At 37.7% G+C, this 72,089-nt stretch overlaps 3 protein-coding genes across 5 annotated transcripts in view; all 3 read right to left on the bottom strand.

The window, feature by feature from the left end:
- Nucleotides 1–7,981: 7,981 nt before the first annotated feature.
- hyal4 (hyaluronidase 4) lies at nucleotides 7,982–28,900 on the bottom strand (the record flags this gene model as incomplete). The annotated part of the gene is made up of 8 exons (XM_082158957.1): nucleotides 28,735–28,900; nucleotides 20,816–21,807; nucleotides 20,340–20,429; nucleotides 18,098–18,557; nucleotides 14,813–14,862; nucleotides 10,884–11,804; nucleotides 9,466–9,555; nucleotides 7,982–8,287 (listed from the first exon to the last, which is right to left on the bottom strand). The coding sequence occupies exons 2-8, from the start codon at nucleotides 21,767–21,769 to the stop codon at nucleotides 7,982–7,984; spliced, it is 2,871 nt and encodes a 956-aa protein (XP_082015083.1). The 5' UTR covers nucleotides 21,770–21,807; nucleotides 28,735–28,900.
- An 11,346-nt stretch (nucleotides 28,901–40,246) lies between these two features.
- On the bottom strand, nucleotides 40,247–44,758 carry hyal6 (hyaluronoglucosaminidase 6; the record flags this gene model as incomplete). Its single annotated transcript, XM_082158908.1, has 4 exons — nucleotides 40,247–40,690; nucleotides 41,927–42,016; nucleotides 43,759–44,523; nucleotides 44,606–44,758. The coding sequence occupies 4 exons, from the start codon at nucleotides 44,756–44,758 to the stop codon at nucleotides 40,247–40,249; spliced, it is 1,452 nt and encodes a 483-aa protein (XP_082015034.1).
- An 18,006-nt stretch (nucleotides 44,759–62,764) lies between these two features.
- LOC309490347 (uncharacterized protein) overlaps nucleotides 62,765–72,089 on the bottom strand; it is an 11,786-nt gene continuing 2,461 nt past the window's right edge. Inside the window, exons 7-19 of one of the 3 annotated variants that reach the window (XM_082159462.1) lie at nucleotides 71,544–71,660; nucleotides 71,189–71,374; nucleotides 70,951–71,088; nucleotides 70,546–70,686; nucleotides 70,028–70,438; nucleotides 69,006–69,143; nucleotides 68,622–68,759; nucleotides 67,543–67,956; nucleotides 67,210–67,422; nucleotides 66,961–67,104; nucleotides 66,249–66,554; nucleotides 66,018–66,158; nucleotides 62,765–65,352 (exon numbers count right to left, since the gene is read on the bottom strand). In XM_082159462.1, coding sequence (XP_082015588.1) covers nucleotides 65,264–65,352; nucleotides 66,018–66,158; nucleotides 66,249–66,554; nucleotides 66,961–67,104; nucleotides 67,210–67,422; nucleotides 67,543–67,956; nucleotides 68,622–68,759; nucleotides 69,006–69,143; nucleotides 70,028–70,438; nucleotides 70,546–70,686; nucleotides 70,951–71,088; nucleotides 71,189–71,374; nucleotides 71,544–71,660 — 2,576 coding nt within the window. In that variant the 3' untranslated portion in view covers nucleotides 62,765–65,263. The remainder of the gene's footprint in view (nucleotides 65,353–66,017; nucleotides 66,159–66,248; nucleotides 66,555–66,960; nucleotides 67,105–67,209; nucleotides 67,423–67,542; nucleotides 67,957–68,621; nucleotides 68,760–69,005; nucleotides 69,144–70,027; nucleotides 70,439–70,545; nucleotides 70,687–70,950; nucleotides 71,089–71,188; nucleotides 71,375–71,543; nucleotides 71,661–72,089) is intronic. The other 2 variants (XM_082159464.1, XM_082159463.1) reach the window with 2 other exon arrangements.

A 72,089-nucleotide genomic window follows, 5' to 3' on the forward strand; every position in this document is an offset into this window, starting at 1 on the left:
AACACAGCTCTGGTATCGGAATAGTATCGGTATCGGCCGATATCCAAATTCAGGTATCGGGATCGGATCGGAAGTGAAAAAATGTGGATCGGTGCATCCCTAATAGCAATGGCACGAAGACACGCAGTCTTTCAAGCATTTCAGTTTGACCCAGAATCTGATCCGGATGGAGAAGCAACGGATGAAGAAGTTGCAACTCAGCGGCTCCAGCAGGACGTTTCCGAATGGTTAGTTTAAAATATTATGTCTGGATACGGTACTTTATTCGGATGGTTTACAGTTATTATCATGTAGCTAACACTAACCTACTGTTGCCTTTTCATGAGAGATCGGTAACGTCTGTATTTATCTTATTACAATTACATCAAGCTCTGCGATCTTGAAATGCGGATATCGCGCGTGCCATATAACCAACAGGAAAACGGTTATCCAAATAACAAAGACGTGTACAACACTCGCGTTACAGTGTGTGTATTCACACACATAAACTGCATCGCTAATGTTACAGCCACATTCTACGTGTAACAATCTAGGTAACCATAAACAGTAAAGCAACACACTTATATATCATTAGTTGACTTACTTGTCCGAGGTGTGTAGCTGAGCCAAAGAGAGTGATCCAGACTTTAGTTTCAGACGTTCAGCAAGCCCAGCTCTGTATTGACCCTTCGGTGTTCATTTGTACATCCAATTATTGAGCAATTGTTATGCTTCGCTCGCTCAAAAGCCATGATATCTCTCGTGGACAAACTAAAATCGCGCGCACGCGTTCCTACTTCCTAGCGCATTTTCTCATGGGCGGAAAATATATTCTCTGGGCAGGCAAAGCAGAGACAGGGGAGGTAACATTTCCTCCTTATGACGTCATAAGGAGGAGATTCAAGATCAGCGCGTATGAGCCTCCATTTTCTCAAAGGCAGAGAAAGATAGCAAAAGCTCGATTTACACCGATTGAAATTTCTAGAAACTTGGGGACCATATACAGGCTAGGGGAACTCATATTAATGTTAAAAAACCTCAGAAAGTGAAAATTTCATGTCATGGGACCTTTAAGGCCAGACAAGTAATTTGTTGAGGTCAATTTGTAAAGAAAGACTACACGCCTGCGCACATATAGATTCAGACGCGCATACCTTTAGACTAAACACGTAATACGCATGTGCACGCCATCAGCGTTTCCACAGATTCGTGTTTTTGAAGTTTACGCGGAGATGATAACGTTTTTTTTTTATTCAACGCTTGCACCTTGGAACCTATTTTTAAGGTTCACGTTCTCGAGCCACTGTTGTTGTGTGAATGAGCAGGCCAGAGCACTTAAAGGGTTTTCTGTTAGAATGGTGTCGTGTAAGCGGCCCCTAAGTTAATAATTAATGATCTTTGCAACCGAAGTGAGTCAATCAAAACTAACATTAGCTGGACAGTAACTTTATTCTAGAGCTGCTGTAAAGCCAAAACAATCTCTGTTACTTTAATTTCCTATTAGCACTGTAAAGCTGCTTTGAAACAATCTATATTGTTAAAAGCACTATATAAATGAAGATGACTTGACTTGACAATAGTCACTGACTGGTGCTGGCGAGCCTCTTGTCCAGCCATAGACTGTAAATAAAAGGGTTCAGCCCATGATCAGAACCCTTTACATAGAGCTGAATGAGTTGTCCTTGGGAACGCTGACAGGCTATTAGTCCTCAGATGCTCCATGTGGCTGACCTATATGCTATAAATCAAAAGACGAATGACATCACTGTCATCCTTATCAAATAATATTTATCTTCAATACCGTTTGACTAGTGTTCTGGTAAAAGAAACACTAAGTAATACGGAGCCCCGCATATGACATGCAGGAATTGTGCTCACAATATAATCAATTATTCCCTCGTTTTACTAAATCGTGGCCATGTTTTACTTGAATCAAAACAAGGGAACAAATTAGTAACGTGGCCATGTTCTATCCCTGGTCGGTTATTGTTTGTGTGAACGTGTACGTTACTCCCGAGTTTACTATTAAATACTTTGTTTTTCTGCATATCCTTCGTTGTGCGCTTTCTAAAGCCCAGAAACGTTAAAACTTTTTAGTAAAACAAGGAAACTATAATATCATATCGTGCGCACAATATACTTCACCCAATAATGAAAATTCTGTCATAATTTACTCGCCCTCAAGTTGTTCCAAACCTGTATTAGTTTCTTTCTTCTGCTGGACACAAAAGAAGATATTTTGAAGAATGTCAGTAACCAGATAGTTGATGGACCCCATTGACTCTCATAGTATTATTTCTATATGGAAGTCAGTGGCTACCGTCAGCTGTCTCTTTACCCATATTCTTCTAAATATCTTTTGTGTTCAGCAGAACAAAGAAATTTGTAAAGGTTTGGAACAACTTGTTCACCCAAAAAAACAAAAAACAAAACTTTTGTCATCATTTCACCTTCATGTTGTTCCAACCCTGTATGAGTTTCTTTCTTCTGCTGACACAAAAGAAGATATTTAAAGAATGTTGGTAACCACACAGTTGACGGTAACCATTGACTTCCATAGTAGGAAAAAAATATATACTATGGAAGTCAATGGCTACCGTCAACTGTCTGGTTACCAACATTCTTCAAAATATATTGTTTTGTGTTCAGCAGAAGAAAGAAACTCCTATATGTTTGGAACAATTTGAGGGTGAATAAATGATGACAATTTAAATTTTTTGGTGAACTATCCCTTTAAGAGAAGAAACAACTAACCACAACATATAAAAAGACATTTGAGAAAGAAAATCAAATGTGTACTTTTCAAATGGAACTGAGAAAACGTCAAACTGGAACGTCTTAAAAGTAGGTCAACGTTCCCCTTGTGTGATTAATCCGAGGTGTTTTAGTCCACTGAAGTCCTCAGACATTTGTTTAACAGGCATTATGAATCATATAACTCAAGGGCAAAACACTGACCATGTGTCATCATTCATTTGTATGTTAGAGCATAGAGTAAAATTAATTTTACAAAAATGATTTCAGGCCATCACAAACCAGTACTTTATTCCTTTAATAAATACCCCCATCCCTCATAACGCTGACCCTTTTCATAAATTAGAAAGAGGTAAATATTTTTTTCTGGAAATACATTTTCATGTCTCTTCATTTGCTACCATGTTTTGGTCCACATAGATAAGGACACCCTTAGGGTGCTTTGGGGTAGGTCACATTTGATGTAGTATGTCTACAATATTATTTCTACAATTGCCGTATAAATAATTCACATGAAAATATTCAAGATTAGTGCAAAAGCCATTTATACAATTACCATTTATTACCATAAATATACCATTTATTCGTTATGTACTTGTTGTTTTGGAGTCCACACAACTGGAGCATTAACTCTTCTGAAGTCATATGATATATTTGTGTGAAAAACATAAAGAACCCATCTTTTCCTTGATGTTGAAGGGTTAGTTCACCCAGAAAATTTAAATTCTGTCATCAGTTACTCACCTTCATGTCATCACAGGCTTTTATTTACATATAAATATTAATCAGCAATCAAATTTGGTAAGCTCAGGCATGCTTGCTTGATGTGTGAGAGCCAATGATGTTCGGTCTTGTGGAAAAAACTTTTTGTGGAGCGACAGAAATCTCTGATTTCATTTCAAATATATTAATTTGTGTTTCCAAGATGAACAAAAAACGTATGGGTTTGAAACGTCTTGGTGAGTAATTAATGACAGTATTTAAAAAATTATGGCGAACTATCTCTTTAAAGGCACAATATGTAACTTTTTTGCTTTAAAAATAGCAAAAATCACTAGCCTATATCTATGTTATATATTTTTTAGTTGTGTACTTTACATTATCCCGACTGTTTCCAACAACTTTCAAACCAGGAGAAATTTGTAATTTAATTCGAAGACACGTCCCGTTTCTTTATTTCCGTTTTGTCGCCGTCAATGGCGTCATATCCGCGTTGTCCCTGGTTTCCGCTCGTACTGCCATAGCAACCAGAGCTATGAACCAGAGCCCTCTGATAGTAACCAAGGCGACAGACGTGGACCACTGTGTAGTTCGTAATGTCTATCTGCACGCTGTTGTTGTTTCGTTCAAACATTATGGACCATTGCAAGCAGACTTTGGATAAAAAAAGGAGAACTAAAACGAGAATCAATATCAGCGCGGTGTTTTCGAGATGCCGAGAGCTCCACGTCCGAGACTTCGACCGCTCCTACACGTAGCCTACTTTATTAAACAGGTGAGCACATTTACATAAAACGAATCAATGTTATATAGTTCAACAATGATAAAATGTTAGAAGATCTGTATGTTATTCTAATGTTAGAATATAGCTTACTGCTACTAGTCTCATACAGACAAACTAACACATTAATTTCAACACATTCAAATGCAGTTTAGTGTGCTAGTGTAATGTTAGACCAAGTGAAACAGCGCTGCGTTACCTCAAGTTTAATTTGTCTAATAAACTGACCTGTGAGTAGTAATTCTGCACTTGCGTGTATTTCGGTAGAATGAAATGTCCATATTCCTTTTATATCCGCGGGACTCGCATCGCGTTTGGAGCTGATAGCTGTCTCTTAGCAATCCCGAACTGCTTCATATCACAGTCATGATAAAAACATCGATGTATTCAGTCATCCATAATCATTATTAGATCGGTTGGCTTGACGTTGACGACAAGATCCATAATTCTTAGCAAATGTTGCGTCATCAAACTACGCCTTTGTTATTGTAAACAGGTTAGTGACCCCTAGCGGCGAAAAATTCCATACGTTTGTACGTTTAACAAACCGGACTTAGTTGAACTTGAGAAACGGATAAATCAGATTCACAAGCGAATATAAAGCATCCGAATATATAGAGAATGAAACGATTTTTGGACACACGTATTCAGACCATTTGTGAACCAGATCAACCTATTCACGGAAAAGATTTAGTTCAAAAGATTGATTCGACATTCGACGGATCGGACATTGTTCACTCATGGGCGTGCCACGAAAAAATTGATTAATGAGTTTTGGTAAATTCCTCACACAAAACTATACGTATGACATCAGAAGATTTACTTTTACGATACTGCAGCCTAAATGCATTGAATAAATGACCAGTATTTTCTGTAAAATTATCTTTTTATGTTTCACGGAAGAAATCATACAGGTTTGAAACGACATGAGGGTGAGTAAAGGATTACAGAATTTTCATTTTTAGGTGAACTATCCCTTTAATGTTGTAAGATGCACATAGTCTTTTGGGAATTCACATGTGTTTTGGGGAGGTTCTAACTAGAGTGAGTCTGACAGATGGCCTCAAAGGCAGGGTTCAGAATCTATGTCAGTAGGTCGACGTAAAGGGGAGTCATAAACACTACAGATCCTTGTTAGAGCAATGACAGCCCGCATTTTGACCCGAGGCATCGACATATTTGCATGCATCAGAGAAATCTACTGCACTCCAATTGACTGTAACCTTCTGTGAAAGCCACAATCATGTGAATGCAAAAAAGTCGGAATTGCCCGTTTATATCCTACAATATTCCCCTCAGAATTGAGACATTATTGTGAGTTTTGGCTATTTTTAAGATAAAAAATTGCAATTACCTTTTTTATTTTATTTTATTCTTTGGCAGAAACAAGCTTCCATAAAAAGTAGCTTATCATACGAAAAATTGACTGATATTGTGTTCTTTTTGTAAATGTGTTTTGCACGCATTTATTGCATTACAATCGCTATTTGTAGGTTATTATTTTCATGTTAATGAATGTGTGCCCACACATTTCCCAACAGCTGACTTTCATTTTCTCACCCGTGCCTTTTAGCTGCATGTTTTCCTTTATTTTATAGAGTCACTGTTGCAGCCAGTCTCTGTTTGGATACTCAATAGTAAAAGCTGTCTTTTGTCTGTCCTGGGACATTTGCGTCATGTCACCCTGTAGAAGCGCGGACCCCCCCTTCAGAGGCAGAACACTATGCCTGTCACAGGCGGTCACTGCAGGCTCTTTTGTTGATCATGTTGATGTTGCAGTTTCAGCTCAAAACATACGTCTGGTCTTACTATATGGCACACACTTTACAGATGCATTTTTGGGGTAGGGGTGGGGGTATTTCCAAATCTTCTTCGAGATTTGTTGAGTGAATTGGAAACAAACAACTGGTGGTGGTCTGCCATTAGAGATCTATGTGTTGTGTAAAATAGGAATACAATTTAGTAACTTTTGGGAACCTCAGATTCAAAATAAAAATTTGGATTCACTAAGATCAGTATTAATGTGAATATTAGGAATGGACTAGCTAGTGCTGTGACGTAACCACACTGCCATCTACAGTCAGGGATAAGTAACAAATAGCAATAGCCTAAACATGAGTTTATATAGCCTATGCTAGGCTATTCAATATTTATAAAATATGAAGTATTAGGGTGAATTCAGGTCAACTGAAATGAAATTGAAATTTAAAAAGAGATTTGCCTCCTTAACATCAGCAATCATTGTCAAAGAGGACAAAAGCCAATCAGGTTTTTCAGCCTACGTCATCAAGCTGCTGGTGGTAAACGCAGATGAAAAGAAACTCAAAATTAGACTTTAAATATTGATGAAATCCGAGATATTGAAGGGTTTCAAAACAAGACTGGGTCATCTATAATTTTAGCTCTATAGTGCATAGGAGTCAACATGTTAAGTAAATGTTAGATGGAATGTAACCTCCATTCTATTACCAATGTTTATATTGGTTATAGTTCAGTAGCCTAATATACGCTGTGATTTAAAAATATAGCCTATAAATATATTGATTAGGATATTGATACTATATTGACGTGTTGGGTGATCGGAAAGGTTATAATGTCAATAATTCCAATGTGTGTATTTATGTTATGTTGAGTTAAATTGAGAAAAAAAGACAGCCACAAGGATGCCAGATGCTAAGGACTTAGCCTACATTGATTATGCAAGTTGTAGAATGATTCAGTTACTTAGAAGTCCAATAGTTTCTTTCAAATGAATAGTTTTACCAACTGTGTAAAGCCACCTTTGCTCTTGAAGATTAAATATGTGCCGGTTGGGTTCGTAGATAATGTTCTACACATACATAGGCCTAGTTTAAAAATAAGTGTGTATTCAATGTCGAGACAGCGACACCTAGTGGTTGTTACAGAAATCGGCAACCTCTTGGGTAAAACACTAAGGGGATGAAGTAGTAGACTAGACTAGCTTAGGAGGTTTTCTTTGTCTCTCAATGCTGTGAGAAATACATGGCTTACTGTACATGTGTGGAACATATTTATGTGAGGCCTACAACATTCAGAAGAAGCTTGGGACATTTCTGTGACACCAGGAAAAGTCTGCCTGGTGTCTGACATGACAAGTGATGAGAAGAAACAGGGCAGTTTGAAAAAGTTGCAGGTTTGTCATTTCAGATGTGCTATAATTTTTAGATGTAAAGTAACTTGACGACGATGATTGACCGTTGCATTGTAATGACACAACTCGCATGTGTGTGTATATGTAGTGTTATCAAAAGTTGTTTAAAATCGTGATGGTTTGACATTTTGTGACATCATTAGACAATTTTAATAGACTGCAGAATGACAAATTCATGTGCTCTGGAAATATCATTAGTGGTAAAAAAATTAAAAATAAAAATTAACATGTTATTATCCAGACACTATGAAGTCTACAACTGTTCATATATCATGTTAAATGGTTGCATAATTTGGTCATGTTACATTGTAGTAGTCATGTTGAAGTCAGATCTTCTTGAGTTTTTGTCGTCTCAAAGCAAATTATTAAAAAATGTAATGTAGCTGCAACTGATATCCTACAAGAACAGAGCATTTTTTACTTGCAAGAGCAAATGTATTTATTGCATGTTATATTTAGTCACTTTTTAGTAAAGACAGCTTCTGGCATACTGTATGCTCATGTCTTATCTGCCAAATTATAAAGTAATTTTTCAAATACACTAAATTTGTCTGCTTATTCTAGAACAATTTCTGTTAGAAAGAAGGTATCGTAGCTGTGCACTTTCTGTCTTCATAGCACTGACAGGTAAATTTATTTTCCCAGTAAGTGAGATCACTTGGGGAAGGGCTACCCGTGACCACATATTTCCCATCTTTCCTACGGATTTGGTGGCTTTCTGAACTAATGTGGAGGTAATCGTCCGAGTTGTAGTTTTTGCGGACACAACGTCCATTGCCTTGACAGAGACTCTTGCTGCATAAATGGGCTGCAGAGGTGACATTGGCGATATAGGGGTTTAAAGTGTCAGACAGGTATGTAGACAAGGCTTCACAAGAGGTCTGAAAGGAATAAGAAGCATTAAAAATATGAAATTTCACACAATATACAAAATTATTCATACTCATGTTGTTCCACAAACATACTATTTTCTTTACCGTGGATCATTGCTCTAGAAATGACATTATAGTACCATAAAAAGTGGTCCATAAAACGTATATATTCCAAGTCTTCTGAATCCATACAATATATTTATATGTAGATCAAAATGAAAATTATCTACTTAAAATCTTGAGTCGTTGCTCTCAAAACCCATGTTTTTGTGTAATATAAATATGGCGCTTCACGACTTATGTCACGTTTCAAGTAAAAAATCATCAATGGATTTCATGGAAACATGGAAACATCATGAATTTTGTGACCAATCGTTAGGGCTGGGCAGTATATCGACTTTGTAAAGTATATCAATATAGTATATCAATATATTTCCAAATGAGATATGCAATAGCGGATGATTCAGAGTCAGCTCCGATAAAAAATACACAATCAGAGTCCTAAACTTTTAGACCTGCTTTGTATTAAGCACTTCAGCTAAGTCCTATGCATAGAGTTTAAAGCAAGTCTCCTCCATTTAACTTCACAGACTTCACTGAACAATTGCCAATGCACACAAACGTGTCAAACAGACAATAGAATGGGAGAACAATTAGTCTAAATAAAGTATACATTTTTCTCAAATATTTTGCATAAACCGAGGTATGTACCAACCCATAATTTTTGTGTACTGTTGTTACACCCCTACAAATTGTCATCGATGTCAGACCTGCCATTGAGCATCTTGATTTGCCTTATTTAAAAAATAGATGTAGGCCTAAACGTGATTGCGATGTGAGAGCATTTCTGAGCTCAACAGCATCTGCAGCAAGAATATTCCACAGAACGTCATATTTTGTATTACTGAAGAAAGAAAATAATATGGCTTTGGAACAACATAGAACAGGGATGCCCAATTCTGCTCCTGGAGGGATTTCTCACTTTCTTGCAGAGTTTTGCTCCAATTAAACACACCTGAACCAGCTAATCAAAGTCTTACTAGGCATACTAGAAACTTCCTGGCAAGTGTGTTGAGGCAAGTTGGAGCTAAACTCTGCAGGACAGTGAACCTCCAGGACTGAGTTTGGACACCCCCGACATAGAACAACCATTTTTGGGTGAACTGTCCATTTTAGAGAAAAATTACCTTGTCGTTGTAATCAGCACTAGCCCCCCACAGCACAGCCCCAGAAGCCCCCAGAGCTGCACTCTCACCAATACTGCTGACCAAGTCAAACTAGAGAGAAACAGACAGCCTATTACTGCAAGTAGCCTATGTGGCCTAGATAAGGGTGTCCAATTCTACTCTTGAGAGTTACTATCCTGCAGAGTTTTGCTCAAACCCCAATTATGCACACCTGAACCACAATCAAGGTCTTCAGGCTTACAAGAAACTTCTAAGGCCCTGTCCCAAATGGCTCACTTCATGTGCACTTTCGGTCTTGTGGACTTACAATGGCTGCAACGTGCGCGTGTCCGTTAAGTCTCTGAGACCGCAGTGTGTCCCATTTCTCATTTTTAGATCTCAGAAGGGTGCTCGCGAGCGCCCCCATGTGGTCGATTTGCGCCCTTGATGCGCACTTTTGCCGAGCCCGCGCTGATGCGGACTCCGCAGCAGACTTCTTCCCGACAGTCAAAGCGGCATTACGTCACGAAAGTGCGGACTCAGAGGAAGACCGCGAGTGCTTAGGGTTCCATTTGGGACAGGGCATAAGCAGGAGCGTTGGAGTAATTTGGAACTAAACTGCAAGCCATTGGCCCTCCAGGAATAGGTTTTGACACCCTTGTCCTAGACAATGACGGTAACATTTGATGGATCGTTTTTGTGTTTGAATGTGTAATAGAAGTAGAAAATGAACTCCAAATGTCACAAAATGGCATGTTACTAATCCTAACAACAAAAGCAATGATAAAACAGTTTAAATACAGCTGGAAAACAGTGAAAAATCAACCTCATTAATTATTCAAGGCCCAGTGCATGATGGGAACACCAGTATCAGAAAAGTTCAGTAAAATTTTGCTTAATTTTACAACGTTGATATTTACGCTTTAATTTCTACACGCTTGAATTGAGTACCAATATAGGGTTTACTTTTTTACTATTTTTTTTTTATTCTTAACTGAACTAACCTTTTCATGTAGAAATTACATTGTTTTTTCTGTAGTATTTACATAATTTTTTATCAGTGTAGCTTTCTAGTAATCCTGAAGACACTGATTATCTTGTCCAGGTGTGTTTGATTAGGGTTGGAGCTAAACTCTGCAGGACCTTGGCCATCCAGGACTGAAGTTGCCCATCCCTGTCCTAGACTATTCTGTGCACCATAGTTGCCAATACAATGCTCTGTTGTGGCCTATAACAGGGGTGTCCAATCCAATCCTGTTTAGCTCCAACCCCAAAATTAACACGCCTGAAACAGCAAATTTCTGTCTTACTAGGCATACTAGAAACTTCCAGGCAGGAGTGTTAAGGCAAGTTGGAGCTAAACTCTGCAGGACAGTGGCCCTCCAGGACCGCGTTTGGCCACCCCTGGCCTATAATAACCAGTAGTCTCGATACTGTACCTCATTCATGTAAAGCTCCTTTTGGTCTCTTAAGAGAGGCCGTAAGTAGACGTAGACCGGTGCAGTGTGGTGGTGTTTGGGCAGGGCTGCCACCCTCATTGCCTCTTGCACCTGGTGACGTACGAACAGTGCAGCACTCCTGCTTCCACTCACGGAGACCGGCAGGTATGCTGAGGGGTAAAGGGCAGTGCTAACCTCCCACAGCCACAGCAGCTCGTTGTTCAACTGTTTTGTCTTCTCTGAACAAGTACCTGTATAGTTTGACTCTTCAAAGTCATAGTTGTAGCAGTCTGGGTACAAGTAGTAGCCCCACAGGTACCAAGGTCGATGATAGATTCCTATCTTCAGAGTTTCCTCCATGAAACATCTGGCTTCCTTCTGGAATTGTCGTTTGGCTTCGCTGCTTGCTTGTTGCAGGTCGAGAGAAGCGTCCTGCTCCAGGGTGTAGTTGATGGACAGTTCTTTATATATCTCCCTGACGTCCAAATTCTGGTCAAACATTGGAAGCCACTCTTCCCAGTCCATGACAGCCAGACCAGCAGTTGAGTCCGGAATGTATTGGGTAAACTCTTCCTTAGCTTTCTCCAAACTAGCAGACAGGTTGCCCCTTTGCGGGATGCCACCGTTATTCTCCTTCAAGGAGTGGAGGTCTACATAGGGGTAAAGCCCAAGTCGATTTTTGTAGAACAGGGTCAGGGATTGATTGCGTACCCTGGAAGGTGTGGTGACCACCTGGAACATCGATAAATCTAGAGGGATCTTCATTTGTTGGCATTTGGAAATAGGAGCATTCCATAACAGCACAAAAGGCCTATGAAAGAGAGGCGCTGCTGTTGGTGGAGGAGACGATGTGTTAAGATGCCCGAATGCCATGAAGAGAATGCTGTAAAATGGTAACCATTGCTTCCTTTGGTCTTCCATCTGTGTACATTGAAAACAAAAATGTCAGTTTTAATGATATTTTGAAATGAGTGAAAAGTCTGTGCAATGGTAGGGTTATTCTAGAATTGCAGGTACGTTGGGTGTCCAAAGTCAATATTTTTTTCTGCTTTTTTAAAATGGTTATATTTTTTATTATTTTAATTATTTGTTACTCGTTACTCCAAAAGGAAAACAGAATTGATCACTGATCACTCAGTAAGTTGTTTAAAAGTCTTTTAATCATGTTTTCATTAGTGCCATGTGCTCTTAGCATTTATGCTAGCAAGTGGAGTTTTTGGCTAAAAAGTTTAAAATGGTCAATTCTGTTACCGTCAAACTCTGTTACCAAGGTAGAGTAACAATTTTGACAGTATGTAACAGAATTGACAGTAACAGAGTTAACAAACAATGCTATAAAAAAAACTGTTTTTCGTTAAAAGTAAAAAATGGAAGAAACTTTAAATAAGAGACTGGAAAGAATTTTATTTACCACTAAGCTACAGCTTACCTGTAGCTCAGTGGTTAGAGCATTGCGTTAACAACGCAAGGTTGTGGGTTCGATCCCAGGGGATTGCACATACCTATGTATAAATGTATAGGATAACGCAATGTAAGTCGCTTTGGATAAAAATGTCTGCCAAATGAATAAATGTAAATGTAAAATGTAAATTTAAGTTAGTGAACAGTCTTTTTCCTTAACTTTTTGAAAAGCAAAATGCATCTCTGATTATAGAATCACTCAGTAGCTTATAAGATTGTTTTGGCACAATACTGGAAATATAATGTTATAATGTTGCAGAAATACATTTATGGTCGTACTGTATTTTACAGTATGTGCACTTTCAATGTACTTACTGTGTACTTACTGACGAAAATACTGAGTAATGTAAGGTTGGTTAACCCTTTCATGCATGAATTATGATAACCTCAGTCAGGGTTTTTTTCCTATGTGTTTTTATTGCTCTTAGGACATGAAAAACAAGAATTGATTTTATTTATTTTTTTTACAAATTTTTCAAAGAGATCTTCAGATGTCCACTTGAGTGGACAGCATGCGGTTATGGTTTAAACTTAAGATATACTATATTAAATATAAGACAATAATTAAACAGATAAAGTATGTGAATTTAACAAACTAATCAATACAATTATATCAAATCATGTGAAAACTATAAAATATATACAAAAAATATAAATGCAAAATATTGCAAAGGCTTCATACAACTTCATACAAGTTGCACTTCGCGTATCTTTGATATCAGAACATGAGGACGTGATTCCATCAGAATTTTCTACAGCCTGTCAAGGTACAACTGTGGAAACCACTCAGATGCTCCCTCCAGTGCACCAGAGTATGGAGATTTACCCTTATTAGCTGATAATTCTGATTATGTTCAAGATGGACATGCACATTTCTATCATAGCCCTCCTCTGTGAAAACCTAGCGATACGTTCTTTTCAATCTCATCTGAAATGATCAGTGTTGGGGGTAATGCATTACAAGTAACATGCATAACGCATTCAGATTACTTTTTTGATGTTACAAGTAAAGTAATGTGTTACAAGTAACATGCATTACGTAATCAAATTACTTTTTGATCTAACAAGTAATTAACTACAAGTAATGTGCATTACCTAATCAGATTACTTTTTGATGTAACGAGTAAAGAAACGCATTACAAGTAACATGCATTACGTAATCAGATTACTTTTTGATGTTATGAGTAAAGAAATGCATTACAATAACGCACATTAAATAATCAGATTACTTTTTGATGTTATGAGTAAGGAAACGCATTACAAGTAACATGCATTACGTAATCAGATTACTTTTTGATGTTATGAGTAAAGAAACGCATTACAAGTAACATGCATTACGTAATCAGATTACTTTTTGATGTTATGAGTAAAGAAACGCATTACAAGTAACATGCATTACGTAATCAGATTACTTTTTGATGTTATGAGTAAAGAAACGCATTACAAGTAACATGCATTACGTAATCAGATTACTTTTTGATGTTATGAGTAAAGAAACGCATTACAAGTAACATGCATTACGTAATCAGATTACTTTTTGATGTTATGAGTAAAAAAACGCATTACAATAACATGCATTACGGAATCAGATTACTTTTTGATCTAACAAGTAAAGTAATGCATTACAAGTGTCATACATTATGTAATCACATGACTTTTTTCGATGTCAATGAAAATTACATTCTAATAATACTAGTACATTTATTTACAGTAAAAAAAGTCACTGCAGATTAAGTTTTTAAGTTTTAAATTTCAAAAACAATATTCACAATATAATTATGAATTGTAGCTGAAATATAGCAATTGATGCATGACGTCCACTACAGTGGACATGTGATTAATCAGAGTTTTCTCTCAATCTAAAATCAAAACTTGGAAAATTTTACTGTGATATGACTCATTAGATATTGCTTGATGCTGCAATATTTTTTTTTACCTACAAGAGTCTCCTAGGATAGAAGGAATGGGTGGATATTCCGGAGCAACTTGGCATGTCTGACTGACCCTTGGCCATCTTGGCTTGGAGGGGGAAAAAATCGAAACACAAAGGCTTGCCACTTGGTTGAAATTTATAGGATGATGCACAGGGTCCAATGAAGAGGCTGATGTGCAACTTTGCCATAAAAACCTGTGCAAATTCAAGCAAATGCTTTTTTAATAGCTGTCCACTGTAGTGACCACCACTATGCGTGAAAGGGTTAAGGTTAGGTTTAGGGGTAGGTTCATGGTTAGTACCTAGTTATTACCTATTTAGTGTCAGTACTACAATAAGTAGATAGTATGCACATGCAAAACAGGACTGGAAAATAAGGTGCTACAAATGAATTTTTACCAAAATATCTTTGCTAGAACAACATGGCAAACTGGGTGCATTTTAAAAATTCTAGGAGATGCCTTTGTTATTAATATAAAATGCATGTTTTTAAATGGTGGTTTTGTTTGAGATTTAGAAATAATGGGTGTCTTACCGAGTGAAATGGGTAGCAGGGAGAAAATGTAGCTTGTTCAGGTTCCTGTTAAATATTAACAGGGGTCAATGTTTAAAAAAACACAAGACTATGCATATATGTAACTGGAAAAGGATTAGTGTAAACGTTCTTGGGCTACAAAAAATGGAAATCGCTTTGAGACTTTTCTCTTTGAATTTTGTATTTATCTGGATTTTTGAAGCACATCACAACTTCATCCCAACTGTAATGTACAGTATGGTGGAGGAGTCTTTGGGGCTGCTTTGCTGCCTCAGGGCCCGGCCTGGACAGCTTGCTATTATCAATGGCAAAATGAATGGTTTTGCAGGAAAATATATGACGTTGTCACATTATGTTCAGTTAGTTTCACTATCATGGACTTTTACTTAGTTTTCCCGCTCCTCATTATTAGTTAATATGTGTCAGCTGTTCTATTGATCATCCTCATTTGTGTTTGTTATATAAGTTGGTCCCTCACATTCTTTCTCTGTCCGATCACCGTTACCTTAAGTGTGTGTTGCCCTGCCTGTTTGCCTGCCTTTTGGATATTTATCATTAAACTTCGTGTTGGATCTTTATTCTTCTGTTTGTCTGGCAGTTGAAGCTCAACAGAAGTTGGTTAAAAATCCTGACAATGACTCAAAGAGGGAGGCTCAACTATTTAAGTCACATACTGTACATTCTCCACCCTGCACTGTGAATGTTTACACAGTGTATTTAATGAAGGCATGAAAATGTAAGCAGATTTTGTTTGTAAATTAAGGTACAGTTAACTTAGTCGCAATTCCTGTGCATTCAAAGAAAATGTTGACAATGAAATTCAAGACCAGGTTACAATCCTTTATTTGCAGTGCATCAAGAGTCAAGCAACATTTGTCTTCGAGTATTTGGTTAATTGTATTGCTTAATGTAAAAAAATGTACACATTGCATATAAGACTTTGAGATGAAAAAAGAGCTCTATGGAAATATATTTGGACACTGGCAAAGTTTAGCACTGAGGTAAAAAAAGAAAGACACTTTGACAGATATTGAAGGCTCTGATAATAATGTCCCATATTATTAACTACTGTCTACATGCTACAAAATGCAGTATTTGAGAAAAATGTATATCTTGAATCAAAACGGGTCAGACAATAGGGATTAAACATGGTCCAATTATCCTTCAACCTGAAACTGGACATGTAATACAATCTAAAACGGTTTCTAAAAATTCTGCTAATCAAAAGTATTCAAAATACTGAAAAGTTCTGAGGTATATACCTTTCCTTGTTTTCAGTATCAATCATTCTGGCTTCATTTAGACAAGAACAAAAAAAGACAAGCACAGTTTAACATACAATCATAATGTGTTTTCACCCACCACAGCATTCTGTAGTTTATCAAATGCAAACTTACATGTGTAAACGCGTACATCTTTATAATCTTTGGTTAAACACACATTTTAGGAATTTGAGGGACAAAAAAAAAATAATAACATGAGAGATTTTTTACTTTTTTGTTATGAAATTTAACTAGCTTCAATTCTGGTTGTGTCCACTGAGTTTTCTCATCATTAATCTGACGAGTGCAATGATTTATTCTATTGTGCAATATTGATAAAAGCTTAAAATATGACGAATTATATAATGGTTAATTTTCGTATAATGGTAATGACATCAGTCATGTGTTGCGTTTGTACTGTATTTGATGAGAACAGTAACATCTGAACATGATTTTGTGTATTCTATCCATTTTTCCTTTTTATACATATGAATATTATAAGTTGAGGCACATAATATTTTATGGCTATATCCAATAGGCTAAGGATTATTTTTCTCCATCAGCACAAGTCAGTAATATAGTCTGTAATTATATTATGTTGAACGATTTGGTATGTAGCTATTTTGACAGATATACTATTTGGCCAGTTTAGATTATAAAGCATGACACGTATATCATGTGTGGATCTTACCTAATTTTAAGTAATATTTGAATACCCAGCGCTCCCTGACTTTGAAGTGCGAGATAAGCTTGCTAATATACGTCACGGGAAGCATCTTGGTGTCAGTGCTTTGTAAAAACAGCATAGATTTGTCCTTTCCTGTTAGAAAACATTGACAAATTAACATAATCATTGAGCATCCATCCAGAACAGTTATTAGAATCTATTCAGCCTGAAGTTTGTGCAAACAAGGCTTGCATCTTATCTACATTATCACACAGCACCAATGTAACAATTCAAAATCACAAATATTAAAACCTAAGTCATGATGTGCCATCAAGTGACGCTTTGACCACTTTTTCTTAAAGGTGAAGTGTCTTTTATATATAAAGTTTTTTTTCGAATATAAAAATGTCACATTTTTATGGTTAATTTTTTTCTTCACATTGATTTTTTTCAAATGATTCATTTCTAATTTTGTAAATATTATGTAACATGTTATTTAGTATCTTTATCACTGATGATATATGTAATTTAGTAGCCATTCTGCTCTCTATAGCCCCTTTCACACAGAGCGTTGATCCCAGAAAATTGCCATAGAATTGCTAGAGTGCCTTTTGTGTGAACGCAAACATGTCCCGGGATCGATTCCGGGATGGGGACCTAGTAACATTGCTGGGATCAGTCCCGGAACGCATCCTGTGTGAACAAAAGGAAGGTCCAATTTCGTAAGGGGTGTGTCGTAGTGATGACGCATGTGTCGTTGCAATGATGTAGTTATCTTGCGACTCTTTGACCGCCCGTGTTAAATGCAGATCAGTGTTCACGACTTCACATTGCACATTAACAAAGAGGAAAGTTTGTGTTTGTCAAGGAACAAAGAAAGGACGAAACAATGTCTGCAAAGTTAACACGTCAGGAACCTGAATGTCACGTCCTGACGTCACGTGTCTTTACGGGATCTTTACGGGATGTGTGTGAACGCACGCACAGATTCCAGAAAATCACTGGCAGTGTGAATCAACCAAAATCTAATTATCCCGGGACACATTGTCAGTGTATTTTCTAGAATCTCTGTGTGAAAGGGGCTTAAGAAATTGTCACTGCCCATCAAAAATTCATATTGGTTGACCACTAGTGTAAACATAGTGTTTTCAAAACATTATTCTCTTTGTTTTTAATCAATCCAGCCCAACACAGTAACTGACTTAACCAATGGTGTGTGAGTTTGGGGCGGGGCTATCTGTTTGAGTGACCAATCACAGACAGGGGGAGTGTTTGGGGAAACATTTAAACATGATTATTGTTCCACCTGATGATGCTGGTGGTGCACAAATTACACACTTCACCTCTAAATACAACTGAAGTTCAACAAAAGGAGTAGAGCAGTGAGGATGAAGGCATTTTGTAAAGGCACAGCAGTATCCCTTATGTCTTTGTGGACCTCCTCTGGTTCGTTCTTATTCTCCTCGTCCACGTCCTCTTTTATCATGTTGTCCTCTTCGGTCTCCTCGGGCTCTATGCTATCGCAGCGGTCTCCCTCGTACCCCTGATAACAGTGACAGTGGAACCTGTCGGCGAGCAGCTGGAGCTCGTGCTGAGAGTGCCATCCGGTCACGGTGAAGGTGCCGTTCCGGTTGGACAGGATCCGATAGCTGCCGCGGCTCAGGTGCAGGTAGTGTGGTGCCTGTGGGTCTCGACGGACACAGCGACCGTTGGACTGACACAGGAATTCGCTACAGACTTCTGCTGCCCGGGTTACGTTAGTAATGTACTGACCCAGTCCGTAGTTCAGAAATGCCTTCACTTTGGAACAGTTGTGCTGAGGGGACAAAGGAATTTCCAGGAAGTTAAAACTGTGGCATTAAACTGCAGGGAACTTGGTGTAAAGTTAGCTGGCAAGTATACGGGTGTATTAATGCATTCTCTATTGAACAGGAAATCAATGTGAATGCCATATTGTATTGCACTCACAATGATAAAGCGTATCTAGTGCCCTTATGCATGCGTACAAGTGTGGCAGAAAATATTTAGTGCAGGCATTTTCAAACTTTTTGATGCCACGGACCCCCAAATTTGACAAATTAAACTTAAAGGTGCATTAAGCAAGATTCTGAGTTTTTGCAGAACTATGCCACCTCTGGCGGCAAGTGAAACTGCAGCCAGAGATGTGCACGCTCATGGACCACACGCACACGCACGCTTGCACGAGCACGAGCTGTTCATAACCAAAGGAGCATCAGCCGGAAATCTTTTGTTTACAATCATAATGTCTTCAGAGGTAATAAAGTTATAAATCTGCAAGTCATTTTAAATATGTGAAAGGAAAGGCAATTGAGTAAATTACACACTTATGTGTGAGGGAAAAACGGGGGTAGTAGAAAACTTCGTTTTTTATTTCCATCTATCTCCATGTTGAACTGTGTTATGTGTTTACTGTATCCACTTATGATTGTATTATTATGGAAACATGTTCATGAACAATATAAGTTGTTACTTTGTAAAAGCTCAAAGCACAGTCGGTCAAAAAAGTACACTCAATTGTCTCAAGGTAATAAACAATTAAATGGCACTATGACGTTACCATAAAAGCCAAACAGGCTAATCCACCGAAGATTTGCGGGGGTTTAGCCTGTTTTATTGATCTGCTAAGTAGCATATTCCAATAGCAATACATCCTAATTAAGCAGTAATTTGCTCAAAATTTGTGTCTAATTATCTAACTTATATAGGCCTATCAGCATTTTATATCACACTCAAGATATTTGAACTGTTTTAATCGAATAGCAAATCATTAAACTACATGTAGTGCAGATTTATTTAGTAGATATTTTGAAAAAAGCCAACTGAGCATCCCGTTTGAGCCCTAGAGCAGACCGGAGATCTCTCCATTTATTGAAAGCCTTCCCTATGTTTACTCTCGTCTTATTCCGACGCCTGTCTGAGTCCAATTTTGCCCTTTTGGTTGCACTAGAGACAAGTTTTCTTTTTTTTATCTTGCGTGGAGTTTGCGTTGGTGTTTGAAATGAACTACAAGCAGGTCTCTTACAATCCATCTTCTACGGAGAATGCCGGCGAATACACAAACCTGCCAGACATAGCTATGTGAGCGTGCCGTGAACGCGCATGACGTCACGCCCAGTCTAAAATTCCGGCCCGAATCCCTCTTATTTATTTTACTTTACAGGATTATAGAGACAATCTCAGTGATCAGAGAAGGGCTCATTCAGCCCATCAGGCAATTGTTTAAGCATGTATGGGTTAGAAAACGGGTATTTTTAACATGAAAAGTTGCTTAATGCACCTTTAAAGAGAGACATGAAAACAGTTCAATAAATAGAATCAAAATAATTGTTATTAATCTCATAATTGCAGTCTTTAATACAAAGTAGGATCAAAAAGGTAAATTCTGTAAAAAAAAAAAAAAAAAAAAAAAACTCTGAATTGTTCCATACACCCTTTATAATCAACATTTTTGAAAAGCCTGATCTAGGAATTGACTTCTTGAAGCAGATTTGTAACTGATAAACAGCAGTCTTGACCAGTGTGTAAGAATCTTCTGATGTTAACAAATCTTTGAAGATATAGGTATATGAAATCTTACCCTTGAGGAAGTGAGGTTAAGATCCCCCCAAATGACAAATCCTGCAGCTCCCAAAGCAGCGCTTTCTCCTATCGTATGTATCAAGTCATTCTGTAAAATGAAAATAAATTAGTGTGTATATGTACGTAACATCATTAGAATGTTAGTTCACTGCCACAGTTTCTTAAAACATAAATAGTTTTACTGAAATTATTATAATACGTTTAAATGTAGTCATTGAGATAGGTGTGATAGTCAAACCCAGCGTTCAAACATCCTTTTTTAATATTCTCTATTTATTCTGTTGGACCACAAGAGGGCGCTCTTGATTTCAGACTCCATGATGGTTTGTGAGTATAGAGACTAGCAAAATGGGATGTTTACTGTAAGGTAAAATTGTATTAAGAACTTACGTATGATTCCCTTGGGTATAACCAAGAACTTGGGTATGATTCCCAAAGTACATTTTACATTTCTCATTGAACATATGCACTTACCTGAGTCAGAAAAGCCATGGCCTCGTCTCGGTACCCCAGGCGTGTGTATACGTATGTAGGCAGTTCATAGGGCAATGAGGTAAGGGAGGCCAGTCGCAGTGACTCCAGTACCCTGTTCTGCGAGAAGTGCAGGTTGCGAATGCTGTCTGTGTGGCTCTTGCGTATAGCGAGGGCTGGGAAAAGGGCAGTGCTGCTGTTCCACAGCCAAAACAGCTCGTCATTACGGAGGCTCTCTTGTAGGGGGCATGTGCCGCTGTAGTTGTGTGCATGTACATTGTAATTGTGACAGTCAGGGTAGAGATATAAACCCCAAAGACCATGCGGACGAGTTTGTGTAGCGAGCTGTAGCGTGCCCTGCATGAACTCCATGGCGCTCTTCTCGAAGCGCAAGCGTGCCAGTTCCTCCACCTGTTCGTCGGTCACATTAAGGTAGGCCTGTTTGATCAGCTCGCGGGATTGCTGTCGGTAAATGTCTTTCTTGTGCCAGTTACGACTCCACTGCGGCCTCCAGAACTCCCAGTCGATCACGGCCAGTCCACGGAAGTCTTCCGAAGGGATGAAGTGCGCTATGTCTTTTCGGGCTTTGTGAAAATGTGCTTCAAGACTGTTGTTCTGAGGTAGGCCTCCGTTGATGGGAACCCCTTGCTCATTGTAGAAAGGGTAGTAACCCAGGCGGTTGGCATAAAAGATGGTGACATTCTGGCCCGTGTGGACGGCTCGTGGACTGCCGCTGATGTGGAAAATATCAAGGCTGACATTGATATTGTACTTCAATGTACACATATCCAGCGGAGCATTCCAGGCTGCCAGGAAAGGCTTGCGGCCCACCAGAGGCAGCTTTGCAGGTTTTTGGCAAAAGGCAGAATGGACCAGGATCAACAGCCAGGAACAGATGATGGCACAGGCTACGGGCACAGTGTGGTGTTGCAAGGCCCCGCAGGGCACACCGGGCATTCTGCTACGTGACTCAGCACAGGCAACTGTCAATCATCCTGTGAGGGACAAAAAAAGTCTGTGGTAAGCTAACAGAGTTATGCCATTTTTACACCATAACTGCTACATTTACATTTAGCATATCGTCGCTGTCGGGCGGAATCCTCGTATCTCCAAAACCATTATTTTTCAGGAAATTAAAAAAACTGCATATTTTTTTAGTTATTAAACATTGTATCGTTAAAGTTGGTATTATACCTTATATTGCTATCATATACTGTTGTATACCAACATTAACACATCATTTCCCTAAAATCATGTTTAATCGGAGATACGAGATTTATGACTTGGGAGCGGGGAGATACGAGGTTACGCTGTCATTGATTAGAATGGAACGGACACAGACGCCGCTGCTGCCGGCAGTGTTCATCAAAGTCTGCGGTCGCGTTCAGCCTTTTGATAAGAAATAAGGCTTTAAGAGCTATTCAAATCTAATGATTGTGGTTACATACATCTTCCTAAACTCCATTTTAAACGTTTAAGAGATATGAGTGATGCAATACCAAAATATTAGGCTGTCTAAAATAGGCGGAAATTAATCTGCACGCAAACAAAATCGGCGGTCGCGTTGAGCCTTTTGACAAGAGAAAAGGCTTCAATAGTTAATCAAAGCTAACGACCGTGGTTACATACATCTTCCTAAACTCCATTTTAAAGGTTTAAGAGCTATAAGTGAAGCAGAACAAAAAATGATGAGCTGACTAACGTTGTCTAATAGGTGGACATTTGCCTAATCTGCACGCAAACTTACCTCCGTGGCTCACGGGCTTCCTTCTGCACCGAAGCATTACAGCTATCGATTTTTAACAAAACAAGCCGACTCAAATGTATCTAACCTAACTATTTTCACTCGTTATTGTCTAAAAAACAGACAGAGTTATGCAAAAATAGGCTTAACTTACAGGCACCAGTAGACAGACCCTTTTTCTCCCATAAATAAAACCTGCTACTTGGGGTATTTTACATGCACAGTGCCAACTTCGAGTCAGTAAAATAATAATAAAAACAATCATTTAAAGCTGGTATCCAAAACATTTAATTCAATTCAAGTATTAGGCTATATTAGATACATTTTAAAACTTCAATGCACATAATAAGCCTAATAATAAGCCTAGTAATACGTAGACATTTAAAATGCATCAATAACTGATATCATAGTTTAACACAGATAAAATCAGAGTTAAGGCTTGCTTTACGTGTTGCTCGACGAGGGTTTCTTAATCGTTGCGAGTTTCAATCCTGAGGAGACAAAATGCCGCGAGGCTCCCGCCCGCCGCGGAGTGAAGAAGAGGTAGAGTTACGAGGATTCTCAGACAGTTGAAGTGTCCAATGGAGTTACGAGATTTGCTCTCAAGCTATTTTCAACACTTTAGATTGGTTAATAATTTGTAAAAATAACAGAACCACGTGGGGACTGACCAATAGCATCGATTTGTGAAAAAATATGAAATTGACCAAATTTGGACATACGAGGTTTCCGCCCGACAGCGACGATATGCTTTTATTCAAAGCCACTTGCATTGCATTCAAGGTAGATATTTTATGAGGTCATGCAGGAATTGAAACTTTGAACTTGTCGTTGCTTGTGTCATGATCTACTATTTTAGCTACTGATAGCACTTAAGTTTAACAGTAGCTAAAATCAACATGAAATGGCATTCACAACCAGATTTGATCTATTTGAAATTTTTTACATCATGAAAATTGGGTGTTACATACCAGAACTGATCCAAACCTGAACGCGAGATTTCTAAAACAATTCCTAAATAGCTTTTTGGTTAACATTAGACTGTGCTTCTGGGATGATTTTAAGTCATTTTAGAGGCAGAGCAAGTAATTACATTTTGAGTAAAGATTTCAGAGATGATTGTTTTTCTTAAGAATAACATGCACTGATGAATCATTTGCAATAAGAGTATTAAGGAAGTACGTCAGTTTTGATTTCATGTTCATGTTTTAAATGCTCTCTTAGTATAAACTTAAAATTAGCATTAGAATGCATCTAAATTCAATGGTGCAAACTTTGAATATATATTTTTTGGCAAGGAAAAAGCAATTATGAGTGATTGTAAAGTAAAATATGGCTATAATTCAGTAGCTGAAAATTTTGAAGATTTTGCTACTGAATGACTATGTATATAGACAGTCAAGAAATAAAGCACTGGGTTTGCTACTGACACAGTAGATTATGGCTATGGCTAAGGTGTTCATGTTTAAGATGGATGTGATGCCCTAAGTCTTGAGCCAAGTTAAATGTGCAAAGTAGGGAGAGGTCAAGCGTAAACATAACATTTTGTGCTTCAGCTTGGTTTGAATATGAGTCAAATGTTACTTTGGGGGTTGCAGTCATCAGTCAAACCAGCAGTTAACCACAAGGGTAATGGCCAAATCCAGCCACATACTCTCACCAGTGTGGCGCCCACATAGCCATAATCATAGCTGCCCTCGCCAGATACCCTGTCTGCATGATAGAGCATTAAAGACAAAGAAAAAGGTATGAATTTCATGGCATTAGATGTAAACAAATGTGAAACCAAATGGCATCTGGAAAAAAAACTAAAAAACTTTTCTAACAACTAACTTTACTTTTTTGTGCCATGCAATGACTTTTAACCAGCCTGTGTCAAGGTGTATTTTAATATGTATATATTTAGTATATATATATATGTATATGTATGTGTGAAGTCAGATACCCTCAAATTAATCTAGTTAATCTGTTAATCTAATTAGGTATCTAGACCGAAATGACTAAAGGCTGAATTGCCCATTTTTAGCTGTGCTTTTGGTATAAGTTACTATTGGATGTTTGGAGTGATCTTGCTCTAGTATATTTATTCAACAAATTAGAAAGGTATATTAGAACCATCAATTTAAAACATTTTAAAACTAATAAGAGAATCTTGAATTCAATTCTGAATGATACAGGCAACCAGAGTGTTTGCGTAATGTGATTTTTAATTTTAGAGCGAGTTAGCATTCGTGCAGCTGCATTCTGAAGTCCTTGTATGTGTTTAATAGTTCTCTATTTGGTAACCCAGCAAAAACGCTAATGCAGTAGTCAAGTCTAGATGTAGCAAATGCATGAACAAGTTTCTCAGTGTCTGCAGGGGAGTGAATATCACATGTTTTGGTGATGTTTCTGAGGTGATAATATGCTGTTTTAGTAACATTGCTGATAAGTTTTTTTAAAACTAAGGTCACTGCCAAACATGATTCCTAAGATATTGACCTCATTACAGGCTTTTAGTGATAGAGAGTCAAGATATGGAGCAATAGTAATAACCGAATAGAATGCTCTGTGCATCACAATAATAACCGAAAACAAGTACCTCTATCTTATCTTTGTTTAGCTGTAGAAAGTTCTGTGACATCCACAGTGTTATGCTCACTATGCAGTCCAGTAGGGTGGAAATTGAATTGTGGGCATCTGGTGCAAGAGAAAGATAGATTTGTGTGTCATTGCATGGTGAAATGAAATATTGTATTGATTAATTACACCAGCTAAAGAAAGCATGTATATGTTAAATAATAGAGGACCCAAAATTGAGCCTTGAGGAACACCACAAGAAATGACATAACGCCTGAAAGTGTAGGTACCCAGTGTAATATACAGTAGTATTCCTGGAACTGAACCAGTCTGAGACCAGGATCTAGCAGAGTAACCAGGTTTAGTTCATCACATTAATTATGAACTTGTTCCACTAATGTTTAAGAGGCACAAGTGCCCAGATGCTTTTGTGTGATAATTTTTTAACAGTATGTAAATTGCTCTATAAAATTTAAAAAAGCCATTTTAAAATGTTCTTGAGTTGTCTACAACAAATGCCACACAATTTGTTATTTTGGCATATCAAACAATGACATTTATTTATTTCAAAGAGTACCTCAAGTGTAAAAAAAATTTAGGACCACTTAATGTAAAGTACAGTATCCGAAACCTCTCATCTGGCTTTCGTTATTACAGTGTGGATAGTATATAAAAAAAAAAAATTATGATTAACAGTCTCCAAGTTTGTTTAAAGATGTTACATTCTGTTCTTTGGTACCAGATAATCAGGAGTCTCTGATTTCTCTGAGCAAGGCATGGAACCAATCACTAGTAACTATGGCGGTAACGCTTGCATTGAAAGGTTATTAGTGGCAGTCATGTGCTAAATCAGAGGTTGAAAAATGGGGTATGGCATGGAATGTTGCGGATAAAGGCAAATTGTGGAGCCCCGTGGTGGTTGTTATTGAGTGGAAAGAGCCTGACTGAGAGCGCTGCAGCTCCTTTTTCCCCTAGGACTGGCGGCGGGCCCGTGCCATGAGGGGGAAGAATTAAACCACTTCCTGCATAATAAGACCTCTGCTTGCACTGAGCTTCACAGATGATCTTCATGGTATTTGCACATGGAATACCTTCACACATTGATGGCTTATTAAAGGCTTTACTTAAAATACTGTAATCCAGAACAGGCTTGTGACAAAGGTTTTTCACATATGATTATGCAATGAAGTATGCGAGAAGATTCAAGTGGCGGGAATGAATAAAACTTTCCATGGAGCTTTACGGTTAGCCATCAATGAAAACATTGGGGTATGGAGAATTGAAGTGATTTTGCCTGTATTTCAGATAGATTTATTTATCTTCAAGCTTCCTCAAACCCTCAGCCCTCTCTGGCAGTAATTAAGATACATGTGGCTTAGTGAGAGTGGTTTTTACAGAAACCTTTCAGGCGACGGCTTCAGAGAAGCCACAAAAGGCATGGAGTCGACCTGATGCTAGGATTTCGATGCGACTCCATTCAGTCCCATCCAAATGTGAATTTGATCCAAATTGGAAACATAAATATGACCGAGCCAGATTTACAACAGGAGACAGAGGTTTCTTGAATCGCCATAAAGAAACCTCTGGGCTCCTCAGAAGATGTGTGGTTTAATATCTGTGGCTCTTAGGACGACGTGAGTCTTCCCATTTAATCGTTTGTTTGCCTCAAATTAAATGAGATGATGTTCTGTGACATCCATAGCTGTGTGTCATTGAGGAAAGATCAAATGGAAAATATCTGCAAAGTCATTGGAATCCAAATATCACACACCAAGATCACAGATAAGAGGCTTAATTTGGTTATTTATTGCTGCATTTGATGCTCGAATGGTAAACAAAACCTTAAAAAGAGAATCTTAATCACGGTGGAACCCAAACAGAGGAATACGTCAGGTTAATCTGAGGACATGTTTTGCTTTGAGGTGGATTGTTTAAGGATGAGTGATCTCTTGAAGATCAAAGAATCCTATTTTGGGCACCGCTGACACACTAAGCTACTTTTAAGTAAAGCTGACGGTGAAATGGTATACTGACACAATGTTTTCAGTTTCACCTTATACCACAAGATGTCTTCACAATGATCATGGGTTCCTGGGAAACTTTGATGATAGAGGCTGTCAGTTTCTCCAGCGTCACTAGCCGTCGCCCAAGAGAAACTCTTCATCCGGAAGTGCGCAATCTCATCTGTAAACCCTTCCCTCTGATTAACTCGCTTCAAAATATTTACAGAGCCACTGTTCAAAGACCTCAGTGGTGCCACGGCACATTTCCTGACAGTAAACTTTAAATTAAACCCTTTGAGGAACACATATATTTGGAATGGGCTAATTAGGTTTTCTTTCATTTGATTTCCTTTGCGTAGAGGTCTTGCCCTGTCACTTTTACATTCAAAAAAAAGTCACAACACTCTCAAATATATATTTACAGTGATATATTTAGGATGCATCGATATAAAAATTCTGGCTGATAATTAATTTCAGATGGATGTTGGAATTTGTGCAACTTTTTTTTATATAACATTTTTATATTAAAGTCCCCCTGTAGTCAATAATTTTAGCCCTTAAAACTCATCTTTGATCACCAAAATGACATGTTAAAACGATTTTTCCTTGAAAAAAAATCTTAAATGTAACTCTACACTCTTCCCTCATTTAGTATACACAGTTCTATGAATATGCAAATTAGCCCCACCTCCACTCACTCACACAATCTTAGAGATCCACTAGTTGACGTGATTGGTTACAAGGTAGTTTATGATGTCAGAAACACCAGCGATTTTGAGAACTTCTTTGGTTCACAGCAGTTTTAAGGAGAAAATACTCAGAAATGGCGTCGACTTATGAATTTGGACATGGTTTGTCTTAAAGCATATTAAAAACACCACATAGACGGAAATAAACAACATTAAACACTGGATTTTCAGCACAGGGGGGCTTTAAATGTATTTGTGCTATATTAAAACGTGTATGGTTTATATTGTTTTCTACAAGTGAATTTATGCATTACAACATTCTTACATGCAGTACGCAAAATGGATATTCATTTTGAGATTTGCTTACGGTTAAATTTAATATCATTAAATTGTTCGTTTTTAAATATTTACATTTAAGTGAGCATTAGATGACGGCGATGGTAATCTAAATACAGAAAATGAGCATGCACAATTAAAAATTCAATACAGATAAATGTAAAAAATCTCTGATATCACCCATTTATTGTGCATCCCTATTTAAAGTTCTTTGAAACCACGTGTAAACATCTTTGCCTCTAGGTGACTAGGTGAAAAAGGCAAACATTGCTCTTTGACAGCTTTGGTATGTTGCCAAGACACTTTACAAACAATTAATATTGCTTCACAGCTTAACACAAATCATGTGACTACAGTCATTCAAAAACATTTACTGAACTCTGGATACAAAGTATGTGCAGAAATGAAAACACAATGAATTATAGAGTATAGTTGACTGAGAACAACACAGACAACAATTTTAGAAACGCTATAAGAAGATGGAATGTGCCTACTTTCGTCATGCGCTTTGTTTAGAGAGCATGCTGATGTCAACAGGGTAATGTTAAATGTGTGTATAATAAATTGAGTCAGTAATTAGAAGTCACTCACCTGTAGATCCCACGCCGCTGCCTCTGTCACATACGGCTGATGATACACTACACACACCTCTCTACATCTACAATACACTAGCATAGTTTTTCTCTGTCTGCTGAAAAGCCTACCCACATCTTACTTATATACACAGCGAAGAGAGAGAGAGACAGAGTTTCCTGAGAGGGAGGAGAAAACAACCACAGAGCCACAGCGAGAAAACCACAACACTGCGATTAGAGTAGAGAAGGAGGGAGGGAGGACTCCAGTCTAAATCCCATTGACTGAGCGTGCATGTGAAAGTATATGTGTGTGAGTGTGAGTGTGTGCACATTTGATCCTCCAGACAGTCTTACGCTCATCCACATCACTCAGCATTAGCCGAGTTTAGCATCCTCCAATCACCTGGCTGTGAGTTCACAAGAGGTTTTAATACACTACAGACACAATCAAGCCTTGTTGAAGCTCCGGGAGCGTTTTTTCCTGCTCGATTTACTGTCCCATGTGGCCTGTGATTGTCTTGTTTTTGTCTCTTAGTCACTGTCTTTTGTGGCTATAGAGTAGACATTTACCAAGAAATACAACTGTAAATAAAAAAATAAAAAAACAAGAGGTGAGGAAACACTAAACGAGACCTAAAACAAGCAAAAGAGGAAAAAAGAAAGAAAAAATGCATTTAGATTCAAAATTGTGTATGCTCAATTCTCCTGTGTTTATATTCAGATTCTTTGTCATCATTTGCTCAATTTAAGTTCATATAAAAAACACTTTATGTTTAAATAAATACAAATTTATTAACGTGCTAAATTAAATGTGCAAAACTGTGATGCCTAAATTCACATTTTAGCATTTAAAATGACTGGTATTTAATATCAGCCTGAATTTTAATAATGGTGCATCTTTGGCAAATACACTTGCTACACTCTCAGAAAAAAAGGTACAAAAGCTGTCACTGTGGCGGTACCTTTTCAAAAGGTACACTTTTGTACCTAAAGAGTACATATTAGTCCCTCAAAGGTACATATATGTACTTTTTAGGTACAAAAGTGTACCTTTTGAAAAGGTACCGCCACAGTGACAGCTTTTGTACCTTTTTTTCTGACAGTGTAAACAGTGTGTGTGTGTGTGTGTGTGTGTGTGTGTGTGTGTGTGTGTGTGTGTGTGTGTGTGTATATATTATATTATATTCTATAATAATACATTTTGACTGTTTTCCAGCAACATTATTGTATTATGTACAGTATTATTATTTTGTGATCTTGACAAGAATTATGTATTTATGTTTGCACAGTTACATTTTTCCATGCCTAAACACACACATGACCCCAGTTTTGGTTAGAATTTTTTTTGGTTTGTTCCAAATAATCTAATTGCAAATGTCCATGGTGGGATCTCTGGAAGCATTAGTTGCATTCCTATGGCAAACCGTGCTAAATTACCATGTGAATAGTGTTATAGTCACCAAACTTTGTTAGCACATTTTTCATAAAAAACACTCCCTCCAACTCTAATTTAAAGACAGTGCATGAGTCCTGTGGTGAAGCTGTCTCTTCATTTTATGGGGTTCCTTAAGATGTCGGGGTTGAAACGGAGATAAACACAAGGAATGCTGATTCTCTTCCTCAAACAAAGTCTCAATTCTCACCGAAACCATTGCACAATGTCTGAATGCAATAGTACTTGTCATTCTTAAATAAGTGTGACTATTCAGTTCATTGTATAAAAAAAATATATATATAAAAAGTTGCTGCCTTACATTTTTAGGTACAGTCAACTTGGATGTTTAAGCCATTTCAACTTAAATTACATTAAACTGACACAAAATAATCTTGTTAAAGCAATGTAAAAACATGTTGTCATAACGTATTAATCATTTCATTTTTGACACTGTTGGTATCTGGAAACATGATACTTGATAGAAACTTGCTAGATCTTGTAGCAATTTCATGTCATTATCTAAGCATGAGGAAGTTAGCTGAATGGAGCTTGTTGACAGCCAAGAGTCACCAAGTCATCTGGTGTGTAAGGCGTTCAGTATAATGATAGGGTCTAGGTCAGTGCGTAGGGGTAGTGGAGGCATGTTGTCTTGGTGGACACAATTTTCAAACTAAAGGCCTTGTGCTGTTGTTCCGCTTGTGCATGGTCCTTTAGTTGTATATGGCTTCATAAAAAAGATACCAAGCAAAAGCCACAACAAGCAGTCAACAATTGGGTCATTGATGTATAAGATAAAGAAAAGGATCTAGAAACACATGAGCCAGTCATTACATTCGAGTCGCATCATATGACGTTTTGAAACCTGTAGGAACTATACCTTGTTATAAAAGGCCGAATGATTATCTGACATTTTAAGAGAAGCATTAACCCAATTAACAAGAGCTCTAGATCTTTGAAGTTGTTTTATTTTATCATAAGATTGGAAGGAAAACGGCAGCACAAAATGGTTAGACCTGGTCTTCATGTGGGAAAACCTACTTATTCAGGGAAATAAAATGTCATCATAACTAACCAGGACCACCAACACACCAAGAAAAGCTACTATAGATCCGTTGGTTTCCGGATGCCGTGTTCTGACTTCTGGCTGCTCTCTAGCCTCCTCATAGTGCAGTCAAAGTGGAAATTAATTTATTCAAGAGGAGTTTATTCAGCGGTGGGAGATGAGGTGGTGGACGGGCTAAAAAGGTTGGCGTGCTTCAATAGAAAACCACATTCCCACAGTTGAGAGACTTAGAGGGTCCTGTTGGGCCAGCACTGTGGATCATTGCTTGAAACTTCCCTGACCTATTGTGCCTTATCTATTCCTAGTGTACAACTGAAGGTTGGTTAAGTTCGACTGATTTAGTTACCGGTCTGTTTTTGTGTGAAATTGGACTAACAGACCCACAGAATGTAATGCAATTGTAGCACGGCATTGTCCGACAGGTTTACACGTTAATCCCTTTGGCCTCACTGATGTGTGCATGGCGATGAGCGATGTATTTAATGCTTCAAATGTTCAATTACCCATTTTGTCTTGTATAGTTGGACACTGGTGAAGAGTCATATGAAGTGTAGCTCGACCAAGCAAAAAAACAAACAAAAAAAAACCTTAAGCTCCATTATAACTGCACAAGTCCATGCTGCAACTTTTTTCACAACTATCCGGTCTAACTGAAACTCTAAAGTGAAACTTTTTGCATTTACACATTCCCATGTTCTTGCTCTGCTCTGGTTTTAATTTATAGCCTCTTTATATGGTAAACCCTGTGAGATGTGTTAACGTTGATTTAATACATGTAGCTAATGGATTAGCCTGATGGGCCTGATTTGGATCAAGATGTCTAGCTAATAAAATAAAAAGATCAAATTATGATTCTGTAGATTCTGAATGAGAACTGAAAAGCAGCGTTAATATCGATGCTGAATGAGTGGGATCTGCAGAACTGTGGAGAAACCAGTGAGGTCTAGTTGAGCACAGTCATCAGATTCCAGACCTCAGGGCGACGTGCCAGGCCAAGTGGTCAGGGAGCCGTTTTTCTGGCATTGTACCATTCAGGAACATACGCTTCAAGACTCTCCCTCACACACTTTCTCTATCCAAATAAGAAAGAAAACTCGCAAATTAGGTCTTAATATCTCATGTGTTTCTCCTACACACAAAAAAGGTACAAAAGCTGTCACTGAGGGAGTATGATACAACTTTTTATCCCTAAAGGGTGCATATTAGTACCATAAAGTTACATATTTTGTATTATATATGATCATCATAGCAACGTGGATATGTTTGCATGGGCTCTTGGCACTCTAGTAAAGTCATGACACGTTTATTTATATAGCACTTTATACAATAGATTGCACAAAATCATGTAGCTTTACCGTAATAAACATGAAAAACTGTGTCAGTGTCTCGATGTCTAGTATCTAAGATGCAATTTCAGACTATAGTGCTTGCATAACATTAAAAATATGTATTGTCTTTGTCCAAACGAAATCAAACAGAAGTAGCATTCATTTTCTTATCCGAATTGAGACGTACATCCGAGTGAAACAAACTAAATGTATGTGGGGTCTTGGTTCTATCCAGTGGTTGTTGATTGGTTGGTTGGAGGCAGATCTGAATGCAAGCTTGTAATCAATTGTAGGAAAGGTGCGGGTTTTAAGTGGGCGAAAGGATTGGAGAAGTCTGGCATATGCCACCAGAGGCGATTGACGATTGGGTTGAGAGATTTAAAACAAATTGAAAGAAAAATATAGACGGATAGAATTTTCATTTCATGCTGACTTTAAAGCCCATTTAAACAAGTTCATGACCTGAGCTCTGAAAGTGCAAACTTTAACTTTAAGCAGTAAAATGTTCCTCTGGGAATAGCTGAATGGTTTAAATTTCAGAGTATAATCCTTAGAAGATTACAGTGAGAGAACATAATATCAGGGCAGTGAAACTGACATTGACTTGTTACATTGCAGAAGGGGTGACACAATGACAACAGTGGTGTTTTAGTCATTTTGGTTATATAGCATCCAAGATTGGGCTGTGAAACATGCTAACAAATGGACTGTGTAATGAAGATGAGGTTGTTTTTTTTTCCAAGCCTTTCGAAGAGGTTTATTCAGACAGTTAGTAAATTACAGACTTCCTGTCTCCTGGTCAACTATAGCAACAATTAGCAATGACTGTGTGAGTGTGTGTGACACACCCCACGCTCTTCAAGAGTCACGCTAATGCTAGCAGTGGAAGTGTGTATGAGCTTATGTGAAAAAAATAGGCAATGGTTTTAGCTGGAGATGTGACATAGTGGATTGTGCACGTTCAAGAGATTGCAGGTTCGAATCTGAACTGCATCATGTTTTAATCCCACTCAAGTTCTTTCTCCTCTGTCCAAACTGTCCGGTTATATAAAGGAAGCCCCAAAAAATGTATCGGAAAAAGCTTTAGTTTTGCACCAATAACCTCCATGTTGTCATATATTTATGTTATGATTGGATTTATATGATGATTGGAGTGTGATTTTTGTGGACATTGAACACCACATTTCCTTTGGTACAAAACCACTTTTCATCATTCAAACTGGGAGGTCTGTTTTATTAAACCTCAGCTTAGGAAATATGACACTACTGTTGATTTAGCAGCACTTTAAAGTTTGTTGTATCGTGAATCTAGTGTTTGGTTTGCTTGTTCAGATGGGGCATGTCTTGCTGAGTATGAAGTGTTGTTTGAACTGCCCGTTTTAAGGGCAAGCAGGCTGGCATGTGATCTGAACCTCCGCAATGAAAATAAAGATTCTTCCAATGTTCTCAATGTTCCTCACCCGAGTAGATTTTGGCACATGAAATTATAGCATAATTGTATGGAAATATTTGCTTCTTGTACTTCAAAAACAGCATTTATGTAAACCAGGTCTCTAGTACAAGTTATGAATCATTTATGGGGATGTCCTTCGAATGCACTTGATGATTACTGGAAAATTTGTACAAATTATAGAACCTTTTTATATAGATAGCACAAATATTTAATATCTTTGCAGGTGCTGCTAATGGGGCCTTTATAAGACAATTTTAAGGGTAACTCTACGACATCTTTTGAAAAGGTGCCCCAGTTACAGATTTTTGTAAAACAGATTCTGAGAGTGTACTGTAATGCTCATTTAAAATTAATCTTTAAAAACAGAATACCAAAATATGTTTATTGCTGTGACTTTTCATTTTGGTTTTACAATTTACACATGAGTCATCTGAAAGTACAGCCTCAGCAACATTTGGCTTTTTAAACAACTTTCCGCATGTCAGCTTGAGTGATTTTGATTACATTTTTCAGAATTGCTAAAGCTGAAGCGTGTAATTTCTCCACCACTAGTGCGACCAAACAAAATTTCAAAAACTGTTTTCAAACAGGTTTCCCGAAAACTCCTCATCTGCCATTGGTTGAACAAACAGATAGCCCCGCCCCAAACTCACACTATTGGTTGAGCCGGTGTTGCCATGTTGGGCTGCATAAACAAATGGAATAATGTTTGACAGTCAGAGTAAGGACTTACTTATTGTTGACTCTATTAAGCTGGGATATATTATTTTGACATACAAAAATGACACACTTCAGCTTTAAGTCCCATAGAAAAACAAACAAGCAGTGGGTCAGTCAGAGACTTACCAGCAGCAGAAGCAGTAACGGGTGTCGTGGCAAGTGAATGAGGTGATACACGATGTTTGATAGAAGGTGTTGGTCGATACACAAGAGAATGTGATCTGTGAGGAGAGGAACGTTTGGCATAGCAGGTAATTCTACATCTCCACTGTGGCCCATTAATTGAGCAGTTTAATGGCCTCCTATAGTTAGCTCTAGAAGAACAATGTCAAAGCTATTCACACTCCATTCTGAGGAACATGTCCAGACAATGACTGAGCTCGTATTTTTAACCATAGGTCATAACAAATGAACCTTTGACTTGTAGCAAAGTAGTATTTTAACAGATGTTGCACATTTTAAAAGATTTTCTACCAGTCTGTGGCACTGGTTAGTCGTGGACTGACACACTGAAACATCAACATCGTACATATCAGGCCTGTGCCGGACTGTTTGTTCTGTATTCGGCAGTTGATCGGACGTTTCATTACAGTCTGAATAAAATATGAGGTAACTGCAATGAATTTATTTTTTATATAATATATAAATATCTTGTAATAGGCTATAATTAAATGCAATCATGTGAAGTGTAATTATGTTGAATTTACTCATTCTTATATTAACATTTTATTAGCGATTATGCCTTTTATTATGCACTAATCTATATAAACCCTATCTATCTATCTGTCTGTCTGTCTGTCTGTCTGTCTGTCTGTCTATCTATCTATCTGTCTATCTATCTGTCTGTCTGTCTGTCTATCTATCTATCTATCTGTCTGTCTATATGTCTATCTATCTATCTATCTATCTGTCTGTCTGTCTATCTATCTGTCTATATGTCTGTCTATATGTCTATCTATCTATCTGTCTGTCTATCTATCTATCTGTCTATCTATCTATCTGTCTATATGTCTGTCTATATGTCTATCTATCTATCTATCTATCTGTCTGTCTGTCTATCTATCTGTCTATATGTCTGTCTATATGTCTATCTATCTATCTAATCTAATCTGGGTGGCTGTTTCAAAATACTACAGAAAAAAATACATTTAGAGTCATTAAATTAACATTGACCCATTTTTACTCTAAACTAAGACATATACAGTGGCAGTGGCAACCAATATTTAATGTAATACCTGTCAGTGGGTAAGATAAATGGATGTGTGGCACATTTTAGCAACCCATAACCTGTTATTAGTGGTGAGAGAGTGGGGTAATGTAAACTGGTAGTTTGTGGAGAAATTATGGAAGGGAAAGACGACATCACCAGCGAGACCTTCCTTTCTCTTCAGTTCTGAGCTAAAGAGTTCCTGATAATAACTGTGCGTTAGACTCACTCCTGACATGGAGACACTTAGGAATTAAATGATCAGTCGTTTATGTGCATACAAATATTTCAACCATGGTATTTACATAGTAGTGAACTGCAAGATATTTTCAAACGTACCAAGATAAGTATCATAGTACATCTAAAACATGTTTTCTGGACATTAGCATCCCATAACCTGGTATCAATCCAACCCACTTTTTTTCTTTTTTTAATCCATGTCCACAAAAAAAAACATAACAAAAAACATGGCAGTATGTGGTCAGTGTCCAAAAATAATATGGTAGTTTTTGTTTGTATTAATATGGTAGTGTTTGTTCCTTTTATGTGTTACATTGCAGTTTCATTGTACAAACTTTAAAAACAAACATGATTTTGCTAAAATGTTATTCATTTTTCCATGTCAAATTCTGCACCGCAAAAATGCGTGATTGATTTCAAAAAGCCTAGAAATGTGTCAGCATTTGTATAAGGAATGCTGAGCTTAAAGGGAGAGTTCACCCAAAAATAAAAATGTTGTCATAATTTTCTTACCTGAATGTTGTTCCAAACCTGTATGAGTTTCTTTCTTATATTGAACACACAAAAATATATATATATATTTTAAAGAATGTGGGTGACCTGACAGTTGACGGTAGCCATTGACTTCCATAGTAGGAAAAAAAAATACTATGCAAGTAAATAGCTGCTGTCAACTGTCTGGTTACTGACATTCTTTAAAATATTTTCTTTTGTGTTCAACAGAATAAAGAAACTTGTACAGGTTTGGAACAACTTGAGGGTGATTTTTGGTTGAACCCTTTGACAATAAGCCTGGAAATCAAGAAAAACGTCTTAATGAATGGTTCAGCGTACATATATCACAGAGGGAAATTGTAGAATCTAAGGTACAAACGTATGATTCATTGGTCCATTAGTTTAACCACATTAATTCTTGTTGATGTTGTATTTAGAAATGTACTTCTGTACTTCATACGGTACTGCTCTTTATTGCAAAGGACACAAATACCCACCCTCCCACCTAAACACACATACTGTACTGCTTTGATGTGGTCCACATAGAGCAAAAAACTTTGGAATTGCACCGAATGACCCCACTCTCCAATATATACTGGACTTTTTTCCTCTTAACTTCCCGGCAAGGGGTCTGGAGGTGCTTGTGTTGGATTTGTCTGTCCCACCCAAAACTTCAGGAATTCCTCCATCTCTAGATCAGGTTCCAGGTCTGTGTTTGCGAGTGTATCCTGGGCTCGGACCAACAGCTGTGAGGTGTGTCTCAGTTATGCATGACTTTGGTAGCCGAAAACCTTTCCTCACATTCCTGCTTCTTACATGCACAGCGATCCAGGTTCAACAAATAACATGAATGCATATAAATATGAAAATCCAACCTTAGACGCAGAGAGTGTTTTCTAGTCTTTGAGTGGGAGCATGTTTTTTTTCGGTAAATATTGATATAAGATTAATTTAATATGCCAAGTTCCATCAATAACAGACAAGCTTGGGCAAAATGAAAACAAAAAAACATATATCCTTACTGAATGTTTAGCTTGTGTGCATAGCACAAAACCTTCTCTTCCCCTTTTTGTGATTTATTTTACCCATGACCAAATCTACAATGCACCACATATTGTTTGCAAAACCCAGTTTTTATGTAATGTCTTGGCCAAAAAATGGACAAAAGGTTTTTATCTCCAACAGCAGAACCTCAAATCCCTTAACAGATGATGGTTGCTGCAAAAGAAGATGTAATTTAGCTTAAAATACTCAGGAGTTGCTGTTTTCCCAGGCTTGGTAATTTATTGACAGTTTACGGCTGCCAAGCTGAATCACAATCTATGGAGCCTCAGTCTACACTGAGACATGTTGGTCAACCAACTTTGTCTTATTACACCATGCTGTTATGTCTAATTTCTGGGTGAATAGTTGAGAATATTCACCTCGGTTTTGGTGGGGAAAGAGCATTTGGTGTTCTTTTGAATGAATTATGATGCATTTCTGCTTATTATACTGAACACTGAAGATTGGAAATGAGACTATGAACACTCTGATGACAAAATGAGTGCAGAGTCTATTCATTACTTATGATGGATGTAAATATAAAAGTAAAGTAAAGTAAAACTTGTCACTTCTGTACCTGTACTGTATATACACTTGTAGAGGAGATTGGGGCTACTTATCACACTATTTTTACTCCAGTGAAAATTCTCAAGGTGGTTTATTATTGAAAGTTATTGAACAGTTACAAAAAAATACTCTTATCTGAATGCATATACTGTATAGTGTGTGATACGGAAGACGTATAATGGGGGTTTCAATAGGCCTAGTACTACTGATATTTGATTAGATTCCTATTAATCTGAGCATATTCACTGATAAGTATTGAGTATATGTATTGATAATCAAATTATTCATTAAAAGATTTGACTCAAAAGTAATTTGTTCATGAATTGATCTACACTGGTTGTGCGTTGTTGTGCACTAAAAATAACTGGGTTTTAAAGAGTAATTTCTTCATGACCCAAACTATGATCAATGTGCCATATGGGAGTGTATGAATAGGCTGGGCATCGATCAAAAAATTCCCTATTTAATTTCTGATTTAAATGTGATTTGATTAGATTCTAGTTCATTTGAACCTATTTCATAATTCTCTTGTAAGTAGTTACTCTCCTCATGTTTTCAAAAGTTAATGACCAAACATATCTTCACAATGCAGATAACATTGAATAAATGGCTTTTTGTCAGGTTATAAACTATTATTAATCACTTTATCCCCTTTAACCCCTTTATCTAAACCTATCTACTTAACCGTTGTCTCGCACAGCCGCCATGTTTGTAGTTTTTTAGACTTTCTACTTGTGTTTGTAGTTCTAATCGAATCCTCATCCAACGCACAATGGGTTGTGGGCAATATTAGCCCAATATTAGTTTTGAAGTCGTCATCTGATTGGTTGTATTCTCCAGGATTTCCAGGAGACGTGTGTGTCACGTTCTTTAACGGTCCGCCTGGAAACAAAGTCAAACCCCCTCATGGAAGATGAAAGCCTTCGTGTTTACAACCGTGACAATGAGTGCTTATCTGGATCAATTAAACGCTGGATTTTCAATTGTATGTGAAGTTTGTGGCGCCATTGTTGCAGAAATTTTGCATGATGTTCTTGAATGAATTGCACGCCGGTCTGTTATTGTGGTGAAAAACTTTTGACTCAAAACCTTATAGCTAAATATAGCTTCAGCTTCACCTACTCTAAATTTCATTTATTTCCTTTTTCTTTAAAGCTGCAGTCCGTAGTTTTACCTCTTTGTCGCCACCTCTGTTCGAAATCTGCAATTGCAGTTATTCGCGGAATTATCAACTTTACGTGGGTTGTGCCTCGGCACAGCACAGCGCGGATGAATCCAATGTTTTGAGGAGAATGTGCGGCTGTCTGTCACCGCGCCGGTGTGGATACTGTCATTCGCAATCACAGATTCTACTTTTTGGAAGTATGACCAACATAAGAATTTTCACCGGTTAATGTAATCTGAACAATTAAGTAACATCCACTTTTGTTCTAACTAAGGGGGGAAAAAAGTAAAATTGCGCTGATTAAATCTAACGATCGCTTATCATATCACGTCAAACTGTGCAAATTATACTTTGCTCTCAAATTGTTAATGTTAACAACATCAGCATTGCGTGACTACATTTAATGCCCTTCTGATATTTATCCTTGTTTTCGCATGGGCCCGGTTGCAGTCTCTTTTTTTCTGTAGCCACTCCGAAGTCTTTTGCATTTTACAGCGGGTGAATCTCCAGTTGTAACTGGTGATTGTCGTTTGAACCTTTCTGGATCCGCCATCAAATTGATAAGTTTAATTATATCAAGTGCTGTGAGAAAAGGCTATAAATCTCAACCTCCAACATCCTCACACGCAACATAGCCTACTAGCCGAGACTCCTTCTTTATCTGTACAGATGTGACGTAATGACGCAAAGACATGCTCCAATTTCCCGCAGAAATCCACCTCACAAATTTATTTTGGAAAAAATTTTACCCCAAAAAGTTACGGACTGCAGCTTTGACAGACACAGTCTGAAGTACCATCTACACTGTGGTTTACAGTATCAAACACTTAATAATGAGACACAAACCCAAGAACATGATGACAGACAGACAGGTGAAATGAAGGGACAGGACCAGCAGTAGTTCTCCCAGGATACTGTCTCTCGGGTGGGGCTGTGCTATCTGGGGCATCTCACAGTAGATGCCCGTCCAGCCCTGGTAACACTGACAGGTGAACTTTTGCTTCATGTCCAGGATATCGTGGTTGTTGAGGTGGCCACTGACGTGGAAACGCGGCCCACGGATGCCTTGGTTGAGGCGGATGTTGAAGAAGCGAGGGTTGAGGTGCAGGTAAGCCCCAGAGTCCAGGCTCTTGCGGACACATTTGCCGTTCTTCTTGCACAAGGCTTTGCTGCACAGTTTAGCGGCTGAGGTCACGTTGATCACATAGTGACCCAGAGGACCGTCAATGTATTTCTTGACTGTCATGCAGTTTCTCTGGTCAAGACAAACACATATTAAGATATTAGGGCATTTTTTTAAAGTAATATTGGTCAATATCAGTGATGTTATTTTGAAGTAACACTATTAAAAATCATTTCAATGAGTTAAAATAAGGCTGAAATAAAATATAAATATTAGATGAAAAACTTTCTTTCATGAATATAGTTAATTCGTTTTTATTTGAATATTTTCCATTTTCAGTTTAGTAATTTTTAAAAGTTTTACTGTAGTAATTGTTTTTACATTTTTATTAGTTTCTTTTTTTGAAATGTTTAATTTGGTTTTATATATTTTTTATGTTTTTTTATTTTGGTTTTAGTTTAGTATTAGCTGATTTGTGTGTGTATGTATATACAGTATATATATATATATATATATATATATATATATATATACATACATATCCTGGTTCTTTTGAACTTCCTATTCATCAAAGAATCCTGAAAAAAATGAGTACACAACTGTTTCTGAAGGATCATGTGACACTGAAGATGCTGTAATGATGCTGAAAATTCAGCTTTGCATCACAGGAATAAATTACATTTTAAAATATATTCTAACAGAAAACAATTCTTTGAAATTGTAAAAATATGAGCCTTGGTGAGAAGAAGAATGTTCTTTAAAAAAAGTGTTTCTGTTAGATACTACCGATCACTGTACATGATACTACTCGTCAAAAATGTCCCCCAAGTCAGTTCAAATGTTTGTTCATTCACATGCAAGATAAATAAACAAAATTACCATGATGTCACACAACAGAAAAACACATTAACGGTCTGTTAACTCTTTCCACCAGCTTCAATGTATACTCTTCCTTGTGCTTTTTGTAAACAGGATATGGGACGCACCCACAAAATGAGCATGGGTCCTTCAAGGGCACATGTGTGATACTGTATAAATCACCAGATACAGAAGCTATGATGACACTAATATTGCTTTATTTTAGGTTTAGACAGAAATCATCTTCGAGGTGCCCCTTTTAAGAGATAAACTGGACAGATTGTTCCCTAAGCTTCAAAAATATTAAATATGTTAATGCCATCAGCTCAAGCTGATCCCCATGTGGTTCTGAATGCTGTTGGTTATGGATTCTAATATTAGCCATTTCACCTAAAAATGCATCCAATCCAGTCAAGAAGATTTATTGTTGGATTCATTTTGTTAACGTGCTCTGTGTCTGATGTATACCGTTCAGTCAAACTTTAGAGCGATAGTGTGTATAATGCATACCTGAGATCTTGCATATTCAGATGACCCCCACAGGACCACCCCAGCGGCCCCCAGTGCTGCACTCTCTCCTATAGTGTGGACCAGGTCACTCTGTTCAAGATGAATATTTATTTATGTTAATGCATTTCAAACCAGAAAAGCAACAGATCATATATTTTTTAGTAACAGGCCTGGAAAAGAAATGTGTTACTATTGAATAACACAAACATCCCTATTACCATTGCTCATATAGGGCTTGTAACTCAGACATGAATGATACCTTAAATCATGTGGCTTACCGAGGAGAGGTGTGTAATCGCACATTTGATTTTTGCCTGGGGGTAAGTATAACAATACAGTAGACCTGTACGTGTAATGTATGGTCTGGAGCCTGTACTATCACAATGAACATATGGAAGCTATCGGTTGTAACCTAAACTAGTCATAATAAGTACATTACCTTGATGTACCTCACTGTCTAGAAAGGCGGGTGGTCCCATCAAACTGAAAACACGCCTGCAGACCTACTGCAGAGTTTGATTTGGAACATTCTTCTCATAATGAGGTGACAGATGAGTGTTTAAGCATATCTCTGGTGTTTAAGGTGCCAGGGAGGAGGGTGATTTAGGGAGTGGGTCTGTCACTCAAGTATTTGACGAGTGATTAAAACAGTGTGTGTTTGACAGGTCCCTTTAGACGGCTGGAAAGTGCGTAAAGTATTCAGTGCGCAAACACAATTCAGTGCTGTAATATTATTAAAATCTTTAAAAATATATATACTTAAAAAACCTAAAAACTTAAAGTACTCAAAGCGCTTTACAGGAAGGGGGAATCTTCTCAACCACCACTATTATATTATTATATTAATATATTCACACCAACAGATTAGTGTTTTTTATTATTAGTATTATCTGCAGTCATCTGCCAGTTTAAATGCTCAAGCTTGAGTTGGATGGATTCTGAGTGGCTGGCAACAAGGTTTTTTTCATTCATCAGCTGGAAAAAAATCATTCTGAAAGTAATTTCAGAATTATATAATTCTTCTGTGATGTTATCGGTGTGGCTGTGGTGTGGACTTCACTATCGTCCTTGGTTTTGAATCGGCCTTTAGTCATTCGTAAGTTGATTTACCTAAAAACTAGGCTATAAACATTGTGGCTCCGTGGTGTTTGCAAAACATTGCTGTTTGTTTGAGAATCCTGACCAGCATAGTTGGTTTACTGGTTTAACATGACTGGTTTAACCAATAGCGTGGGGGAGGCGGTGCTATCTGTTTAACCGACCAATGACAAATAAGGGGAGTGTTTAAGGAATCCTGTTTGAATTACTTTGCTATTCTGTTTGTAGACAGTAGTAGTGTAGATATTACAAACTTTATTTTTGACTCTTTCCCTGCCAGCATTTTTGAAAAAAGTTCCAAGCCAGCACCAGCATTTCTTTAAATCATTTTCACTAAAGTTTCATGGCCCCCAGAATATTTTGTTGTATGAATATCCGAATATGCAGTGTACTGTATATAAAAAAAGAAAAGAACAGACCCTCTGCTTTGAAAACAACAACAAAGAATATTTGTATCTTTCGGAAGACGTGTAATAGCGCCCCTATAATGTCCGTCTATGCCGGGGGAAGTCTCAGAAATAATGGAAAATTCCATAAATGGCGGTGAAAGAGTTAATATCTTTGTTTTATTTTACATCTTTTTAAAAAATAGCAATATTTATAGGCATAGAAATGGCCTTAAATTAGTTTTTCCAGCATAAGCATCACATTTCAGCATATCAGAGCACATTTTCTGACTGCTATGCCATGATTCAGACTTATTTATTTAACTTTTTACCTAATATTCCACTCACCTCTGATAGGACAACAAATGTGTAGGCGTAGAAAGGTCTGGAGTACACGAAAACAGGCAGCGTATAGTCATTCCTGGCAATCGAGGCGATCCGCATGGCCTCCTTGACACGGTAGTGCACAAATTTGACCGTGTTCACGGAAGACTTGAGCTCATAGTCGAGATAGATGGAAGGATAGAGGGCCGTACTCTCCTTCCACAGCCACATCAGGTGGTCGTTGCGTACATGCTCTATATTAGGACACTCTCCTGTGTAACGCAACGGATGCTGCTTATAACCATAGTTGTAACAGTCAGGGAAGAGGTAATACCCCCAAAGACCATGCGGGCGTCGACTCTGGGCCAGCAAGAGCGTTGAGTTCATGAATACTTGTCCGGCCCTCTCAAAGAGTTCCTTTGCTTCATTCTCCACCTTACTTTGTGGCCAACCAGGATGCAGCTTCCTTATAAGTTCCTTGGATTTGTTTCGGTAGATGTCCTTCGAGCCCCAGTTGCGCACCCACTGCGGACGCCAGTTTTCCCAGTCGATGACACCAAGCCCGTGAAAGTCCTTGAAGGGAATGAGCTTGTCGATGTCAGCTCGAGCTTTGCTGAGGTGTTTGCTCAGGCTTTGGTTCTGAGGAAGGCCTCCATTGATGGGAATCTCAGAACTGGTGTAGTAAGGGTAGTAACCCAGGTGACTGTGGTAAAAGATTGTTACGTTGGGGCCGCTCAAAGTCTCGTTGTGGTTTGCAATGATGTCGAAGACACTAAGGTCCAAATCCACCTTGAAAAAGAAACAGACAAGATGTTATTCCCATCATTTGGACCACACAGAACATTTGTTAGATCAATGACACATGTTCAACCTTGAATCGAAGACGACAGGATTCGGTGGGTGCGTTCCACACCACCACAAACGGACGATGGTGTAACAAAGGCGTTCGGGCCTGCTTCAACTGATCGGCCCAAGCAACCAGCAACGCACACACTGCCATCGCCAGAAAGCCAATCAGTGCCATCCCCAAATACCCTCATAGATCAATCAACACACATGCCACAACCTGAAGAGAAATAAAATATGAAAAATCACATCTATGTTGAAAAAAAGGACTACATCATGAGGGTAATTTGGCAAGGATAATCAAAGACATGTTTGAGTGACAGACAAGCAGCGGTGCTCTAGATTCCACTGCACAATGATTCTCTGTACGGCATCCAATTAACTCAAGTAATTCATGCATACAGGACTTGATTATGTAACCGTAATCTAGCAGCAGTGTTTATTTAAGAATTTATGCTGTAACAGTTTATAGTATTTATTAATATCATTAGAATTGGCTTTTATTTTTGTTTTTGTTTTAAATTGTTTTATATTGCTGTCATTTGTATATATATATTTATTTTTTTTACTTTCTATTTAGCTTTCTTTTTCTTTTTCTTTTTTTTTTAAATTTTACATGGCTTAAAGTTTGCCTAAAAGGACATGGTGATGGAAAAAAATATGAGTTGGGAGAAAACAAAATATTTCAATGCTTTTGCGTTGTCTCGCAAAACTTTTGGATTCCCCCGAGAAACTTTGCATTCCCTCGTAAAACTTTTGCGTTCCCTGAAAAACTTTGCGTTCTCTCGCAAAACTTTGCGTTGCCCCGATAAACATTTTACGTTCCCTCACAAAACTTTTGTGCTCACCCAAGAAACTTTGCATTCCCTCGTAAACTTTTCAGTTCATCTCCCACATTATGTTGCCGATATTGCCCCTTTTGGCAGGTGTTTCTTAACATATTCTTTTACAGTCTTTTACACCTCATTCATATTTTTGGCCATTCTTCCATGCAAAATTATGATATATTGGGACACTTTTAGACAGTCATCTCAAATGCAAAAAGTTGTCTGTTTCTTCGCATATACACACATAGTAGATTTCACGAGTTCACACTTACATCATATTAAACAGAGTCTGGGGGAGGGCTCCAGGCTCGGAATTTGGCCCAAACTCAGAGTATTCCGTTTTCAAGTTTTTAATATTGTTTATATGTCTATGTGGTGTTTTTATGCTTTAAGACAAACAATGTGCAAATTTATAAGTTAACACCATTGCTTGGTATTTTACCCTAAAACGGCAAACAGTCTCAAAACCGCCAATTATATACTGTCACAAACACTTCAGCATCGCATTATTAACTGTTTGATAGCAGTCCAGCCAAAGGCTAATCATAAAAATGACAGTTAAGTTTACGACGAAAGATCGTAGATACATTTTATGTATCGTTCTCTAAAAGTGTAGAGAACGATACATAAAATGCATTGCCATTCCGATACATCGATTTCTGAATCAGTTTCTGGTTCAAACATATATTGCTGAATTAAACCAAATATTTCCACTTGCTATTGTGTAGCGTTTGCTGCAGTTGACCAAGTGGATCAGGCAGTCTGAGCTATTTTAAGACATGAAGAAATTATTTTCACTGGAAAAAAACGTTTAAATATGTCATTTTGATTATAAAGATGAGTTTTTAAGGTATAAAATGATTGACTGCAGGGGGACTTTAAATAGTATTATAATTATTGATAATTATAATTAAAAGTTTTTGTATATTGTTGTACTTTTAATAGTTGTATCACTTAACTGTTAACATTTGTGCATGAAAATTGCTGTAAAATTACCCAGAAGGAGTAGTTTTACCCAACCACTAAACAACTGATGACAATAGAATTACAGGGCTTCTATAGACTCTTAAATAGACCCTTGAATATTTGCAATTTATTTTGCTGTTTTGGGTTGGATAGCATGTTAAGTTACATGTCGTAAAGTTTTTATAGCAATATTTCGATAATTTACTGGATTTCTGGAATGCTTCAGTTTTATCTTGATTTTCCTCCTCTCTCGATTTGAAAATGACATGTGCATTACATTAAAATTCCTTGCTAATCTCTGTCAAATTCCTCTCATGGTTACAAGTGTGATTGTGTACCCAAAGGGGCCCTTGTTAATGAAATCAGCCCTGAACATGCCTGCTCTGCCTGTTTATTTTTCAAATAATTCTCTTGAATTAAGGCTGACACGTTTTGTTCATAGAGAAAATTAGGACAAAGAAAACAATTATGTCAATTCACCATCTGAAGGGCTTTTCTCCTCAGATATTTTTAATGGATAGCATCTCCTTCTCGTGGGTTTGTGGGAGTCTGTCAGATAAAATAAAAGAGATGATGTAGCTTACGGGACATGGGGAAGATCTGCATTTCCTCTTCCAGTGAGATGGCAGTGAAACTTGTCGACCTAACCCAAGAGCAACAGTGTGGTGAAGTCACCAAGTCTTTTCATAAACCACAACCATCTACAGTGCCCAACCACAAAAAAGACCCCCCAAAAAACCCGTCTGAGACATACTGGCACTGGCTTTTTCCTCAGACAGACAGTGCTCGAGGGACATGAGAACCAACTGCTTTTTTATTTCTCTCTTTACAAAATGGACTGATTGAATCCAGATGACTAAGGAGCTACACATCATGTTTTGCACTGAACTTTTTTTTTTTTATTCACTTAAATCTGGAAATAAAGTTTATAGGGTTCTGAAAAATGTAAAACAATAATGTTTAAGATTTATCCTTTATACAAGATTTTTTTTATCCGTTATGCTTTTATCCATGTTCTAAAACCTACAGAAGATTTAAAAAAAACACTGAAATTGCAAATTGTATTTCACAACTGTGACTTTATTTTTCACAATTGCAATCTTATACCTAACTGTGACTTTTTATATGAATGTTTATTTTAATTTTTCTCATAATTGTGGCTGTATCTCAAAATTTTACTTATCTCATTATGGGCCCTATCTTGCACCCAGCGCAATTGACTTTGTACACCGACGCATGTATCATTCCTATTTAGCACCCGACGCACAGCGGACTTTTCCCTCCACAGACGCACGTCGGTAAATTAGGAAATTAACTTGCGCTCCCAGGGGCGGTTCAGCGCAAAGAGGAGGCGTGTTCCAGCGCAAACGTTCCCTGGTGCTATTTTGCAGGTTTAGAAAACAATTCCGCCACTGACCAGGAAAAACCCAGGGGAGCAGGGTTTCATATTATTTTGAAGTTTCCCCGGGCGCCGCCATTGGCTAGCGAACCATCACCTGCTGTTAGCATCCCATTGACTCCCATTCATTTTGGCGTCACTTTGACAGCGAATAACTTCACATCTGAGGCGTTTAAAGACTCCATTTGTCCATTATTTATTTCTAAAGAAACACGAAAATGTATAAAAGGCTCCATTACCTTGTATCTTACGTTATGGCCCCATAGATGCTGTTTTTGTAAAAATAGGCTAACGATTGCATCATAACCACGCGACTCTCTGTCGCACAGTAGAGAATTACCGTATGGACAGGAGGAGAAGCTCGCGGGCAATCGGGGGGACGTGGAGGCAAAATTACAAAGTAATTAATCAGAATACCTAGCAAAAGTTTCTCCTGCTCCTTGCTCATGGACACCTCCTACTCAGACTCTCCGTCTCTGCAAGATTCGGAAGGGAATGTATCAGATTTCTCTTTCCACAGCTACTAGAAGACAGACGGGTTGCTCACGTCACATCTACGTCGTCAAGCTCAGTTTGAGTCTGCGCAGTACGCTCGACCATCAGGAAGTAAGTGCTTCTAATTGACTTCACTTGTCTCCGTTGAATCCAATGGGGTCGCTGTGTCCAGTTTATATACTGTCTATGGAAAAACCTAGTCTAAAGTCAGTGGTGCGTTGCGCAACGTATGTTATTCATATGCTATTTTAAGGGCGCATGCTTGGCCATAATCAATGTAGCGTGTTCACAACGCGCATGCACTTTGCTTATCTCATCTACACACAGATGCAGCAGTTCTCATTTTTAGAAAACCATACATTATTACAAGGAAAATTATTAACACACGAGGGAAATCATTGTTGTGTCCATGAAGATGTGAAAAAATGGCCATAAATCTAGCTTACACATTTACCCAAATTTTTTATACGCCTGTTTAACCGAAGCTGATTTGGATGTGTTTCTCCATCCCCAATGTCACTTCTCTGTCTTTTACGGCCCTGACGAGAACGTCGGTCTCCTTGGCTGTGAAACGCTCCTGGCGTGCGTCTGGCAAATCCGCCGTTATAATAGCAAACCGCCATGGAACAAGCGCGCCTGCTCTTAAAGGGAATGTGAGATGTTGCTCTGATTGGTTTATTTCACGTTACGCCCAAACCACACCTATGAATAATGAAGCTACTTCAGACCAACCCATTTTAGATTTGCGTTGGGCGCAAGAGGCATTTATCCCGCCGGGAAAATAGCAACAGCGCCGGAGATCCGCCCACAAAGTTACTTGTGCTTTGCGCTTGACACTTGCGTTTCAGATCGTTAAAATAGGGCCCTTAATCTCTCAATTGCTGCTTTATTTCTCCCAGTAGCAATTTTATACCTCAAACTATCACTTTGTCTCAGAATGTAGCTTAATATCTCACAATTCCAACTTTCACTTAATTTACTTTTTAATCACACTATTTGAGTTTATATCTCAAAATTGTACTTCTCTCATAATGACAAGTCTCTCAATCACACGTTCTCACAATTGTAATCTTATACCTCCAAACTGTGTCTTTATATCACAGTCTTAATTCACGATGTGAGATTTAGTCATAATTATAAAAACAAATTCATAATTTTATCTTAAAATTTGTCTTATCTCATAATGACTACATCTCTCAATCGCTACTGTCTCGCAATTGCAATCTTATACCTCCAAACTGTGATATTATACCTCCAAACTTTATACCTCGCAATGTAGCTTCATGTCTCAAAATTCTGAATTTGTTTCTAATAATTGTTTTTCTAAAAACAATTTTATCTAAAATTTGACTTAACTCAAGTGACTACATCTCAAAATCACTACTTTATTTCTCATAATTGTGACTTTATATCTCTTGTGGCTTTATATGAGGCACAAATTGTATTTCTTTCTTCTCACAACAGCCTATTTTTCTTTTTTACTCTGATGCGGACACAGGCTTCCATAGTAACCCTCTTCAGTATGAACATGGCTTGCAAACACTCTTCTCTCTTATACTCTATGATCAAACCAAAACATTAACTTCATATTGTAACCAGCATGCAGCTGGAAAAAATACAGTGGTCAGCTGTAATCAGAAGGGCTCGTGTTGCATACCTCCAAAACTTGTGTTCCCAAACTTGAAAAGTAATCTGGAAAAATGGAGACAGAGCACAAAATAAATGTAAAACCAGGCCTGTGCAAAGCCTTTAAGCACGGAAACATCATGCTGCATCTGATAATTGGGAAAAGATTGTCATTTTCATAGAGATTCGCCAAGATTATTCTCGTAAAGTTTGCGACCAAACAGTCTTGACAGTAACAAACCCTGGCATTCCTCTAAACACAAGCTTTAGCATGAAATTCAATGATGAAAAGTCATAGTGCTCAACAAAACATTTCACATTGGCCCATGTGGCCTATGATTTTGATATTTACAGCCTGTTTAAACAGAAGTGTGTGGTAATGTGCTAATAAATACAATTTGCATATGGCGCATGGCTGATGTGGGATACGTTACATGGGGGTAAGAACGTACAGCTGCCTCGCTTTGCCTCAGCAAGGAAAAAGAAATGAGTCAGTATGAGTCTTTCGCCTGCTGGAGTCCGTATGTGGAAAAAAATGTGTTTATAACTGCTGTTGGTCCCGTATACCTTAAGGAAAAGGGCTTGAAGGTCGGGACCAACATTAACACCCACAAGCACCAAAAAGAAAATTGTAAAAATCGGCGTGTAAAGCAGAGTATAGCTAACAATAGGTCACATTTTATAAGGAACATCCCTAGTCTGGTATTAATAATAACAAAATAATGCAAAATACAGTTTTATTGAGGAGAAAAGTTACATTTTCTCCACAAGGTATTTCAAGACTCTCTTTGTAATGTGTTTGTGTCTTTGTGATGTAAATATGTTCCCATGGCTCATGTCTGAATGACCCACAGTGTCCCACAGATAGCACTTTATGTACTTGGTCCCGCCATACTACATGCCAGTGGGTGTTTGTTTATGTGCTGTCGCTGTACAGTCGAATGGTTCCCATGAAGCAGGTTGTCCTCACAACAATGAATGCACTGGTGTTGCTGAGGGAAGCTGCTATTGAAAGCCTCTAGAGTCCAGTCCTAATTAGGGGGAACTTGCTCTAGTCTACACACACACTTTACCACCAGAAAGCTCTTTTCACTTGCCTTGAACATGTATTTCTGCTCCGTTTCCATGCAACAGTTTTTAATGGTCATTTAGTCCACAACAAAAAAATGTATTTCATTGGTAACACACGGCAGATCAATTCCTTTCGCAGTGATTAATTGTTGATATATGTACATAACATACTATATGTACATTGTATGTGCATACAGTACAGTGTTGGTTAAGTTACTCTAAGAAAGTAATTATTTACTAGTAACTTATTACATCTTAAACAGAGTAATTAGACTACTGTACTAATTACTCTCTCTAAAAAAGTATTGCATTACTTTCTAAATCCCATATCAACCTCTACCAGTTAAACAATACAAGGATAGACATGAAACGGCTCTTTTTAAAAAAAAAATTTAAATATAAAAAATTCCATAAATTATTCTTGAACTGACCAAAGTATTTAAAGGGAGATTGTATTAAAAACATAAATTTTAGCATTATACGTTACATTTTGATGTAAAATCCATTATTGTTTTATAAAGAATTGTTCTTTAGTTTATAAAGTGTTTAATACAATTACATCAGAAGTAACTGTAAATACATTACAGGAAATCAAGAGTAATCCCTAACATACTTTTTCTAGGAAAAAGGAATAAAATTACAGTAATTAATTATTTAGTTAATTACTTGCTTTATACCCAACATGTGCATATACCCATATATCAATCAAAATTAGAGATTTTTAAAAAATGTAATTGTATACTCGTTTCCACAGTTTTGCCGCCATCTATAACGCTCACTTCAAATTAAACTTTAAAAACACTTAAATTTAATACCACTGTTGAATGTAATCTTTACCAAATCTCAAAATGCATATCCATTTTTACTGTAATTTATAATGCTGTGATGCCTAAATTCACTTGATTTATTTACTTAATTTAGAGTGATTTTAGGGTTTTACTATTTATTTATTTATTTATTGGTTTATTTGATAGGGACCATGCATATTCATGAACATTGTTGTATAAAAATACGCCATGTAAATATGCCAGAATTAGTAAAAATAACTAATTTTCATCTGAATTAATAATAATTATCTGCCATTTTGAATATGGTCAGTTGGAGATAATCAGCTGACATCTCCATGACTTTGGTGCAAAGGGTCTGAAAGTTTCAGCTTATATAAAACTTGGCTTGATATCCGCTTCATTTTCTGTCATGTGGCTTTGAATACTAGGGATTGTTCACCCAAAAATGAAAAATCTGTCATAATTTACTCACCCTCACTTTGTTATTAACCTGTATGAATTTATTTCTTCAACTGAACACAAAAGAAGATATTTTGAAGAATATGGGTAACCAAACAGTACGTGGGTCCCATTGACTTGACAAAAGAACTATGGAAGTCAATGGGGCCCATCAACAGAAATTCAGGTTTGGAACAACTTGAGGGTGAGTAAATGATAACAGAGTTTTTATTTTTGGGTGAACTATCCCTTTAAGACATGATAAAGACAGATTCTAGTTTTTGATTCGGATAAATACTTTGCACTAACCTCTCGAGCCTGTTTTTAAAGACAAGACTTCCTCAGTTCCTGCACCGCTCAGCACATCCGGTGTAATTATCTCGTCTTTGTACTGAATATCCAGCTGAGGCGCTTTGTTTTGTTGTGCTATATGTGCTCAGAGATATCACAGTTTATCTGGATTTGCTGTGGGGTTTGTTGTGTCAGTGAATGGCACCAGCATTGACGCTCTCTTGCTTTGTTAATTGATTTGGCTCCTCCTCATCAAGCTCCCAAATGAAATCAACAGCAATTAGTGATGGCCAACATGCCAAAGCAGTCCGTGTCGATCCAGGACTGATGATTTGTTGCCTGATTACAATAAAATGCCTTTGCTTTTGTTGCTTTGAAACTTGAAGGCCTGATAAAATAGGTCAGTGTCAATAAAAGATGAGGAGGGTTTTGAAACGTGTCAAGTTGTTAGATGTTGCTTTCATGTAGTTTTGAAAAACATTTTTCAAGAAACATTTCAACCAAGCAACTCTAAAATGTAGTGTAACCATCAAGTAAAAAGTGAACACATTATTTTCCTGAAACCTTGAGTACATGTGAGTGTACACACCATAATCATTATTTTCAAAAAAAAATAATTTTGCGTCATTAAGAGGCTTTTTTAGGCCAGAGGCCAGAGGCGAGAGGCTACAGCCAGTAGTAGGCGCTAGTTCTGCATGTTTTCAACCCGCCCATAGGGGGATCTCACGATAAAATGGCGTCTTTTCAATTTCGAGTCAACTAGTAGCCTAGTTGTATCATTTCTTCCGATACTGCCCTCTGTAACCGGTAGGCGTGGCTTGGGAGTGGCCTCGTAGGGCAGCGAAGCAAGTGCATTCTGGGAGTTGTTGTCTTTCATCCACATGAGCCAAAAATACATTTTCTGGCTTTTCTCAGTCTAGAAGGCACCAACTTCTAAAATAATTTCACATTTCTACTACATAAATGACCCAATTTAATTACACATTCATCTTTCCAATGGTGAAATATCCCTTTAATTCATAAATATAAAGTTTTCAAGGAATTGCACCACATAACATTTTTCAACTATTGACCCCAAAACACTTTTTTTATTTCATGTTGCACAACATGACTTATTGCAGATAAAACTTTAATATTAATATAATGAGTAGTGATGTCAAAATCCATTAATCATGATTAATCACATCTAACGTAAAAGTTTTTGTTTACATAATAAATGTGTGTGTGTGTGTGTATATATACTATTATATTAACATATTATATAAATGTGTGTGTGTATATATATATATATATATATACTGTATCTCAATCTCAATTTATTTATAAAGCACAATAAAAGCAACAGTGGTTGACCATTGTGCCGAACAATATAATTTAAAAGAAAACGGAACAGTTTAGAAGATTTTCTTGTTTAGAAGAAAAAAAAACATTTGAAACTCAGCGATTCTAAGGCCCAATCCCAATTCTATTTTATACCCCTTCGCCTACCCCTAACCCTTCGCCTACCCCTAACCCTTGCCCCTTGAAACAGAGTGTCAAGGCGTAGGGGTGAAAATATTCCCCTAAGAAATGGGACACCACTACTACACTGTTACATGTCATTATACATCGTCGCTAGCGCCTACGTCACAGGAGATGCGCCAATGTTTATCACAAACTTCCAAGATGCCATCGTCAGCTGTAGTCTTGCGTGAGTTACAGCTATTTTTTGTATTTTTCTTCTGAAGTTTGCAGAAAAAAACGGAGATGACGATATCTTCAACGCCTAAAAGCTGCGTTCACACCAAACGCGAATAGAGCGTCTGGCGCGAGTGATTTCAATGTTAAGACGCGTTTACGCGCGTCTGGAGGTCTTGCGGCGCGAATGACGTCGGTTTCACACTGCGCGCGTTAGCGAATTCGCCTCATTCACGCGTCCACTTCGCTTCAAACTTTTGCTTTTTACACGCGTCATATTGTTAACGAACTTTAACGATTTTTTTGCAACCGTTTCTTTGAAGAACATGACCGTAAATATGAACACAAGATTGAATGTGACAAAGAAAATGATTATTGGCAGTCATGTTGCCTCTGTAGCCGGTGTATGCAGGTACATTTCTCATACCCCTTCGTTTGAAGTGTGGTCCCGAAAAATCTTCGTTTCAAGGGCTATCTGGCCCTTCCCCTTACCCCTTACCCCTACCCCTCCAACCAAAAGAGAATTGAGACAGCCCTACCCCTTCACGTGCACACGCAAAACGGAGGGGTAGGGCCAAGGGGTAGGGCCAAGGGGTGAATTGGGATTGGCCCTTAAGCCTTCTCGTAGAGAGAGATTTTAAAAATTCTGCTTTAAAAAGTGATTCTGATGTGATTAATGTAATAGAGAGCGGTAGGCTGTTCCACAGTTTAGGGCCGGCTATTGCAAAAGCCTGGTCACCCTTTCTCTTCAGCCTAGATCAAGGGACCACTAAGAGTTTCTGATTCGATGACCTTAAACATCTAGCTTGAGTGTTTATACTGAAAAGGTCAGAGAGAAAAGAAGGAGCCAGTCCATTTAAAACCTTAAAAACAAAGAGTAAAGTTATAAACTATTATAAAACAGACTGGCAGCCAATACAAAGAGCGTAAGAAGGGGGTGATATGTTTTTATTTGTGAGGGCCAGTCAGAAGTCTAGCAGCGCGTTTTGTAAGCGATTCATATAGGATTGGCTACATTGAGTTGCAGTAGTCTAGACGCGATGAGATAAAAGCATGTATAACTCTCTCAAACTCAGCAAACATTAAAAAGCTCTTAACCTTAGCAAGGAGTCTTAGGCCCAATCCCAATTCTATTTTATACCCCTTCGCCTACCCCTAACCCTTGCCCCTTGAAACAGAGTGTCAAGGCGTAGGGGTGAAAATATTCCCCTAAGAAATGGGACACCACTACTACACTGTTACATGTCATTATACATCGTCGCTAGCGCCTACGTCACAGGAGATGCGCCAATGTTTATCACAAACTTCCAAGATGCCATCGTCAGCTGTAGTCTTGCGTGAGTTACAGCTATTTTTTGTATTTTTCTTCTGAAGTTTACAGAAAAAAACGGAGATGACGATATCTTCAACGCCTAAAAGCTGCTTTCACACCAAACGCGAATAGAGCGTCTGGCGCGAGTGATTTCAATGTTAAGACGCGTTTACGCGCGTCTGGAGGTCTTGCGGCGCGAATGACGCCGGTTTCACACTGCACGCGTTAGCGAATTCGCCTTATTCACGCGTCCACTTCGCTTCAAACTTTTGCTTTTTACACGCGTCATATTGTTAACGAACTTTAACGATTTTTTTGCAACCGTTTCTTTGAAGAACATGACCGTAAATATGAACACAAGATTGAATGTGACAAAGAAAATGATTATTGGCAGTCATGTTGCCTCTGTAGCCGGTGTATGCAGGTACATTTCTCATACCCCTTCGTTTGAAGTGTGGTCCCGAAAAATCTTCGTTTCAAGGGCTATCTGGCCCTTCCCCTTACCCCTACCCCTCCCCCTTACCCCTACCCCTCCAACCAAAAGAGAATTGAGACAGCCCTACCCCTTCACGTGCACACGCAAAACGGAGGGGTAGGGCCAAGGGGTGAATTGGGATTGGCCCTAATCTCATTTAAATTTAAGAAATTTAAGGGCATCCAAGCTTTAATATCTGATATACAAGTGGGTAAAGCGTTCTGGTTGTCGTTTTGCTTAAAAGGCATACATTTGAGTGTTGTCAGCTGTATACGTACACACACTCTCACACACACACACACACACACACACACACACACACACACACACACACACACACACACACACACACACATATATACTGTACTAATTACTCTCTCTAAAAAGTATTGCATTACTTTCTAAATAGTATATACACAGACACGGACACACATACACACAGACAAATATATATAAATATAATAGTAATACACACACACACACACACATATATATATATATATATATATATATATATATATATATATATATATATATATATATATATATATTATGTAAAAAAAAACATTTTAATAAAAAATAATAAGCAGTGATTCCTTATTAAAATTCAAATATTAATAAGTGGTGATTCACTTTTTTAATCACTTAAAAAATTATAAATAATTTTGACAAACAGCCTAATTCTTATATAAGAAAACTCTGTGATATCAGGGCAGTTGTACCACCTGACATAATTTGTCATAGTACAATAAAATGACCCATCATAGGTGTATTTATTGTACATATGAATTGCATTTGTTTAATTATTTATGTATTAATCAAAAAAATAGATGTCATGTCAATGATTCATATAAAATAGAGCGCGCCCAGCCTATAGAAGGATCCTGTAGTGAGAATATGCTGAGCACAGCACCCAGAAACACACTTGATATTCGTTCTTGTATTGAAACAGTTGTGAAAACACAGTCGTCCTTCTTACCGTAATGCAATATGATTGTTGTTATGGAGAGTAAATCCCCTGAAGTAGACAGTTTCTGTAATGTCAGGTGGATTAACTTTTCAGACACGAACGTTTAGACTACATGACGGGGTGGGGGTATCTCTGGCACTGACGCGGGACCGCCTGCCAGTTTCTTCTTCTTTCTTAACGTTTTCACACATTAAAACATTCCTACGATTTCCTTTCGAATACGATAATAGTTACTTTTTTCTTTAAAAAAGAATGTGTTTTGGCAATTCTGAAGGCCTGATGGTGCATTCCTGTTGGTGTTTATCTGATTTTGTTACCCACGGGAATGAAGTCCATAGGAAGTCCCCCTTCTCTGCTTGCAAAACATGGAAATTGCACACCTCAACAGTATTTGGCAGCACAGACAGATCAAGGACTAGGTTAAATTGCATATTCTTATGTAACAGTAATGGGGAGGAGAATTGGTCTCAGTGAGCAAAGTACAAATACAGTGTGGTGGAGGTAGACGGTTAGTATATCAGTGTTACAATGCATTTGTGAGCTGTGGCAAGGAATATGTATGGTAGACCTAGACATTTACCACCAGGTTTGGCTCCAAACATGAGCTTGGCCAACCTCCCAAAGTGTCCGGCCCACCCTGAGAGTGCTATGGCCCGGTGGTCTGTTTCACAGCTTCATGTCTTGGCAGGTGCAAAAATCTGAAAAATACTAGTCCGGTTGCATAATTGTAAATTTCCCTTTTTTTTTTTTTGGCCCTTTGGTTTCTCTTAAACTTAAACGTGTTGCAGAAAATAACCCTTAAGGACGTGTGTCCACCAAAGCGTTTTTTCATGTGGCTGGCGTATTTTTTCAATTGTTTTAAATGGTAGCGCCACGTTTTTAAAACGCCATGAGCGTAACGAGGCGCTGAGCGGTTTTTTTTGTTCACGCTGAAGCACTGAGCGCTCTGCGTTTTTTACAGGTCGCCGAGAATTAAAGACTGTTCAACTTTGGGTAAAACGCAGCACTCATCACTGTCACTTTTTACCCAACTGTCCAATCACAGTGGAGGAGGGGCGGGACTAATACCACACCGACCAACCGCCACATTCTGCTTGTACGTCAACAGATGACAACAACAAGCATAATAACGGAACAAAATAATTTAAAACAAGAGCCAGAGAAAATACGTTACATTGTATCGACATTTTAATATAGAATCAACACAGAAACAAAATATGTGTGAAATCAGATACTAGTAACACTTTTGCGGCTATTCCGTATCATAACAAGCGTCTCAACTGAAAAAAATGCTGCGCTACCAAAACGCTCTCAAGCGCCCATAGCTAGGCGTTTTCAGCTGGCTAAAAACACTTTAGTGGATAGACGGCCTAAGGTTTCTTTAGGTGAAACGTCATAAAACCCTTAAACATTTCCCTTAAAGGTCTATTTTTCACTTAAGTAATCCCTTAAAAAACGATAAGTGTTGCATGAAGCACCTTTATTGTCATTTTCCTAAGTATATCGAAAGTCCCTTCAAGACGAGTCATTTCACTCGACGGCCATCTTTGAAACGCCTCTCCTGCATGCTAGTGCAGCTCATATCTCTTTGAATGGGGAAACATCAAAATCTCCAAAACTGTTCGCCAAGCTTACGATTAAATTTCATATTTGAAATCACCAATGAAATCTGACAACAACTGTCTCATAAATGTTGTTTCTAAACGCTCGAGTCATGACAGAAAACGAGATTTTCAGGCTGGATCGAGCTAATGCGCAGTGGAAGCGCTCGTCTGACTGTTTCTATAGGAACCGGAGCTTCTAACAGCAGCTGCAGTGACGCGATGACTTTACCAATCGGCGATTGGCTCTTATTTAGAAGGCGGGACTATTTAGAAGCCGCCATATTGAGCGCTGCACTTTTCCCCATTCAAAACAATACGAGTGGCGCGTCTTGTGTTATTCTGTAGTCTTTGGTATATCATAAGGTTTGGAAAACTTCACCCTAAGGGTTAGACAGAGTTAGCAGGTTTGATCCAAGTCTTCTAGCGAGACACGATTGGGTGCTTTATATGATAAACAGATTTTAACTTAGGCATTATTCACATATAAATATTGATTAAATTACATACATAGCACATATTAAATATGGTCAACGGAAGCTCAAACGTGCGCATTTTCAATGAATGAACAGAAATGATGAGAGAATATTAAAAAGATCTTTATTTGTGTTCCAAAGATGAATGAAAGTAGGTTTAGAATGACATGAGGATGAGTAAATTAATAAATTTTCATTTTTGGTTGAACTATCCCTTTAAGTTTCTGTCTCGTCTCATCCTTCTCTCTCATATTTGGTTTTATTTTTTGGTGTGATGACTAAATGTGAGTTCCTGGGGCTCGTTCTTATTACATCCGAGATCAAATGACACATCCAAGATGATATCATCGTGCTAATCATGATCTGGCTAACTCGGTTCTTCGAACACACTTGCCGGATATGATTAGTATAGCTGGATTGAGTTATCTGAGATAATTGCGCGTTCATGCGCTGGTTTAAAAGGGGATATGTATCGATAGTAGAAACATTGATCAGCAACGCTGCTATTGGCTGCTCAGCGTGGCCAAAGAGCGCGCTCAGTTTTTCTCCTCAGCAGAGCAAGAACTAATAGTCGAAGTTTATTCAGAATTTTAATGTTTAATCAAAACGCCAGGGAACACCTCAAAGTCTGCAAAAGCCAGGAGAGAGGGCTCGCAAAAAGTAGCAGACAATTTAAATCTGTTAGAAGTGGCCATGTTAGATGTTTTTTTATCACTTATTAGCCTATATTTTTGTATTTTAATAATTGCATAATTACTTTGTTCATTGTAATGTCAGAGTCACCACACTAGAACATGGGAACAAATAAAAGTGAAGTACAAAAATATTCTACATAATGGTAATTTTTTGTTATATTATAGTCTCTTTTATAAAAGGCACTGTTAAATAAAGGGTTGTCTGTTTATAAAAGCAATCAAGGAAAAGATCTTAGTAGCCTACACTGTAAAATAATTTTTGCTGCATTAAATTACGGCCGTATAGTCATTTCAACTGTTAAATCTTGAGTAATGATGAATTGCTTTGACTTGTGAAAGTGAAAACTGATAAACTTATGTTAATGTAAAAATATTTTGCCATGAGTTATTGATCACATTTTTCCCGAGTGTAGTTCATTGTAATGACATTGTGTTTTCCTCTTTTGTGCACTTTTACATAATACACCAACACTTGTATCTGTTCCCAAGAAAGTGGTGGCTGAAACATGTGCAGTAAGTGGACATTTTCTAACTTTCCAAAGGAAAGAAAGTATAAGACTTTGTAATGTCCATTTGTTTCCATTGCACTGGACAGTGAATAAACCCTCTCAGATAACTGTCATATGGAGGAACTAGCCTACCTGCAAGTGTATAAATAACTTTACTTAATTTATACTTGTATGCTTTATGGCTGCAATATAAGTTGCTGGATTCTACATCTACAGAAAGGCCTACAGAAGAGTCTGCACAGCACAGAGGAGACATAGGCCTACAGGTGGGCAGTGTATAGCCAACTTTTCCTTTTTATTTGTTGCATGAGGCATGTGTCTAATATCTCTTGTTGCAGGCACTTGACCACTGGCTTTTTTCTTTCTTTTTTTGGCAATGTTGTGTAATATGGCACATGCAACAATGTCACAGGCCCTGTCAGGTGTGCAACCCCTCAGACTTATCAGACACTGAAATCTTCCCTTTAGTTAGCCAAAGTTCATTTCATTGTGTGCCCTTGTCCTGGCTAGAGCTGCATTGTAACTGGTTTGGGTCAGGGAATGGGGTCATAAACACCTGTCTGCAGGAACATGTCATAATCATCTATGAAAAAATGCAGTTCTGTTAGGATCATCATAAGTGTATGTAATACAGTGAGCTTGATATTTAATTGTGGAACTTTCCTTACCATTTTCAAATAATGTGCATAAATGTGAATCTCTGAAAATTCTTAAGTCATGCACAGATCCTGGCCATTTTGCTTTCACATTTGTGATATGAAAGATTTTAGTCAACTGCCTTTTTTTAATTTGATATATTACTAATCTGGAATATTAAGAATCCCAATAGTAACTGGGCTGCACATTTACATTGTGAACCCCCTTTCTGTTCACATAATACCCTTCATTGAGGCCTTGATGGCAGTTTATGGTAGCCTATAGTCTATGGTACCAATCAAGTTAGTGAAGCCTGAGTGACATATACTGTAATCGGCATGGTCATGATTGCATGATCTTCATAAAAAATTATGATAGCCTAAAAATTTTTTTTTTTAAATAATAATAAAATAATTTAAAAAATGCTTTACAACATTGGGTCTTAAGTGGCTTGGAAATGCCACAAAAAAACCTAAAACTGTTTTTTAAACCTAAAAGCGCCAGGTAAACTCCGAATGACACGACAGACAGCACTTTCCATCCGCATCTCCAATAGTGTAAAGGAAAGAGCCACTCGCAAATAATCTTAGGGCAATGCAAACAGTTTGTACTGTAGTTAAAGCCCGACTCCGACAAGTCGAAAATAAATGTGCGTTTCCAACAATTTAATAATGTAAACGACAATCTCACGAGTCACGAGAAAAAAATATATATCTCAGAAAGTGCACTATCGCGCTGCGCTGGACTTCCCGTATCAGCTCCGCTTATGAGCCGCAGTCTAATCCTGTTTACATGAAATAAGCCTGCTCCCAAGCAGGTTTAAGCTTACGCACCAAACAATCCAAGATTGACAAATCCAGCTAACTGAGTTACTTAGCGACGTACGAAGAACGGGCCCCTGGTCGGAATGTCTGTTTTTTGTTTTGGTCTGTGTGACTCCGCCCACTGCCAATTTATCCAATAGTATTTCAACACTCCAGGTTGCCAGTTGGCTTAAAAACACAGTGAGTTCCAGCCATGGAAGCCAGCGAACAAACTGGGCCAGAGATCACAGATTCTACCCAACCTAAAAAGCCTCGGCATCCATTAAAAAGTCTCTATGACCAGAGGCATTTTAAAACATTGATGCATTAATGCATTAGCTGATGAACAGTGTAAGGCTCATTGCTGTCCATTAATTGCACTCGTTCCCGTTGCATGTCTCAATCTGGCAACCCGAAGGTGTTTTTTCATGTTAAGGCAACTTAAGGTGTTTTATGCAACCCGGCACAGGCTTCAGTACATTTACCTTATTTAAAGTGGACCTATTATGCCCTTTTTCAAAACCTTGATTTTGTTTTTGAGGTCTACTAGAATAGGGTTTCATGCTTGAAAGTTGAAAAAAAGTTACTTATTTTTCACATATTTTACATTGTTGCAGGACCTCTCTTCCCAGTCCTTCTGTAACACTGAATTCGGAACCGCATGCTACTCTTACTATTTCTGCCATAGAAAGATATTGTAAAAGTAGTACGAGTAGTGTGGAATTTAGCATCTGTTCTGTTCTGGTCTCTATGAAGCCTCTCCTTCTGAAAATTGCAATGTCCTCTGATTGGTCGGCTGGACCAATGCGTTGTGATTGGTCAACAACTTTGAGCATGTCTAATTCAAAATACTATTAAAAACTAAAGGCCTAAATGAAATATACACTGGCCAAGATACAACTGAAGAAACATTTCTAATTTTCTACATTTCTACATTTCAAATTCATTCAAGAAAACCTGAGACACATTCCTTCACTCTCCAACAACATAAAAACTGTAGCGATACATTGACATCTACTGGCCAGTTCATAGAACAGACGTTTTCATAGTTGTGGTAATGAACACAACTTTCTGGCCAACTTGATACGACCAAAACTGGTCATAATTCAACACCACATGAACTTTAACATTAGATTGTTTTGTATTTATTGTGAAATCATCTTTGTCACAGCTTAATCATAAGCTCTCATTTTCCCAAAATGAAAGGTTTTATTTTAGGATAACGACCATACATGCTTACCATATAACATAAATGTGGACATGAAACACTGATTTGTAAAATGATTTCATTATTTTACTTGCATTAAGACATTTTGTATTGGAGATACACAACACAAACACATGTAGGAAACATTGAGTTCCTGGATGAATGTTCAGTAATACACGGTTGTACCAATTTCAAACAAGCATGCAAGAGAACAGTGTAATACATTAGAAATAAATCACATAAATGCATCTCAGTGTTTCCCCTATAAAAATTTCCAGCAGCGGTGCTGTTACGTGCCGGAGGTTGTTACCAAGCCGCTCGCGGGTTTTTTTTTTTTTTTTAATAACCCCTTAAACCATGACTTCTGGCAAGTTTTGTGGATAGAAATGGACATTTTGAGACATACAAATTTGACATACCATCAACAGAAGGCATGATTATTGCAGCACGTACCTTGAACTGGTCACACACAGGATTAGGACAGGATTATTCATTTTTTTCTTTTGTGTTAATTTTACGCTGTAAGGTAGAAATTGATAGTGGAAAAATGAAACTCTTTCCTTTCTCACCTGCACTACTGATCTTTTTTTCTGTAACACACTTTAGCACTTAGATACATCATCATGTAACCAGTACTTTCATTTATTTTAACCTGTAGACATTTTGAACATTAAAATCCAAATGAAACTTTTCATTAGTTTAAAAGGTGACTAGCTTGCATAGCCTATTTTACTTCACTAACCTCCAGGGACGTGCAAAGAGTTCATCAGGGGCAGGGCTCAAATGCAAGAAAGGGGCAATATGTTTTAAAAAAAATATATATATATATATATATTACGGCTGGGAATCGATTAAAAAAAATTTACTAATTAATCGCACAATTTGCTGTGATTAATCGCATTTCCCGCAAACTTGTCATCATCAATATTTAAATGTAGAATCACTAATTAAATTAAACAACACACAAAAAAGGCGGAAAAAAGAAAAATGTCCACACAAATTGGACAGAAAATAGTCCTATATTAAAATATAAAACATCATTAAATTACTCTTCATTCAGTTCTATGCAACATACTCAGATTTAACAGATTTATTTTTTGACTAATTATCAAAATAAAGTATAGTCATACAAAGCTATTATTACCAGAGCATGTGATCAGAGCAGGTCATTTTACCATTGTTGCCCAACATGGCTATACCAGCTCAGCAAACAGAAGTCTAGTACTGAGAAATTTCACGTTATTTGAGCGGACTTTGCTTTTCCATTGCATGATCGGTAGCCTACATGATTGGAGCGTTTGGGCCGTTAAGGAGCAGAACGCACAGCGCAAACACGGAACGGAACATTGAGCAGAGAGCGCAGTGCGCCGACACACACACACACACACACACACACACACACACACGGAATGGAGAACGCGGCGCAAACACGGAGCGGAAAAGACCCGCACGTGAAGTTACTAAACAAGCTGCGCGAGAATGAAACCTGATCGCCAAACACGGAGGGGCGGGACGGCATATTTTCCATAGACAGTAAAAAAAATGGACACAGCGACCCCATAGACTTCAACAGAGAAAAGTTCGTACCGCTTTCTCCTTTGGGCGCTTGCTCGCTCTTCCGTGGCGTCCGTCGTTGCTATGCAACCATGAACAGAGGCGCGCCGCGCTTCTATTATGAGCGCGCTTGCCACGCGCCCACATTTGAAATATTTGCATGTGAACGTGAATGTGAACGGCCCCTTATGGCAACGTGACATTAGCCTAATCAAAAATATTTCCATTTGTGGCTCTTTCCTCCTTTCTTGTCAACAAGTGGATTCAGAGCCATCGCATTAGCAGCGCCGGCAGTCGCCATGTTTCAGTGTTTTTAGGTGTGTCAGTGAATGCCGTGATATTACTGATCATGTGAAGATTTTGGAGCGGCGCTGAAAATTAATACATTGTAGGGGAAACACTGCATCTTCTATCCTCACTGACTGTATTTGATCACAAAGTATAACCTTTGTAAGCAGTTTCTATAGTTCATTGTAAACGGTTTAAAATGCACAATCCACAGTTAGAGGGTAATATTAATAAAAATTAATAAATGGATAAATCCACTTGACCATGCCAAATTGTTAAAAATGTAGCTCATCTCTTTATGTCATTTCTACAGCTTTGGTTTTTGCAGTCAATGAAATTACATTTTGTTCATTGTAATTTTCTGCTGATTTTAAAATGATTTAGTGTTTATATTGGTATACCTTTGGTATACATATTTTTAAAAGTTTCATTCAATGCCATGGTCATTCATTGAAATCCCAGGGAAATGTAAAGTAATAAATGTAATAATAATAAATGTAAATTTGTACTGAACAAATTTTGCTTACAATTTATAAAATAAGTGCATTTGTGCTGTTTTTCTTTCAGCTAAAATAGATTTCAATTGTTTTTGTCATCCAGAAACCTAAATCTTTGCTTGAGCACTTGAAGCAGATTCATCTTCGCTTTATCCCAGCTGTCTTCCCAGTCTAGAATCAAACAATTCACTTTAATATTTAATATTATACACAAATATTTGGAACTTATTTAAGTAGCATTACACACTCTAAAACTGTAATTTACTTGACCGAAAAAAAGTATGATTAAACAATCATTTATAAATATATTTAAAATTAATTAATTTAATAAATAAATAAATTATTTAATAATTTATAAAAATACACTACCATTCAAAAGTTTGGAGTCAGTAGGGTTTTTTTAATAACACTTTTAGGTAACACTTTATTTTACCGTGTCCATGTAGTTATTGTAGTAAAAACTATAAATTACATAATAACATGCAACTAACCCTAAAACAAACCCTAACCCTATAGTCAGAATGACAGAGACTTGTGGGTGGGCTCATATGACTCTGCCCAGCAAGCACCTGGGACACTGAAGACTAGAGTAATGTAATAATTGTAATAATATTTCACAATATTACTGGTTTTATTGTATTTTTTGATCAAATAAATGCAGACTTCTTTAAAAAAAATAAAAAACATTAAAAAAAATCTCACCGACCCCAAACTTTTGAATGGTACTGTATTTATAATGAATTATTTATAGATAAAATTAATATTTTATAATTGTTTATAAATGACATTAAATATTTACTGAACATGTATTGTGTTGTGAGACAGTGACTGCCCACCTGAACTGTTGCAGGTGAACTGGACAGAGAAAGTAGCCTTCGCTCCAAGCGCTTCTTCTGTGTCCTCAAACACTGGCGGTGGCAGATTCTGCTGTTTGAACCAGTCATCTAAACGGTTTCTCATAGACACATCGTTTGCTTCTGTAAGAGGATGAGAACTGAATGAAAATCATTAAATAATAATTTTTATGTAGTGTTTAGACAAGCTGGTTGATATTCAGTTGCTCTGACCTGTCTTTACCCCCAGAAGGCCCAGTAATCGTGCACTCAGATGATTCCGAGCTGATCTCTTGGAGTTCTGGCATGAGCACTTCAGCGTATAGTCACAGAACGACAGCTGGATATTGGATTGGATATCAACAGGCTTCATGGAAATGACGGGGTCTTCCTGACCGGCCCCCTTCAGCATAGAGCTCAGCTGATTCTGCACCTCTTCAACACTATCAGCTCCAGTTAGTGAATCATAACCAAAGAGAGGTGATAGTGAACGCAAGGCATTCTGGAGAGGAACTAACTTGGCTTCAGCCTCTGAGGACCCTAGAAAAAGACCACATCATATTTGAATAAAATGGCATTCATGCTTTTACTTTTCTTTTCTCAGTGTATATATATATATATATATATATATATATATATATATAGAGAGAGAGAGAGAGAGAGAGAGAGAGAGAGAATGTTTGGGGTCGGTAAGATTTATGCTTTTAAAAGAAGTCTCTTATGCTCACCAAGGCTGCATTTATTCGGTCAACAATACAGTAAAAACAGTAATATAGTGAAATATTACAATTTAAGCCTGTGCGTTAATCCATCCCTGACAGTATAATATACCTTTCAAAATATTTTTTCATTTTCTTTCTCTTGGACGCACTTCTTCTTGATTCTGTTGAGTACAAACTCTTGTTTTTGCAGTCCGTTTAACATCAAATAAGACAATCATACTAACCTTGTCCTGTATAGATAACTTTGTAACTTATGTTCTTTAGTGAGCAGTAAAATGGCTTTACAGATCCTTCAAAATCTTCTTGTGGAAGAGGAAGAGAATTCTGAGAAAAAGCCTGCTTCACCTTCGCACTGGAAGTCTTTTCATCTTGAGTTTGAGGTAAGAAAGATATAAGCATTAGTTAGGGGACATGCATATATATATACGCACACATATTATGAGCAATACACAAAAGTAAATACACAAACGTACCTATACTAGAATCGAAAATTGACACTGCACAGCCAAACAACAGGTAGGCTTTTCGAGTGGCTTCTTTCTTGCTGTCGTAGCCTTGTTTGTTAGCAAAAGTATATTTTTCCAGGTTGATTTCCACACTACATTTGAAATTCTCATTACACGTCATGTTCTCCATCTTCACATGTGGGGGCTTGAGATTATATACATTAAAAAGGTCATTGATTTCTGTAAAATACACAAAGATGTACAGGCAGATGAGAGCGCAGTTGCAAATCAGTGCACATTTTTACACTGTACCACTAGCACTCTCTACTGGTGTCCCATTCAATAGCATACTATCTTCACCTGGACAATCAATCCTGGGCTTTTTCCTCTGTGGAGAACTGGATTCTTGAGGGTCCGGCAGCGCAGGAACAGGAACACGGACTGGCTCTTGTCCTGATGGGAGTTGTGCTGTTGTGGAGATGCTTTTAGACTTCAGCTCTGAATGATCTTTCTCTGGTGCCTGACTGATAGAGACTGCAGAAGAGGCCAGGTCTGAGCTGATGCCGCTGGTCACATGCTTATCACCGATCTCTGTTTTTTTCTCGGTGTCATAGACGGGATTTTTGAGACCCAGCTTATCTAGACGCTCCTTCAGTTCACCTTTGAAGTTCTTCTCAGTGTCTGATATTGGAGCACCGTTGAGGATTCCTGACAGATGCTGCAGAGCAACTTTAGCTGCCTGTTGCTCCGCCTGTTTCTTAATGGTGGAGCCATCTGAGCAATGTAAGACATGAAAACTAAAAATAAGCAAACAATAGCTTGTAAATCAAAACACACATTTTAGTAAACAGAAAATAAATGGGAGCATCTCAGAGTTTAATGTGGGTCATATTTCATCTGAAAAATTATATATATATGCAAACTGGAGCCTAGAAACCCAGATTGGTGACCTCAGTGGAAATTCTTGGAAAGTTTATCTCTGCCTTAACCAATCAGAATGATTCAACCCGACATGATGACGTAGCTTAGTGATTGTGTGAGAGTATAATTGTCTGCCTACGAACTCCTTGCTGAGTGTGAAGCTGACGTCTGCTGGTGAAACTGCAAACTATTCTACAGTAAAAATGTCTTCAATTAATTGCATTTCATTGACTCCTGGTCTTCATTCATCATATCTGGTCCTTGGGTCTTTAACTGTAAAATCCCCTACAGTGCACTTTGATCTTTGAAACTGCAGTCATTTTACAATCACAAACAGCTGTATATTACACACTGCATGAAAGATAATATCTGACAAAGCGTAATAGGGGCACTTTAAAATGGTCTTAAACTATACTACATTTCCTTAGAAAAAATTTTTTTTATTTGTTTTTGGGGTGAAATATGACCTAGAAATTCACCTGAATAGTGTTCAAACAATCAATAAAAGTAGAAATCACCTTTGTCATAAAAAGTGAAAGGTCCATTGAATTTGAGTATGCAGACAGCTGTGTTGTCATCATCAGCAAACTCTTCTGTTGGCTTTTGTAAATCATTGGTGTCGAAATGATCCATGATCACTGACCTGTACGTCTGACCTGTTGTAACACAAACTAAATCCGTTATGCTCTTTTGAAAATCATTTTAACATATTCTAACATATCTGGCTCACAATAACACCAAAAAACTACATTAGCAAACTCACAACGTATTTTATTTTAAGTTAAGCCTCGAGTAAGAGTGAAACACTTTACATGTGAAAATACTAGCGTATGACTTAATGTTTGGCTTTATTATCGATATTGATAATACATTTTATATCAAATCTACACTTTTTACTTTACCTTCTGCTGGAGCACTGATGCGAAATCTTTCCCATAAAACTTTATAAGCGGCTTCAGTTGCTTCTTCCTTTGAAGAGCATCTATCAGACGCAACTTCTTGATCAAGATCCACAGTCACTTTACTAAAGAAAGTGATTCCTGAAATGTCAAAACAAAAGATATTTTTTACATGGTATATCCCAATGAAACGGCTTCTGAATCAAGAAAGAAACGTAGGGCAGGACTTGATTTCATCTATTGGGAATTGATTGGATGGTTGTGATTTGCTATTGGTCGATCTCATGTGAGTGACAGTAAACACGTCATCAGAGAAGAGAAGAGACAACACAATCTCATGGAAACTTATTTTACGTTTTGGCAAATTGGTGGTTAATTCATATTAATTCTTGTGATCAACGATTTTGTACGATTTGCTTACTCCTCAGTGTTTTTAGGGGTAGTAAGTAAGGGGTAGTTACTCCTCAGTAAGTTTAAAGGTCCTTGCACACTTAAAATTTTGTATGCGTTTTTTCGTATTCGTCATTCGGTGGCTCTGAATTGTCAAAACACCTCTCAAAATGCTCGCTACGGATGCGAAAAACACAGAAAATCGAACCCGATTAGAATTTTTTTTATGACGGACGAAAGTTGCGGAGGCAGTGTGTAAACATGATCGATACAATGTGAGGTCATATTTATTTTTTAACGTGCGAGAATTTCGGACTAACGGTGGGGTTAGGGGAGGACCTTCATGCTTACGTTTTTCCAAAAAATTCTTTTCGTACAGTTCACAGCATAAAATTTCATACGAAATTGCCACCCCGTAAAATAGTTTTCATGTTTTCCCATTAGAATGGGTTGGAAGAGAAGCCACTGCAAAAGGGAGGTGATTAAAGATTACGAGAGTACATGAATTGTACTTTATACAAACCCATAGGAAAATCTAAAGGGAACCTCTGGCGAATTAGTCTTCCGGATTTTGACATCATCCCTGCACCACTCTTTAGCATTAATGACTTATTTCTTATAAGCTGCTCCATTACCTGGACAATCAATCCTGGGCTTTTTCTTCTGTGCGGCTGAAGAACTGGATTCTTGAGGGTCCGGCAGCGCAGGAACAGGAACACGGACTGGCTCTTGTCCTGATGGCCCCCCCTGGCCCTCTTGTCCTGATGGCCCCCCCTGGCTCTTCTCTGGTGCCTGACTGATAGAGACTGCAGAAGTAGCCAGGTCTGAGCTGATGCCGCTGGTCACATGCTCATCACCGATCTCTGTTGTTTTCTTTGTGTCATAGACAGGATTTTTGAGACCCAGCTTATCTAGACGCTCCTTCAGTTCACCTTTGAGGTTCTTCTCAGTGTCTGATATTGGAGCACCGTTGAGGATTCCTGACAGATGCTGCAGAGCAACTTTAGCTGCCTGTTGCTCCGCCTGTTTCTTATTGGTGGAGCCATCTGAACAATGTAAGACATGCAAACTAAAGGTTAGCAAACAATAGCTTGTGAATCAACACAAACCTTTAGTGAGACAAGATATTTAACCCATGACTAACAGCAGTTACCTTTGTCATAAAAAGTAAAAGGGCCGATGAGTTTGAGCTTGCAAATGGTTGTGTCGTCATCATTTTGAACAAAGAGTTCTGTCGGTTTTTGGAAATGCTGTGTGTGGAAATATTCCATGATCAACAACCTGTATGTCTGACCTGTTGCAACAGGAATAAAAAGCAACTTAAGTGTGCTATTCAGGAAATCATTTAAACTCTAAAATGCCAAAGAAACTCAGAGAATATTTGCACAATATTAAAATATTGTGCAAATGCTACATGTTTGGTTAACTATGAAGTATTTAATACAGAGATTATGCTTATAAAGTACTTTATTAGTGTTAAATAAAGTATTATTTTAGGGCTCAAAAAAACAGTGAAACTGTTTTTCATTTTATCTTAAGCTTAAGCTTTGTTCTTTACCTTCTGCTGGAGCACTGATGCGAAATTTTTCCCATAAAACCTTATAAGCGGCTTCAGTTGCTTCTTCCTCTGAAGAACATCTATCAGACGCAACTTCTTGATCAAGATCCACAGTCACATTACTAAAGAAAGTGTTTCCTGAAATGTCAAAAGACTAAATTACATTGTGATCATAGTTTCATATACTTATACCATACATATACCATTTTCCAATACTATAGTACAATATCTGTTTTACCTGAGGAAGATGAACAGGAGGCCTCAGGCTGTGTGACTGAGCTTGATGGTTCATCTGTGCTTTCGTCCTGTAATTTCAGCTGCTCAAGCGCAATGCATGCCACCTCCTGATGGGCTCTCTTTTTGTCGTTAAACACCTCTGTGCCAATGAAAGTTTGCCCATTTACCCTCACTTCAGCCCTATAACCTGTACAAAGGATATGAACTGTATGATAACTGTTGAATCGAACCTGAGTGAAAGATTTTCCATTTGTGCATTACCACTTTTCCTGTACAGTATCTAAACAAATACATGTTTTATTTGTTTCAAAGGATTACTATGCATTTAATGTTACATGGACTGATGAATTTGTTACCCTGTGCTTCCTGAAACTCTGCAAAAACAGGGAATTTGTCCTCTGACCATTTCTTTGCTTGACAATACTCATAAAGATGATTCTTGAATCTAAGTGGGTTGACAGGAGGAACAGGATCTGTGGATGGAGAAGCACGAAAGAATGAGACGAACTGAAATATAGTAGGACTCTTACATGTGAACAAACTCAAAATGATTTAAGGTGCGTTAAAAAAAGCATGGCATCCCCTGAAAAAGAAGTGCACTTAATAGTAATGCATGTGCACTTGTAGTGTCCTTCAAATCTCAAAGGTATGTTTTTAAAAATCTGTTGTGGATTATATTTGTAAAAAAGCACACTTTCATTAATGTTTTTAATACACTTAAGCCGACTTTTAAAAAGTGCACTTTGTAATGATGTCAAATTAAAAGTTTTCCTTTGAAGTACTTTTTAAATAAATTTTTTTTGTTGTGCTTTAAAGAAGTGCACTTTTTTTGATATGCTGAATAAAATATAAAAAAAACACGTAAAGCACTTTTTTTTTTTATTAAAATGGCATTAAAGTAT

Source organism: Leuciscus leuciscus, assembly GCF_965113295.1.
Source record: "Leuciscus leuciscus genome assembly, chromosome: 25".
NCBI classification, from domain to species: domain Eukaryota; kingdom Metazoa; phylum Chordata; class Actinopteri; order Cypriniformes; family Leuciscidae; genus Leuciscus; species Leuciscus leuciscus.